Source organism: Hyla sarda, chromosome 5 (assembly GCF_029499605.1).
Source record: "Hyla sarda isolate aHylSar1 chromosome 5, aHylSar1.hap1, whole genome shotgun sequence".
Classification (NCBI taxonomy): Eukaryota; Metazoa; Chordata; class Amphibia; order Anura; family Hylidae; genus Hyla; species Hyla sarda.
In genome coordinates this window covers 277522355-277594443 of record NC_079193.1, presented here as the reverse complement: position 1 = coordinate 277594443, position 72089 = coordinate 277522355, and the positions used below count along the sequence as shown (strand labels likewise).

Here is a 72089-nt window from a genome sequence, read left to right as displayed (position 1 = left end):
GATTTTTTGCTACTCTGGACAGTTCCTGAGACAGACAGAGGTGTAAGCAGAGAGCACTGTTGTCAGGCAGAAAACAACTCAACTTCAGCAGCTGATCAGTACTGGAAGGATTTAGATTTTTTTTATAGAAGTAATTTACAAATCTGTTTAACTTTCTGGAGCCAGTTGATATGAAAAAAAAAAAAGTTTTTCATGGAATACCCCTTTATGTCATGTGATTCAAGTCTTCTCTTGTAGAAAGTGAAAAAAGAAAAAACAAATATTCCCAAAATACAACACACACACGGAGGTACAGTGAAATCTCCCTTAGTGGAAACCTCCCAATAGGGGACACCTCCCAGTAGCGGACAGTTTAATTCCCTGGCAGAGTCCCATAAGACTAAATGTATTTGCACCCTCCGAATACGGGACATTCCCAATAGCGGACGCGGACACACCCAAAAGGGGACAATAGGCGACAAAACACTCCCAATTGGGGACAATAGGAGACAAAACACTTCCATTAGGTGACAATACACCCCCAATAGGGGACAACCAAGCTTATGTGCCGTCTCTACCTTGTTCACAGGGCCGCTGTCAGGGGGTACAGCCAATACCCCAGTAAGGGGTCCAAGCCCCCGCTGCACCCCATGCAAAGGCCCCAGCACAGAAGCAGAAGACCAATGTTTAAACAGTGGTCTCCTGCTTCTGTACATCCGCCAGCCACATCATTCATCCTCTTCCTTCCCTGATTCCCCCCCGTGCCACTTTATTTCCCCTGTGCCTAATCATTCCCCCCCTTTATTACCCCCTGTGCCACGCCCTTTTATAGCCCCCTTTGCAAATTCATCACCCCCTCTTTACTACTCCCTGTGCCTTTTTTCTTCCCCCTTTATCCCCTGTGCCACTTCAAAAAGGGGGAATTAAATGGCAAAGGGGGAGGGGGATTAAGGGGAAATGATGTGGCAAAGGTGGTAAGGGGGGATCATTTGGCACAATGCATGGGGGCATTTGATGACACTGGATATAAAAGGGGGGGATGAAATGATACACAGGTGGGGGGAGATAAGGAGAGATTAAACAACACTGGGAGATTATACTGTAATATTTCTTCTTATTGTGTTTTGTAGGTAATTACACTCTGGAGTAAGTACAGGACACTATTCCGTCTTTTAGGAAGAATTTTGAGCCTTTTTCCCCCCCAGACACTTTTTTATTCCCTGTGAGTGTCGGCTATTGGGAGATTCTAATGTATATACATGCATTTTTTTTCTAAACAGAAAAACAAACAATTGAGCTGAAGGGTGGAAAAAATGGCCACAATGTGGGAAGAGAAATACCATACCAAGAGCATGCTGTTTTTTTTTTCCATATACCACTGTTAGAAAAACACAGCCAAAAATTTCCAACTAGCCTTTTTCAGCAGGATAATTTTTCAGTGCCAAATAGCAACACTTCCTTCGGCAAGCTAGGTCAATAGAATTAATCGCCAATCGACCAAATATGGTTGACCAGCTTTGGCATTCTATGAGTGTGCAGGATCTACAGGCCCAGCTACAACATTTATGGGCAAATGTGGCAAAAGGGTACTAGAGCCTCCTTGCAGGTGTACAGTTTTCCTTAATAAATGTACTCTTTTGCTGTAATATTGTAACGACTTACATATATCATCATTACATTCACATATGCAAAGTTTCGTTTGATTTCAACAACTTCTCTTTGTGTGTTTTCCCCCCCAATGGTTGAGTTGCCCATAGTAGCTTGTCTAATTTTTAAAAAGCTTTTTTTTATGCTAAATAAGTAGTAATCTCATTGCTTGCTATGGGTAACTGCACCACTTTTCGTCAACACAGGTCTTGATAAAAGTCCCCCAAATAATCTATTTTACTGCCCTCGCAGGCTGTGGTACAGTTTTCAACTATATCGGAGTACCCTTTTATCACCCATTTGAGTGGACAAAAAATTATAATAATTATACACAGGAAGGGCTTTAGGCGCCTGTGTTGAGTAAATTTGCCCTGGGTTGCCTTTAGAAACACCCATGGGGTCTGTGTTTGGCAAACCTTCAAATAGTCTGGGGAGAGCCCAGACTATTCTGTTTCCTTTCCTTTTTTGCAGACTTCCAACACTTCTGCTGGCCTCATTAATTAGGCACCTGATGAGCATCTCTGCAAGCTCACCTAGGATAATGGACTGGGAAAAACACCCTTTTATTCCCTTCAAACCTGCCTCAATGCCACAATATATACTGCCAGAAATACTCCTTTTTGTCAATCTAAGCCCCTGGTAAGTACTTAAACAATCATACGATCCGGGTGCTAGAACACAATGGGGGATATTTATCAAAGCTGTCTATGTCCCGCATCAATATAGACCAAACCACAGAGGGTTAGTCTGGTCTGTTGTGCGCCTAATTTATCAAAAGGCGCACGGCTCTTGATAAATTATGTGCACAGACTTTGGGATCTATACTTTAGACTGTATTTAAACTATCTCCAACATGGTCTGACATTTCGGCGTACTTTCAGCCAATGCGACTTGTCGCTGAAAAGTCACTTTTGATAAATTCAGCACCAATGCATTTTCCAATGCATTTCCAGCTAAAATAGACTAGCATGTATCATGTTCTAAAAATCCTCTAGAGCAAAAGTCGCAAAAAAAATAGCACATATTTAGACTGCGACTTTCTGTGCGACAAATTTAGACAGGAAAAAACAGTCTAAATCCTTTGATAAATATCCCCCAATGTATTCTCCCTTGGTTTTGTGGTTAATACAGCGTACTACTCTCCTAATGCAGGTCTACCATAGTGTCTTTATTCTATGACAATCTAAATACACTGTCTAAGAAGCTGACAGAATTGCAGTTAAAGGGGTACTCCACCCCTAGACAAGATTGAAGTCTATGGGAGGGGGCGTGATTGCTAGTACATAGCCATCACGCCTACTCCCATAGATATTAATGGAGGGGATGTGACAGCTGTGGTTACCAGTGCCGGGATCCCCCCCCCCCCCCCGTGATCAGACATCTTATCCCCCATCCTTTGTTTAGGGGCGGAATACCCCTTTAAGGAAAAGTGTATAAAATTCTCATGTGCTGTACATACAATGACAGGATATCTACAAATGAGCCTGCGAAGGGGATTGTCTTTAAGGGGCATAACGCATAAATCATAATCCATACAGCGGCTGGACAAAATCATGCTTACATAATCAGAAATATAAAACTTCTTTGCCAGAGCTGTAGATCCAAAATCACTATCCTCTATACAGAGTGTCCCTAAAGTCTATACACATAGGCAGGGGCATTTCTAGGTCTCCAAAAGACTGGGGGGCCTTAACCACACCCTTATTTACAACCAATCACACAATATACTCACTACTACCAGGCAACTGTACAGTGTTGTTTCAGCAATCACACTCCTGTCAGTTTCAGATAGTGTGTACATGCTGAGTTCCTAGGGTAATAGGAGTGAGATTGCTGCAACTACACCATCACCCTCAATAACCGGTACATGTTCAGGAAGTCTGTACATGCTGAGATCTCACAAATAGTTTAGAAATTATTATATGAAAATATGTAATGTTAACATAGTACCTCTAAAAAAAAAAAAAAATCCTACAGTTTAATGTGGATAAAGTTTGATGTGGATAAATGTAAGGTTATGCACTTGGGCCATAAAATCATCATGTACAATTATGTGCTAAATAATAAAACATTAGGTAACATTTCTACCGAAAAAGACTTGGGGGTACTAGTGGACAGTAAACTCAACTTTAGTGACCAGTGCCAGGCATCGGCTGCCAATGCTAACAAAGTCATGGGATGTATCGAGAGGCATAGAGGCTTGGGACAGGAACATAGTTATACTTCTGTATAAATAATTAGTCAGACCACATATGGAGCATTGTGTCAAGTTCTGGGCACCTGTGTATAGGAGGGACATGGCTTAACTGGAGAGGGTGCAGAGGAGGGCGACAAAGATAATTGATGGTATGGGAGGATTACAGGACCAAGACAGGTTATCAAGCTTGGGGTTATTTAGTTTGAGAAAAGACGTCTTAGGGACGATCTGATCACAATGTACAAATATATTAATGGACAGTACAGAGATCTTTCTAGTCATCTTTTTATACCTAGTCCGATGACAAGGAGGCATCCTCTATGCCACACGATGTTGTGATGTCTGACGCAATAAACAAGATCAAAAGGGCCTGGATGTTTTTCTTGAACGCTATAATAATACAGGTTATGGATGCTAGATTTACGAGGATAGGACCAGGGATTTATTCGGATTTATTTGCCATATTAGAGTCGGGAAGGTATTTTTTTTCTCACATGGGGCAATCGGCATCAGCCTCATGGGGGTATTTTGCCTTCCTCTGGATCAACACAGGAGGGCTTTGGGTAGAACTTTTTTTTTTTACCTTATAAACTATGTAACTGTTATAATGCCCCCCTTGGTGCCCCGCACAGTAAAAGGACAGGTAGGTAAGTAACCAAGTAGGTAACTTATTAGATAGTTAGGTATCAAGTTATGAAGGTAAGTATTCAGCTAGGTATCTAACTAGATACCCAAACAATAGAAAAGAAGGGAAACTGGCACTGTAAAACGACTTCAAATCAAGGGTGGGTGCTCCGCCCTTCGGGTTCAAACTCCAAAACCGTCCATCATACATCAAGTAATAAAAGTGGCACTCCAAAATGGCCAAAAAATGTGTCTTTTATTCACCCATCAAGGTACAAAATGCGACGTTTCAGCCTCACCATGAGGCCTTTCTCAAGCAATTCAATAGTGTTACATCACTTCCTTATATATGATTATAATCTGTGACATCACACAACTTCATTTACATAGTTTATGCAAGTGTACAGAAAAATACATGTTATTTCTCATAGCAGTGCATCAATATAACATCCACAAGTTAGTGATTCGCTGTTCCAACATCACGTTGTTTGTTTGTAAACAATTGTACAGTGCAGGACCGGAAGAGCGCTCATCCTCCAGAACGCTCCTCCGGTTCCTTACACCAAATCGCATCCAGACCGTTGCGAACTTCCAGCGCATGTGCATTTGCTGTTTGTCAGCTCTGGCTGCCATGTTCATTGAGGGCAGACAGAACAGCCACTGGGCATGCGTTTTCTCACTCCAAGGACCTAGGCAGCAATCATGGTTACTGGAAATAAGCCCATAGTACCTTCTGTATGCCACTTCAATACAAACACTGCAGTTTTATCTCCATTATTATAATATAAGGTCTCAAAACAGTTGTCAGACATATGATATAACTATCATTATCTCCACCTATGTTGCCGGGTGTGAATAAAGGTAAGTGGTTACCTATGTGGTTACTGGGGAGCCTCGTTCCTGACAGACCCATCCCAAAATAACAGTCATATATAGAATCAAAGTGTTACAAATATATAATATTAATAAACTCAATGCGGCTAATGGGGACCTATTCATCGACTTCCCAATAAAGGGAAGGATAGTCATACATACTGACACACCACAGCAATTATATGCGTCAGTACATGATCTCTAATCATATACAGCCCGAATATATATGTTTTTTATTCAGTACTCATCCCCTGTGCGTCCATGGGAAGACTTAACCTCCCAGGCCCGTCCATCTGGGTTTTAGAGAATCTGTATATAGGTAGTGAGTCCAGAGAACCCATATCCAGGCTTCACCACTCCACACCTACCCAGTAAGTTTTACTCATCACACTAATGTCATGACCCCTGGACCACATAAAATGGCCCAAGGACCAGGACTGGCCTCATACTCTCAGATTAGGATCCCCTTGTGCCATGATACACCAATAGTATTGTCACGATTCGGCTTCCAGGTAGTGGATCCTCTGTGCCAGAGAGGGATTGGCGTGGACCGTGCTAGTGGACCGGTTCTAAGCCACTACTGGTTTTCACCAGAGCCCGCCGCAAAGCGGGATGGTCTTGCTGCGGCGGTAGTGACCAGGTCGTATCCACTAGCAACGGCTCACCTCTCTGGCTGCTGAAGATAGGCGCGGTACAAGGGAGTAGGCAGAAGCAAGGTCAGACGTAGCAGAAGGTCGGGGGCAGGCGGCAAGGTTCGTAGTCAGGATGGGTAGCAGAAGTTCAGGTACACAGGCTTTGGACACACTAAACGCTTTCACTGGCACAAGGCAACAAGATCCGGCAAGGGAGTGCAAGGGAGGAGACTAGATAAAGGCAGGGAGCAGGTGGGAGCCAATTAAGCTAATTGGGCCAGGCACCAATCATTGGTGCACTGGCCCTTTAAGTCTCAGAGAGCTGGCGCGCGCGCGCCCTAGAGAGCGGAGCCGCGCGCGCCAGCACATGACAGCAGGGGACCGGGACGGGTAAGTGACCTGGGATGCGATTCGCGAGCGGGCGCGTCCCGCTGTGCGAATCGCATCCCCAACGGCCAAAACAGTGCAGCGCTCCCGGTCAGCGGGACTGACCGGGGCGCTGCAGGGAGAAAGACGCCGTGAGCGCTCCGGGGAGGAGCGGGGACCCGGAGCGCTAGGCGTAACAGTACCCCCCCCCTTAGGTCTCCCCTTCTCTTTGTCCGGTAACTGCCTCCCCTGGGATGAGGACACCGGGAAAGAATGGAGGGTTTCCTCAACGGCAGGCAGTACAGCAGGAGTGGGAATGGGGAGGGAGGGCAGAGGGCGAGGCCTGGCACGGGGCAGTGTGACACCAGGACGGGGGCCATGGGGAGGCACAGAGGCTTGCCTGATGGGACTGGGAGGGGGGGAGAGACACTTCCTGTGGCAGGCAGAGTCCCAGTTCCTGATCTCCCCGGTGGTCCAATCAATGGAGGGGGAATGAAGCCGGAGCCAAGGCAGACCGAGGAGGACCTCAGAGGTACAGTTGGGGAGAATGAAGAACTCAATCTTTTCGTGGTGGGGTCCGATAGACATCAGGAGGGGTTCTGTGCGGTAACGCACGGTGCAGTCCAATCTGGCTCCGTTGACCGCGGAAATGTAGAGCGGTTTGACGAGACGGGTCACCGGGATGCTGAATCTATTAACAAAGGACTCCAACATAAAATTCCCGGAGGCACCAGAGTCCAAGCAGGCCACGGCTGAGATGGAGGAGTTGGCTGTAGAGGAAATCCGCACGGGCACCGTGAGACGTGGAGAAGAGGACTTAGAAGCAAAAGATGCCACACCCACGTGAGCTGGGTGCGTGCGTGCGTTTCCCAGGCGTGGAGGACGGATAGGGCAATCCACCAAGAAATGCTCAGTACTGGCACAGTACAGACAGAGATGTTCTTCTCTACGGCGATTCCTCTCTTCCTGGGTCAGGCGAGACCGATCCACTTGCATGGCCTCCTCGGCGGGAGGCCCAGGCGAAGACTGCAAAGGATGCTGTGGGAGAGGTGCCCAGAGATCTAAGTCTTTTTCCTGGCGGAGCTCTTGGTGTCGCTCAGAAAAACGCATGTCAATGCGGGTAGCCAAATGGATGAGTTCTTGGAGGTTGGCAGGAATCTCTCGTGCGGCCAGCACATCCTTGATGCGACTGGATAGGCCTTTTTTAAAGGTCGCGCAGAGAGCCTCATTATTCCAGGATAGTTCAGAAGCAAAAGTACGGAATTGTATGGCGTACTCGCCAACGGAAGAATTACCCTGGACCAGGTTCAGCAAGGCAGTCTCAGCAGAAGAGGCTCGGGCAGGTTCCTCAAAGACACTTCGGACTTCAGCAAAGAAGGACTGGACTGTGGCTGTGGCAGGATCATTGCGGTCCCAGAGCGGTGTGGCCCAAGACAAGGCCTTTCCTGAAAGAAGACTTACTACGAATGCCACCTTAGACCGTTCTGTAGGAAACAAGTCTGACAACATCTCCATATGCAGGGAACACTGAGACAAAAATCCACGGCAGAGTCTGGAGTCCCCATCAAATTTGTCCGGCAGGGACAAGCGGAGGTTAGGAGCGGCCACACGCTGCGGAGGAGGTGCAGGAGCTGGCGGAGGAGATGGTTGCTGCTGTAGCAGAGGCAGAATTTGCTGTAACATGGCGGTCAACTGCGACAGCTGCTGTCCTTGTTGGGCAATCTGCTGCGATTGCTGAGCGACCACCGTGGGAAGATCAGCGAGACTTGGCAGCGGCACCTCAGCGGGATCCATGGCCGGATCTACTGTCACGATTCGGCTTCCAGGTAGTGGATCCTCTGTGCCAGAGAGGGATTGGCGTGGACCGTGCTAGTGGACCGGTTCTAAGCCACTACTGGTTTTCACCAGAGCCCGCCGCAAAGCGGGATGGTCTTGCTGCGGCGGTAGTGACCAGGTCGTATCCACTAGCAACGGCTCACCTCTCTGGCTGCTGAAGATAGGCGCGGTACAAGGGAGTAGGCAGAAGCAAGGTCAGACGTAGCAGAAGGTCGGGGGCAGGCGGCAAGGTTCGTAGTCAGGATGGGTAGCAGAAGTTCAGGTACACAGGCTTTGGACACACTAAACGCTTTCACTGGCACAAGGCAACAAGATCCGGCAAGGGAGTGCAAGGGAGGAGACTAGATAAAGGCAGGGAGCAGGTGGGAGCCAATTAAGCTAATTGGGCCAGGCACCAATCATTGGTGCACTGGCCCTTTAAGTCTCAGAGAGCTGGCGCGCGCGCGCCCTAGAGAGCGGAGCCGCGCGCGCCAGCACATGACAGCAGGGGACCGGGACGGGTAAGTGACCTGGGATGCGATTCGCGAGCGGGCGCGTCCCGCTGTGCGAATCGCATCCCCAACGGCCAAAACAGTGCAGCGCTCCCGGTCAGCGGGACTGACCGGGGCGCTGCAGGGAGAAAGACGCCGTGAGCGCTCCGGGGAGGAGCGGGGACCCGGAGCGCTAGGCGTAACAAGTATGTACTGATTAGAACCAGACTGATCCGACAGGCTGAGAGGCCACCCCAAGGAGAACCAACCAGGTCACATCCTCATTTAGCACAAACCTCCAGGTAAAACATACTGTGGACAATAGGACATTTTATTCAATATCTGACAATACAGTATGGGACCAAATTCAGTAGATATATAATACAGAGGAAGTACAACCCTGCACTCGATCGGGACGCTTGTGTAATCTTTTCAAATACATTCTTCCATTGATGTGATGTGTGGAACATGCGATGATAAATGCAAAGGAACTCCCAAAATGAACCCCAGGTGCACTAAAAAGTAAAGAAATAGAAACATTTTAACTCATATAATGATATATAAAAATCTATATACAGAGTAGCTGAGTGGTAAATCTTAGTACATGTCAATGTACATAAAGAAATGAACCCATTAAGGGTCTCAAGGAGAAATCAATATTAAGACCCATAGGATGAAGTGATTTAAACTTATCGATCCAAAATAGTTCCTTCTTTTTCAATAACCTTTCCCTATCTCCTCCTTTACATGAATATGGAATATGGTCAATGATCATAAACCTGAGCTGATCAACTGTGTGGTTCTTTTCAGTAAAATGTCTGCACCAGTAAGATAGAACTACCTGAACCCAGATAGATGACTTATGATTGTTCAATCTGATTCTACATGAGTGAGCAGGGACAAATTAAGACATAAATTACATAATCAGATTTGCAAGTCACATGATGGCGTATCTTGCAATGGATATTCAAAGTTTGATGGTTAAAAGTATTACCTTTAGGCTAGGTTGACACTACGGATTTTCTGACTGCAATTCCGCTCTGAAATTACAGGCAGAAATTCTGCTTACTAAAATGTATAGTGTAATGAATGGTTTTCCATTCACAAATTCATACTGTGGAATTTGTGAATGGAAAATCCGCTTGAAAATTTCCACCTGAAGAATGGTGTTGCTCATTCTTCAGGCGGAAATACTCGCAGAACACATTGCAGTCTATTGGAGGCTGCAGTGTCCGCACGGTCCTAGCGTCGACTGATTCAGCCGGCGCTGGCCGCACTCGGAATCTCCGGACGGAGATTTTCTGCCCAGAGATTCCGCAGTGTGAACCTAGCCTGAATCATCAATTTACAATTCTCACACTGCATACAGGGGAAACATCCTGGTTTCAATTGCGTGGACAAACTCTTTCTATCTGTGAGAATATCAGTTCTGACCAATTTATCCCTAAAATTGGGAGATCTTCTGTACGCTAACATGGGGGGTGATACCAACTCAGGTATCCGATCAAAGCAACAAGAAATTATGTTCCAATGTTTTTGTATTCTATGTCCAATCTTATAACTGAAAGGAGTAAATGTCGACACAAATGGTATTCGTATTTTATCAGATCTTATAGTTTGAACTGATGTTCTCACATAGAGTTTGTCCACCCCAATGAAACCAGGATGTTACCCCTGTCTGCAGTGTGAGAATTGTAAATTGATGATCAAAGGTAATACTTTTAACCATCCAACTTTGAATATCCATTGCAAGATACGCCATCACGTGATTTGCAAATCTGATTATGTAATTTATGTCTTAATTTGTCCCTGCTCACTCATCTATATAGGGAGAACCACTACAGAATGTAGAATCAGATTGAACAATCATAAGTCATCTATCTGCACCAGTAAGATAGAACTACCTGTACCCAGACATTTTAGTGAAAAGAACCACACAGTTGATCAGCTCAGGTTTATGATCATTGACCATATTCCATATTCACATAAAGGAGGAGATAGGGAAAGGTTATTGAAAAAGAAGAAACTATTTTGGATCGATAAGTTTAAATCACTTCATCCTATGGGTCTTAATATTGATTTCTCCTTGAGACCCTTAATGGGTTAATTTATTTATGGAAGTTGACATGTACTGAGATTTACCACTCAGCTACTCTGTATATAGATTTTTATATATCATTATATGAGTTAAAATGTTTCTATTTCTTTACTTTTTAGTGCACCTGGGGTTCATTTTGGGAGTTCCTTTGCATCTATCATCGCATGTTCCACCCGTCACATCAATGGAAGAATGTATTTGAAAAGATTACACAAGCGTCTAGATCGAGTGCAGGGTTGTACTTCCTCTGTATTATATATGTACTGAATTTGGTCCCATACTGTATTGTCAGATATTGAATAAAATGTCCTATTGTCCACAGTATGTTTTACCTGGAGGTTTGTGCTAAGGGAGGGTGTGACCTGGTTGGTTCTCCCTGGGGTGGCCTCTTAGCCTGTCGGATCAGTCTGGTTCTAATCAGTACATACTATTGGTGTATCATGGCACAAGGAGATCCTAATCGGTGGGTATGTGGCCAGTTCTGGTCCTTGGGCCATTTTATGTGGTCATGACATTAGTGTGATGAGTAAAACTTACTGGGTAGGTGTGGAGTGGTGAAGCCTGGATATGGGCTCTCTGGACTCAATACCTATATACAGATTCTCTAAAACCCAGTTGGACGGGCCTGGGAGGTTAAGTCTTCCCATGGACGAACAGGGGATGAGTACTGAATAAAAAACATTTCTATATTTGCACAAAATTTGTCAAAGGAGTGCACAACTTTAGTAAATCTTGAGCAAGAGTGTAAATTAGACAGGCAGTGTAAAGGGGTAGATCTATGTCTACAATAGACACCTAATGATAAATCTCCCCCAATGTGCTTTACTATGAGGCTGGTCACCAGATCTAACTGATGTGCTCCAGATTATAATAGTGCGCATTGTTCAGATCTGGACGACATTTCAAATGTTGTTTAAATTTCACTAATAATTTAAATCGGCACGGTCATTAAACATGATTTTCAAATATTTGATTCCTTATGGCAAATAAATAACTTTTATAATTGACTTAAATAAAAAAATAAAAAATTGATGTTAGTTTTTCTGCTGTATACTTCTGGACACCAGAACACAATGGCCAGAACACATTCTCTGATCAAAATCTCAGATTTTGGTCTCCTGCTTGTAATGGCAGGAGACCAAACTCAGGAAGTGTTTCTCTGCACTGAGCTTGTTTGACAGCTGCAAAAAGCCTGACTGAAAGATACACCGACTGCAATCTGCTGCACAGTGCTTGAGGTCATCAGAGCACTGCAATGATGTGAGGGCGGGAGTGGTCCCCCAGCAGGCTTCAGTGATGTCATGCCTGCTGGGAAACACCCACTTTCTCCTGCTGGGAGATTATTTTGCTATGTGAGCAAGAATAAAGGTATTCTTACTCACATAAAAAGCTTTGCTCTCATATTTTTTTTTTTTTTTTTATAGGTGGAGGAGTGTTAGGAGTAGTTAGGGAACATAGCCTGAGTTAGTCTAGAAAAGTTTATTTGGTGACAGGTACTCTTTAAGGTCTTCCCTATTCATAATACAGAAAATAACTAGGGGATCGTTGGGACCCCCCGTCAATCACCAAAACCAGGGAGAAATGTCCACAGCAATGAACAGATAAGACTGTGCATACATTGGCAACACTCTCTTCACTGTTTATAGACTGGCGCTTGGCAAAGTTTAAAATTCAAACATAGCTGATTTCTTCCAAAAACATTCCCACACCTGTCCCCAGGTTGTGTATGGTATTACAACTTGGCTCCATTCACTGAAATAGAACTAAGCTGCAATACCACAGACAACCTGAGGACAGGTGTGGTGCTGTTCTTAAAAGAAACCAGCTCGTTTTTTCTATTCCTGGTTAACTACTCCAACACAGATTTTAGGCAGTGCAGATCCATCCTTGCGGAAATTTCTCACTACGGAATTTCCGCATGCATAATTGTGTGCTGAATTCCACTGTGTGGACCTCTACATTTGTGTGAATTAGTCTTCCGCAGACCCAGTCACGCTGCGGAATTTCCCCGCTAAAATTGATCCGCTGAAAGAAAAAACATGTTAATTCTTTTGGTGGAATTCTGTGTGAACTGCATTGCTGTCTATGGTGATGGAGCAGGTCCTACCACTAAAGGATTTCAGCAGCGGACGCCTAAGATAATCTTCCAGCGGAATTCCGAAAGTGGAGATTCCTCAGTGTGAACATACCCTTAGCCTATATATAAATCGCGTATACTGGGGAACTCTGGGGGAGATTTATCACAACGTGTGTAGAGGAAGAGTGGAAATTCCGTAGTGTGAACCTAGCCTTTACTTATAGCGGGTTGCCCTACGGGTTACGCTACCATTCATTTAAATGGGTCTACAGACACCCTCAGGGTCTATTCACACAGCAGAATTTCCGCTTACGGAATTCCACCTCAAATTAAAGACCATAAAAGTATGTTCACACTATGTAATTCCCGCAGAATTCCGCGAACGGAATTATGTGCTGTAAACATAAACATCAGCGTGAATGGGTTTCCACGAGAGCCGTTCACACTGCGGAATTTCAGCAGCGGACAATTCCGCCGCTGAAATTGTTCTGCGCCAAGAAAGAGCATATTCATTCTTTGCGCGGAAGTCCGCGGACACTGCATAGCCGTCAATGGTGACAGCGCAGTGCCGTGCGGTCCTACCGCTGAAGTATTGTGGCGGCGGCCGCCAGAATGGAATCTCCGCTCGCGGAATTCTGCGAGCGGAGATTCCGTTCACAATCCGCAGTGTGAACATACCCATAGACTTCTATGGGAATCCGCACTCCCATTCACACTTCTGAATTTTCACTTGCGGAATTCTGCTAGCGGAAATTCAGAAGTGTGAATGGGAGTGCGGAATCCCATAGAAGTCTATGGGTTTTAACTTGAGGCGGAATTCCGCTGTGTGAAAAAAACCCTCAGGATCCCATTCCTGGATGAATGCTGACAGACACCTGAGGCGGAGGTCAAAACGCAAAATGAATCTATCCTGACATTTGTAATACATGCGCTGCATTATTTATTTTGTGCGTTTTCAATAGTTTTGTGTGTTTGTGTGTGCGCATGTGTGTTGTTTGTGTGTATATGTGTGTGTGTTTGTGTGTATATGTGTGTTGTTTGTGTGTATATGTGTGTTGTTTGTGTATATGTGTGTTGTTTGTGTATATGTGTGTTGTTTGTGTGTATATGTGTGTTGTTTGTGTGTATATGTGTGTTGTTTGTGTATATGTGTGTTGTTTGTGTGTATGTGTGTTGTTTGTATGGCGTTTTTCTCCTGTAGCCTGTGCTGACATTCTTCACATCCAGCATCACTCCAGTCAGTGTCTTCTGGGATACATATCTGTCATGTGTATAAGACACAGGAATGCCGCCTCCTCCTCCCTGCTGCTCCCCATACACCGGGCTGGACGGTAGGTGACTCATGAGCCGGTGACACAAGGTGCAGGACTTTGCCCTCCCCAGGTGTATGATATGAGTCTCCTCTCAGTCACTGGAGGGAGGGAAGGAAAGTTTCTTTATGAAACTCGGGAGGCCCCGCCCTGCAGGGAGGTCTCATCTCTGCAGCTTCCACAAGGGAGGGGACAGGTGCCCAGTGTACTCGGGAGAAAAGGGAGCCAGGAGGCTGAGTGCTGCACACCCGGCAGGAAAGACAGGCAGAGCTGCCTGCACTGGAGGAGACGGGGACTGCAGCTGCGGACTAGTCTATTCTTCACAGCAGAGCCGGAGGCTGCTCCACTGTCCCTGCTCCTCTCCACTAGGAACTACTTAACCCTCCACCTGCTGGCTGCACTGGGAGCTGGCAATCATGGGGTCTACCGCATCGGGCAGAGGATTGTTTATTATGGGCTGCTTTTTGGCACTGATCCTGGTGAGTGCTTCCCCTGAGATCAGGACCCCCCCCCCCCCCCCCCCAAATCATCATTAATGCATAGAGCCTTTTATTTAAAATCTGACCGTAAATGGAAGTGTCAGCTGACCCCATTGTTGTATCTGGGACGTGTAACAGGTATATGTATCTGGAACCTGGGATATAATGGAGAAGAACTTACCTAATTATACTTACACACACACACATATATATATATATATATATATATATATATAATGTATCTGTGTGTATATAATATATCAGGCCACTCCTTATGCTGAAAACTTCGGGAAGTGATTCCAAATGACTTTGTGCAACCTAGTGGCTGATGTGTGACATTAAGTATGTGATCTTCCATTACCTGAGATCTATAACCAATAGAATAGCATTATAATAAAAGGGATTGATACCGGTGTAGCAGAGCTGGGTATGTCGGATTGGTTAACTTAGTACAACTTATATGGTTGTGACAAATCCGGATCTACTACATCTGTATAACTTATTTCTCTCGGGCATGCTGGGAGTTGTAGTTTTGTAACATCTGGAGGTCTGCAGGTTGAAGACCACTGCGGCCTTCGTCATCATCCAGACCCCCCCCTTTAGTTTTCTACTCACCTCCCCTAGGTGGGAAGGAAGGGTGAGCTGGTCCGGGCCATCTATGCTGCAAGGACCAGCCGTTGGCTGTCTGGGCATGCTGGGAGTTGTAGTTTTGCAACATCTGGAGGTCATGCCGAGAAATAGTTTAATTGAGATTGTAGTTTTTCAATACTTGCTACTTTATTTATCATTCTATTTGTTTATCTGTCTTTATTATGACACACACACACACACACACACACACACACACACACACACACACACACTACTGTAATGTGACACTTTATCAGCCTGTTTGCCCATTGTAGTTTAGATGAATGCAGAGGGGTAACTTGTGGCTTCTGGGGCCCCCAATGCAAAGTCTGCAACAGGGCCCCATGTGCAAATTAGAATACTGGTCTTATAGGGCAGACTTGCTTTGGGGCCCCTTAGGCACACAGGCCCTGGTGCAGCTACTACCTCTGCAACTCATATAGCTACACCTTTGAATGAATTCTTGCTGTGTCTGCTGTCATGTATGGGAGATGGAGATGAGCGAACTTACAGTAAATTCGATTCGTCACAAACTTCTCGGCTCGGCAGTTGATTACTTTATCCTGCATAAATGATTTTCAGCTTTCAGGTGCTCCCGTGGGCTGAAAAGGTGGGTATAGTCCTAGGAGACTCTTTCCTAGGACTGTATCCACCTTTTCCAGCCCACGGGAGCACCTGAAAGCTGAACTAATTTATGCAGGATAAAGTCATCAACTGCCGAGCCGAGAAGTTTGTGACAAATCAAATTTACTGTAAGTTCGCTCATCTCTAATGGGAGATAACATGTCTGGGCTCTTTCTTATGAATGTGGTTAAGCAGTAAATGTACCATTTGCATGAATACAATTGGTCTGCAGTATTGTGTTCATATAGAACAGTGGTCTCCAACCTGCGGACCTCCAGATGTTGCAAAACTACAACTCCCAGCATGCCCGGACAGCCGTTGGCTGTCCGGGCATGCTGGGAATTGTAGTTTTGCAACATCTGGAGGTCCGCAAGTTGGAGACCACTGATATAGAATATTATCGCTCCAGTTCACTATATGTGAGCCGACTGATCGCTTGTGTTATTACCCAATTGTGGGCATGGCTTTTCCATCTTTCTATGTACATGGCATCCAATGCTATCCTAAGTTCAAAGAACAATTCACTCACTGTATATTATATTGACACCTAAGCTGAATGTGTGATTTAGCTATTCGGGGCCGCATTCCACACAATATTAATTAGCTAAAACCACATGCGTGGTGTCAAATGGCAAATCTAACTCTGCTACATCTGTTCATACATTACAGCATTTAGAACTGTTATTGCCTCAACATATATATCATATTTAACTATTGATTTCTAACTAGATATAATATATTTTGGTTAATATGTACCAGGCTTAACCCTTTGTTTGCACATTACATTTACTAGTAGTGTGCATGAGGTCAGGATATAGTAAGCTCCCTGTTGTGATATGATGGTTCTTGCCTTTGTATTGTGCGCCAAATCCTAGTTTGTTTTGTTTTACGTATTTATTTATTTTTTGTTCTCCAAACAGCAAATAATAAGCCATCCTGACAACTACTTAAAGTTTAAGGTTATCACTATTCCGATCTACAATGATGTTCATAGAGGTTTATGGCTAGTCCCATTTGTCACATCATTGTGATGTCACTTACATGGGCAGTATTTGTGACACTTTGTTACAAGATTATTGCTGGATTAGTGTGTTTGCTTGTTGTACTTGTGCTGCCAAATAAGAGGTGTAATGATATAATGCAATGCAATGCAATTTTTTTTTTAACAGTCATCACCTATAATATTGGTGGAGAGGGGTGACATAATAAGCGAATACTTATCATTATTATTATTATTATTATATATATATTTTTTTTTTTTCTTTAAGTGCCCATAGTTCCAGAGAGATGTACATATGATAAGGGGTTAAAATACATAACAAAATTATCATGAAACTGTAATTGACAGACTGATATATAGCAGTGTTTCCCAACCAGGCTGCCTCCAGATGTTGCAAAACTACAACTCCCAGCATGCCTGGACAGCCAAAGGCTGGGAGTTTTAGTTTTGCAACACCTGGAGGCACACTGGTTGGGAAACCCTAATATAGAGAGAGAGGGCCCTCCTGGCGAGTGCTTACAATTAGAGATGAGTGAACTTACAGTAAATTAGATTCCTCACAAACTTCCCGGCTCGGCAGTTGATGACTTATCCTGCATAAGTTAGTTCAGCTTTCAGGTGCTCCGGTGGGCTGGAGACTCTCTTCTAGGACTGTATCCACCTTTTCCAGCCCACCGGAGCACCTGAAAGCTGAACTAATTTATGCAGGAAAAGTCATCAACTGCCGAGCCGAGAAGTTCGTGACGAATCGAATTTACTGTACGTTCGCTCATCTCTACTTACAATCTGTAAGGTTACACATAATGTTGTCAGTATTTGTTGCCAAAATCAGAAGAGGACTTTGAGAAAAACTATAATGGAAAGATTTGCACTTTTTTAGTATTTGGACCCACTTCTGGCTTTGGCCAAAGTTGAGGGTGCTATTCTACATTCACTGATTCATAATAATAATAATAATAATAATAATAATAATAATAATAATAATAATAATAATAATAATAATAATAATAATAATAATAATAATAATAATAATAATAATAATAATAAAAATAAAAAATTCTATAAACAAAAGAGAATACGTTATTTTTAACAACTAGAGCTTTGGCTGGTACACATTTATAATACCTGATGGGAAAACATTTGAGAGACTCTTAAGGCTAAGTTCACATTCCAAGTACAACCCATCAGAAAATGTATGGAATCCACCATAGTAACAAAATAATATGCATTAAAAAAAAAAAAAAAAAAAAATTTCGATTGTCTGGCGACTATAATGGATTGTTCTGCTTCACCAAAGACTCGTGTTAATAAAATAAGGAACTAAGGAGACCTCCTTTGAACTTAATCGTGTTACAATCTTGCATTTTAATGCTGTAATGACAGCCAAGCTTTCATGTTTGTTATGGAAGTTCTTTTAAAGTAGGATCAAATAGGCTTGTGTATTAGGGAGCTTCATATACAGCAGGTGCCTGATCTTCTGTTTCCTAAGTTTCTTCCATGAAGATCTGTGATGGGGAAATCATGGTTTGTTGCTTTTGTCCTGCTTTTCTATATGCCCTGTTAAGTAGATAATATTTGCAATAAACAGGGATAGACAAAACGCTGGGGACTGTGAAAGGGGTACTCTGGAGGAACAAATGACTTCTATTTAAAAATCTTAAATCTTTCCAGTACTTATCCACTGCTGTATGCTCCAGAGAAAGCTGTGTGGTTCTTTCCAATCTGAGCACAGTGCTCTCTGCTGACACCTCTGTCCATGTCAGGAACTGTCTGGAGCAGGAGAGGTTTGCTATTGGATTTGCTCCTGCACTGGACAGTACCTGGTACACACCTAGGTGGCAGCAGAGAACGGGAAAGAACTAGACGACAACTTCCTCATAGCATGCAGCTACTAATAAATACTGGAAGGTGTAAGATTTACAAATCTGTATAACTTCCTGGCACCAATTGATTTAAAAAACGTTTTTTCTTCCCCCTCGAATACCCCTTTAAGCTAGGGCTACTCTATGACATGGGCTGTGCACAACCATAATAAGTCTGACTTACTATACTGCAACTTTGTTCAAGTTTTAATTTGGCTGCAAAAAATAAATAGCAAACAAGGCGTAGTAGCATGCAACTAGGATTGAGGCCAGTACGTGCACAGTCACTTACAAGTTGCACCTGCCACCGCAAACTTATCCTCCTGGATTTTGTGTGATTGATGTGATGCCGCAATACAACATTACAATCTTCATGTTGCATGAGCAAAGTCACTATGTAGCCCAAGAGTGGCCCCCTGCAGACATCAAGAGAGACAAATTACCGTATATACTTGAGTATAAGCCGACCCGAATATAAGCCGAGGCCCCTAATTTCACCCCCAAAACCCAGGAAAAGTTATTGACTCGACCATAAGCCTAGGGTGGGAAATAAATCATCCCTCCCAGTTATTAACAACCCCGTTATTATCCCCCCCCCTTCATCATCACCGCCTGTCAATCACTTTCAGTGGTCTTCAACCTGCAGACCTCCAGATGTTGCAATACTACAACTCCCAGCATGCCTGGACAGCCATCGGCTGTCCGGGCATGCTGGGAGTTGTAGTTGTGAAACATCTGGAGGTCCGCAGGTTGAAGACCACTGCGGCCTTTGTCATCATCCAGACCCCTTTTTAGTTTTCTACTCGCCTCCCCTCGGTGGGAAGGAAGGGTGAGCTGGTCCTGGCCATCTATGCTGCAGGGACCGTCCGGTGGGGAGAGTTAGTCGTTCCGGCCTGTTCATTTTCACAGGGAGGCCCTCTTCTCCACTCCGGGCCTGGCCCCGGCCTAGTGACGTTGCCTTGATGACGACGCACAGGGACATCCGTGCGCAGCAGACGTACCTGCGCATGAACATCCGTGCGTCATAGTCAAGGCAACGTCACTAGTCCGGGCCTGGAGCAGAGAAGAGGGCCTCCCGGTGAAGATGGACAGCCCGGAACGACTAACCCTCACCACCGGACGGTCCCTGCAGCATAGATGGCCCGGACCAGCTCACCCTTCCTTCCCACTGACGGGAGGTGAGTAGAAAACTAAAGGGGGTGTCTGGATGATGACAAAGGCCACAGTGGTCGTCAACCTTCAGACCTCCAGATGTTTCAAAACTACAACTCCCAGCATGCCCGGACAGCCGATGGCTGTCCGGGCATGCTGGGAGTTGTAGTTTTGCAACATCTGGAGGTCCGCAGGTTGAAGACGACTGAGAAGGGATTGACAGGTGGAGAGTTAACTCGAGTATAAGCCGAGGGGGGGGGGGGGGGGGGGTAGTTTTCAGCACGTAAAATCGTGCTGAAAAACTCGGCTTATACTTGAGTATATACGGTAACATTTTTTTGAGGTCAGTATAGTATACACTGTAAAGGGCTACAGAATGTCGGCACAATTTAAATGAATAATTGCTTATGAAATACCTTAGACCATTACTGTCCTATCTATACACACACTATATATATATATATATATATATATATATATATATATATATATATATATATATATATATATATATATATATATATATATATATAATATATTTTGAAAAACAGAACATTCTTTCACTAGTCCTTGTTTAATTCTGTTCTGGGTGCTGAGGACCTTCCTGTTGATCTAGGGCGGCCTGTGATGGTGTTTGTACATGATTGTAGACAGAGCTGTGGGCCTTTAAATCAGGATAGTTACTTTGTTTTTATTTAAAAAAAAAAAAAAGGGATTAAAAAATAACGCTGAATAATCTATTGAATTGCGTGGACTACTGGTCCTTTGTTCCCAGGAATGAGTAGTAAAATGAGCTGTTCCTCTAAGAAGACAGAACGCTGATTTATTTCTTCTCTGATGCTGGGTCTCATGACCCCTAACATGGGTTACTGCAGAAAGACCAACACAGAGTCCCAGGAATGTGGAGGCGTGGGCACGACAGGGAGCAGAATGGCTAGGAGATTTAATAGTTTGGGATAAATGAAAGTCTTTTATAGGTTTTTCCTTTCTTTTGGAAGAGATTGAGGTTTATAAGAGATTCAGCAAGATTTGAAGCACATAAACTAGGTAAATATGTCCTGACAATAAGCAACAACGTGTTACAAAGTATGTCCTGTATGGTTTACAGGGGACAGAATGAAACCCCACTTTATAGCTACATAAACTTACTATAGTCCTCTCTGAACTATATATGCTGTAAGCGGTCAGAAAACCTGGTCTAAGCCAGTGTTTCCCAACCAGTGTGTCTCCAGCTGTTGCAAAACTACAACTCCTAGCATGCCTAGACAGCCAGAGGATGTGCAGACATGCTGGAAGTAGTAGTTTTTCAACAGCTGGAGGGACGCTGCTTGGGAAACACTGGTCTTTGCAGTCAGGCCCTTTTCACACTATAAAAACATTTCTGTTATGAACGCCCGTTAGGATAACGGGTTAAAATGGCTATTAGAAAAATCTCATAGACTATAATGGGATTTTCTAATGGCCGTTAGTGTTTTTGTACCGGCCGTATAATTGGCGATTTCCTAACAGGCGTTCATAACGGAAAGGTTTTTATAGTGTGAAAGGGGCCTTAGATAGCAAAGGCCGATACGAAACAGCATTTTGGTTAAATGACAAAAGGCAACAACAAAACATGAGACTGTATAGTTTCCAGTGTCTGTTTAGCCTTGAATTTGACCTGGATGGGCAGTTTTTTTTTTTATTTTCATGTTTTTATATTCTTTTGGAAGTCCTATTTTGGATAGGTGTGTAAAAGAGGATGTGCTAGCTAGCAGAAATAAGCACATTCCCAATTATAGCTAAATTATGTCTGGGACATGTACATGTTATTTATTACGTTTTTGTTGTTTTCTATTTTTAGCCATCAATTGTTGCGAGGAAGCCATGCCACAAAGTGAAACTCATAGTACCACCTGTTATCTACTCCGGATCTATGATTGGCAAAGGTGAGTAAATTTTTGCACTTTACAATATTTAATACAGTCTTGTTACTGCTCACATGTGATTGTAACAGGTGGTTGCCCAATGCTGGTCTAAGGCCAGGTTTTCATAAATTTTTGATTTTTTTTTTTTTCTTTTAAGCAAAAAACGCCCATAAAAACGCCCATTCTGCGTCAGTGTTTTTTTTCTCCACAGAAAAAGCTGTGGCCAGATGTTAGCAGTAAGTCAATAGGGAACTGCAAAATGCCATAGCCACTTTTTTACTTTGCACAATTTTGGGCTCCCTGACAGTTTTTGAAAAATGATCTCATGTTGAGACTTTGGTGTTTTCTTTTATTTTTATTTTTCATGAAAATCTTTGGTGTTTCTTCCATCGAAGTCTATGGGAGTGAGCCCCCCCCCAAAAAAAAAAAAAAAAAAGCCATGTGGGTGTAACATTGGCTTTTATTTTTCTTTTGGTCCGGTCTTTATCCCGCCCCAGTTTGTATTATTTCAGTGTATCCTTGCTGCGGTTCTACTCAAATATATTTTATGTGAAGTTATCATGTTTGTTAATTACTTAATAAAGATTATTAATTAGGCCCCTTTCACACTGCCGGTATGACCCGTCAAATACGTCCAGCCGTAATTTTTATGGGTCATAACGTCCAATAACTGGTCCTGATGGACCCCATTATAGTCAATGGGGTCCGTCAGGCGCCATTATTTTCGAAGAGAAAAGCCGGAGAAAAAGACGGTGCAAGCACTATTTTTTACTTTTTTTTATTTTTTTTTATCCTAAAATAATGTTTTTCACACTGCGGGAGACAACCGGCAGTGTGAATGTAGCCTTAGTTAACAAAGATGATCAATTTGGCTTTTCTGTGTTGGTGGATCTTTTTCAGTACTACTTGTTTTTAGGTGTAAAAATTGTGAACAAGAGTTTGCATGGGCAGTCACAGATGAGCCAGATGTTTAAAAAGGTGTGTTCTTCCCCAATATCTCTGGTCAATCTAATGATAGCAGGATTCTGCTAAAAGGGGGTATGGCCTGGTGAAAAACGACTTATTCCCTATCCACAGGATAAAGAATTAGTGTCTGATTGCAGGGGTACGGCATTGAGTCGGCACACTCCATTAATTCTCTAGGCCTGAGGGCTGTACTCGGGCATCTCCAGTGCTCCCATAGAAATCAGTGGAGCAGGTTCCATTCAGGAGAGCGGGTCCCGGTGGTCGGATCCCCAAGATCAGACACTTACACACCATCAAGTTGCTGCCAGTAATCTACATTTGGATTAATAAACTTAATGGGGAGATTTTGTTAGTTTTCGTGGACTTGTGCATTATTTATCACACATCATGAGACTATAATGATAAATTATGTTCTGCCAACAGAAGAGACTTGAAAAATGACATCCAACACAACTCTGACCAATCTCTCCCAATGGGCCTGCAAGAAGCACACTGTGGTATAGGTTAGCATACTTTCTTTACACATTGCTGACATACTACAGTGTGTCCCCTGCAGGTTCAAAGGGGGGGGGGGGTAGATTTATCTAAACTTGTGCAGAGGAAAAGCTGACTAGTTGCCCTTAGCAATTTTAAGGAGACTTAAAAAAAAAAAAAAAAAAAAAAAAAAAAAAAAATGAAAATAGCGCTCTGGTTGCTATGGGCAGCTGCTCCACTTTGCCTCTGCGCAGCTTTTCGTATATATCCCCCATTGCCTGTGTATAATGGATCAAATGTAATTTACTGGTGACTATGTCCGGTCTATTTCTTAGATGTATACTGTTTTTGTGGGGGGGGGGGGGGCAGTGCAGCAGACCATGCTATTGAGTCCTGCACAGAAACACTGGCCCAGATCTGTCACATGAGACAAACATGTGTCGTCTTTGGCCATATCTACAAACCACAGCTCCGCTTTTATGTTACCAAAGCAGTGTGAGAAATTAAAGCTGAGCTGTGTTTGGTTGGATGGGCAAAGCCAGACTGTGTTGTAGACTGATAAGGCTGGGCCTAGAGGTTTGACGACTGGACCAATCCATATTTATTAGTAGAATTTATTAAAGGGGTTATCCAGGAATAGAAACCAAGCTAATTTCTTCTAATAAAAAAAATAAAATAAAAAAACTTCACTTTTCCTCACGTTGTGTATGGTATTATAACTTCACTTTAATTGAACTGAGAGGCAATTTCTAATCTAATCCTGTATAACCCCTTTAAACATGAGGCTCCTTAAACTCGCTGGGGTGACTGCAGTACAGTTTGCCAAAACATTTGGGCAACGTAGGATGAACGGCCCCTTACAATAGCAGTTGGCTTTTTTTTTTGTAAAGATTTTTCTTCTAAGGGTAAGTTCACACAGTAAAATTTTAACAACGTATTTTACTTTACACGCGCATTTCCATCCGTGATCTATAACAGGTTCCAAATGAGACAGAAAATGCGCACTTTAAGTTTGTTTTTACACCATGTGAACATACCCTGACAGTGTTCATACATTTGACATTGTGATTTGCGACTAGCATCCAAAACCAGGATTGTACTGGGTGAATACTAACTCCAAAGCGTAATCTCAGGTCCGATCACACTTCATTCCTGTCCCTGTTAATCGTATCCATTGGCAGCATCCCACCAAAAACTGAATGCTGACGGGAACATCGGACCCCATTCACTTATGTCCAAAGTCACCCCTAATTACTCCCTTCAGAACGTATACGCTATTTAAACTCATAACGGGGACTGTAGTGCTTTTAAAATGGCACAAATGTTTGAAAAGGAGTCACTACAGTAGACCAGGGTTTCCCCAACCAGGGTGCATCCAGCTTTTGCAACAGCTTGAAGCACCCTGGATAGGAAATATTGCAGCAGACATATGAAAATGTCACCACTGGAGTGACATGCAGCAACTACACCATTAACCTGTTAAGGACACTACCAATTTTGACAGTTTTTTTTACAAAACCAGTTGTGCTTTGTAATGACACTCCTCTTACCCTAAAATGTATGGTAAACCCCCCAAAAATATTTGTGTAAGGAAATTTAATACATCAATGGAGGAGGGGGGGGGGGGGAGGGGGGGGGGGAAATGGTTGCACATCTACATCTTGTACAAAGATCCTGTTCTTCTCAGCAAATATATAAAACAAACAGGTTGTGTATATTCCTATGGTGCAAGCCTGCCAGCCACATCACGGTCACGTATGTAGTGGGTCCCTAACCTAAATCGGCGCAAGGCTGAGTGGCAGCAACCACCACCACAACACCAGTGCCCTTAAGGGAAACGGGCCAGTGGCAGAGCAGCTTCAATGATGCCTGACCTAGTCCTCTGTTATGGGTCACCCGCACTACTACACAGACACGGCAGCAATGGCCAGTGCACCACAACCAGTGTAAACAGATGGCAAAGCTCACTCACCACATGCTCCCAGTCTGAGGACTGCCAGAAACACTTTGTAATTTCCTGTCAATTAAATAGGTCAGGGCTGAGTGGGCGGGGCAGAGTGCTAACCAAATAAAACAAAATGAGGGGGATAGAACTCACAATAAGGGTATGTTCACATGGTGGAATTTCTGCGAATCCACAAAATTCAACATTTTCTGAAAGGCATTGCAGAATTCTCAGAGCACAGAATTCTGCCGAAATTGGTGTCGTAATGATAACAAATGTTGTGTTTTTTTTTGTTAGTTTTTTTTTGTTATTTAGTATATAAAGATTTGCTTTTAGCTGTATTTTAATTATTTTTATTTGTTTGTTACTCCCTAGTAAACCTGCAGTCGTGTATGCATTCCAATGATGTCATCGGTGGGACAGACAATCCTGATTATGTTGTAGAACATGTGGATTCCCAATATGCCATATATTCTACTAAGCGGATTACAATGCCGAATCATGCCTTGTCTTTTAACATCATTCTCCGGGATAGCGTTCTCTCCACTGAGAAGCTTGTTCGTATTAAGCTCGTAACTGAAGAAAAGGTAATTTTATTTTTTATTTTGAAGTTTAAAAGGTTATTTTGAAGTTTCAGACTCACAAGCTAAGTCATGCCAGCAGGTCCTGCATTGTTGGGCATTCTTAAAAATACCCTTTAATTCTATAGCTTGTCATGGGGTGTTTCACGGAGTTTCTAGAATGATGCTAGCGTCGATAATAGATGTACAGAAGCAGCACATCTTTCCATTACACAACATACAAACCTGCTATGATCTGAGATGTTTGTCAAAGAATTCTTGGCCCATTACCATAAAATGTTGGGAGTGTAACTCTAAGAATAGTCTACTGAGAAAGCCCTGCAGAAGACATAGGTTACTCCGGCAACTCAAAGGAGTTTGATAACATTAGTATTTCTGTAGTATAATCTATTGAATAACACTTTCAGAAAAGACCTCTCAACTGGAGTTTCACTTCTAGACATTACAGAAGAGGCCAGATAGTGGTTCGGGACTTTCCTTTGAATTTGTACATGGCTTAAAGGGGTACTCCGCCCCTAAACATCTTATCCCCCTATCCAAAGGAACCCCCACAATCTCTCCTGCAGCACCCCTGTCATTTGGTGCAGGGAGCAAACTTAGCTCTGTGCCTGATGACTGGCAATGCAGGGCCCGCCCCCTTCTTGATGTCACGCCGATGTCACATGACGGCCATCACGCCCCCTCCCTCAGACTTGCATTGAGGGGGCGGGGTGTGACATCATGAAGGGGGCGAGGCCGTGATGTCACAAGCCTCCGGCCCCTGCATCGACAGTCATCAGGCTAGGAGTGAAGTTTGCTCCATGCACCAGATGACTGGGTGCTGCAGGAGAGATCGTGGGGGTTCCCAGTGGCAGGACCCCTGTGATCAGACATTTTATCCCCTATCTTTTGGAGTAAAACTACCCCATAGACTCTTAATCTTATCCTGTGTGACTTAATGTTTGTTCTGTGTTTTTCAGGTTGGTAAAACAAGACTTGTCAGAGAACTGTTAAGGCGGACAAAAAGAAGATGGCGTCCTATGCCCTTCTCAGTCCATGAGAACTATAGAGGAAAATTTCCAGCTCATGTTCAACAGGTACAGTCAGCTCAACTGCAAACATTAAAAAAAAAATTTAATTTCTGTAATAAAACATAGATGATAAAACCCCTATACTAATACACTTGAAGAAAAATGCATCATGGAGGCAAAACATGCAGCATTATGGTAACAGGTGTCTATCCTTCTGAAGATGGAAAGAACAGAACCTATTCAGGGCAGTAATGGACAATCTGAGTAATCTATAGTCATGCAAGGTTCTGTTGATGTAAAAAGTGATTCCAATATTATGTGTAGGGGATTTTGTTAATATGGATAAACAAAACCAGGAACAGCTAATCCTGTTGATTCTTTACTATACGAAGTTCTGTAAAAGCACTGTTTAAACTTTTTCATATCAAGGCAGTTCCTGGTCCCTATGCTGTGAGAGGAAGTTCCCCCTTCTGTTCATTTTAGAGCACTGCTGCCTCCCAGCAAGAAGAAATAATTTTGGTCAACCAAACCCCAAATCACTCTTCATGTCGCATAGCAGGCTTTTTTTGGTCCTTAAAGGGGTACTTCGTCCCTAGACATCTTAACCCTTATCCAAAGGATACGGGATAAGATGTCTGATCGCTGGGACCCCCGCGATCTCCGGGCCAACACCAGTCATTCCCCCTCTCGTAAATGGGAATGGAGGGGGTGTGACATGACGTCACAACCATGGCCCGGCCGGAGCTAAGTATTCTGAACATAATGTCAGAGATCAAAAAGTCCCAATGGCCGGACCCCTGCGATCAGACATCTTTTCCCCTATCCTTTGGATAGGGGATAAGTTGTCTAGGGGTGGAGTACCACTTTAACTAAATTTATGAGTAATTTAATAAAAACAAACCCACACTTGAATGTTTTGGCTTGTTCCCTTTTTATAATGTTCAAGGCACACTGACCATTTTTTATTATTTTACTCTTTTGTGGTACAATGCACTTATTGGTTGTTGTCCTTCCTGGTAAATAAGCATGTCTGTTTATATTTAGGATTTCAATGATAGGATATATATATATATATATATATATATATATATATATATATATATATATATATATATATATTTTTTTTTTTTCTTTCCTGCAGATCCAATCTGATACTCAGCAAGAATATGAGATATATTACTCTATCACGGGGCAGGGAGTTGATCAGCCACCCATTGGATTGTTTGAGATAAATTCTAAAACTGGTGATATTTATATCACTGGGCCAGTCGATCGTGAAGAATATCCATTTTTCCAGGTATGCTTTCTCAATTCCCTTTTTTATATACTTTTTTTATTTTATATTAAAGGACATATTTTACACAGTGATGACCTAACTTAAACTTACACTTAGTTACTGTTTATTTATTTTCTTTATTTTTAGCTTATGGCTTATGCAAAAACAAAGGATGGTTATGCTCCTGAATCTCCACTCGACCTGCCCATCATAGTAGAAGACGACAATGATAACGCACCAGTTTTTACAGAACAGTCATTTTGTGCAGAAGTTCTGGAGCACACCAAAGCTGGTAAATCGAGACCACTTTTTTTTTTGTAATGTATTAGTATCATTAATGTATCCATGGTCTTATAAACGCATCCATCTAAATGAGATTTTATAATATATATATCTCTATCTCTTTCTCCATCTAACCTTATAACTCATAAGAGGTATAATTTTGTATGTGTATGCATATGAGGCATGTTGGCATACATGAAGCAATATGATCTACATTCTACAGGAACCTCTCAAGTTACATTTCCAGCATCAGTGCATCTTAATTACACATAAATGCTGCTTGTGGGAGAAGAATTAAGTAGGTGCGGACATGCATAAGCAGACGTTACCTGACCCGCCAAACAATTCTTACTGTGTTTAGAATCGGTGGTTGAGAAATATGACTAAGGTTTCCTCCCATCTGGCTTCACAAGGGCTTGGGCACTTTGTCGAGCGCCACAACTCCTGTAATTTAGAATTTGGCAGGGGCCCAAGACCACAGACCGAACAGTTGGCACCTTCTGACATGCTATTATGGCATTTCACAAGAGGTTTGTTTGGATTGGTGACTTTCCTCTCTTAAAGGGGACCTGACAGCAGCTTTCAAGTTAATTAACAAAGCCCATTACCAAATATGGCCTAGACTCTGGTTTGTTCTTCATAGGTTGCCCCTGTGCTAAAAACAAACCCATTTTTTGTAAATATGGAAATGAGATTGAAGAGACCATGTTCCTTATTGCCTCATAGTATAGAAGAGTGTATATGCTCGGCACCGGTAGTTGGAGAGACCGCAGTGTATGGTGTCAATACGGCAGGGAAATGTACCAAGAGTAGCGTGCTGTGATTCTCCAAGTGTTGGTGCAGTATTCCCAAAGTAATAGCAAGTAGATACTGTAAACAGAAGCAGGATGGAAAACGTACTCTCCACTTTCTTGGTTGGACGAATCAATCTTTATTGCAGCATATGGCTCATAATGTGCACAGGGAGCTAAAGGTGGACATAGGCCGGGGCGGCAACTAGTTTCACGCACATGGGTGCTTCCTCTGGCTCGCACTGACCTGACGGTCAGTGCGAGCCAGAGGAAGCGCCCACGTGCGCGAAACTAGTTGCCGCCCCCTGCCTGTGTTCACCTTTAGCTCCCTGTGCACGTTTGTACCTGAAGATTTTATGAGCCATATGCTGCAATAAAGATTGATTAATCTGACCAAGAAAGTGTTGAGTGCGTTTTCCATCCTGCTTCTGTTTACAGTATGTTCCTTATTGCTCCCAGTGTCAAAGTATCCCAGCACATCTCCATCTTTACTATATATAAGTCCACTGAGAGAAGGGAACATCATTGCTCATATGCCGGCCTGTTGTCAGACAACGTAAAAAAAAAAAAATACAAAAAATTACAAAAAATGTTTACTCTGGACAGGGAAGACAGCTTTGAGTTCATCACAGACAAGTGGGGCAGATGTGAAGGGGTTATAACAGAGACTGATGTATGTTGGGATATCCTGACACTGATGAGAAATTCCCCTTTGGGCACTTCTGCCATATTTACAAAGGTTGCTTCTGTGGTGAAAAGCAAAGCAGCCTAATGGAAATAAAGGTAAAGCATGTCCCTCACCCCTAGGCTAAGCCATATCTGACCATGTACTTAGTTTATTGACTTGATAGCTGCTGACAGGTCCTCTTGAATATATATGTATTTAGTGAATCACTTTTATTTTAATAACTTCAGGTGAAATGCTATTAAATTATTAAACATTTAGCATTTCCTCATACAGCTGAATTTTTTTATTTATTTTTTAATAGGTGAGATTGTAGGAAGAGTAAATGCTACAGACCGAGATCAGCCAGGCACACGCCACACCCTGCTGAGATATTATATTATTCAGCAAAGTCCTCCATCGCCTCTTATGTTTAACATAAATCCCGAAAATGGAATAATCACTACCGCTTCAAACCGGCTTGACAGAGAGGTAATACATTTTTCTTATGACTCATGAGTTTCTACCTTTTCTGCATGTCCTCTACAGCAATGGAGCAATAGACTATGTAGCAGTGAATCAGATAAAATGCCTGTGAATTTGTGCTGCCTGATGGTGACTTTAGAAGAATAAGAATATCTTTTTATTTTTTACCTTATTTTATTTAATAAAAGGAGAAAAGGGGGTCAATTCAAACTTTTAGATTGCATATATTATTAAATGCTATGCAATAGCATTGATCCGTGTTATTGGTGCTCTGCGGTGCCTCGTATTAGCTGTGGGTCCTGGCTGGCCTTAGCAACCGTGAGAATGGTCCAAACCCAATTAATGAGACAGGGCATAGAGGTACGCCCTCGGTTCTTAAGTACCAGGACGCAAGGGCATACCTGTACACCCTTCGTCCTGGACGAGTTAAATAAATGATATGAACAAGTGATGTTAAACACAACATAGAATACAGATAAAATGATTTTTACATTATAAACCCTGTTTAGGGTAATCGCACATTAGATGGAGTTGCTGCTGAAAACTCTACAGTAAATCTGCATGATTTATGATATTCATATGTAGCATGTGTTTCCCCCTTTTCAAAAACATGGCTTGTTTACATATATTTACCAGGGAGGATTGTATAAAGTTCTCCCTATGAAATTCCAAACTAGAGCATATGTGCAAGTACAGTCATGGCCGTAAATGTTGGCACCCATGAATTTTTTCAAGAAAATTAAGTATTTCTCCCAGAAAAGGATTGCAGTAACACATGTTTTGCTATACACATGTTTATTCCCTTTTGTATGTATTGAAACGAAACCAAAAAAGGAGTTTGCAACCCATGGCACTGTAGCTAATCTCCCTGGAAGTGGACGGAAGAGAAAAAATGATGAAAGGTGTCAACGCAGGATAGTCCGGATGGTGCATAAACAGCCCCAAACAAATTCCAGAGATGCTTAAGCTGTCATGCAGGCTCAGGGAGCATCAGTGTCAGCGCGAACTATCAGTCGGCATTTAGATTAAATGAAACGCTATGGCAGGAGGCCCAGGAGGACCCCACTGCTGACACAGAGACATAAAAAAGCAAGACTACATTTTGCCAAAATTGAACTAGAGTAAGCCAAAATCCTTCTGGGAAAACGTCTTGTGGACAGATGAGACCAAGATGGAACTTTTTGGTAAAGCACATCATTCTACTGTTTACCGAAAATGGAATGAGGCCTACAAAGAGAAGAACACAGTACCTACAGTAAAATATGGTAGAGGTTCAATGATGGTTTGGGGTTGTTTTGCTGCCTCTGCCTTGAATGTCTGCAAGGAATCATGAAATCTGAGGATGACCAACAGATTTTGGGTCGCACTGTACAGCCCAGTGTCAGAAAACTCCAGCAGGACAATGACCCCAAACCTATATAAAAAGCACCCAGAAAATGGATGGCAACTAAGCGTGGAGAGTTCTGAAGTAGCCAGCAATGAGTCCAGATGTAAATCCCATCGAACCCCTGTAGAGAGATCTTAAAATTGCTGTTGGGAAAAGGCACCCTTCCAATAAGAGACCTGGAGCAGTTTGCAAAGGAAGAGTGGTCCAACATTCCGGCTGAGAGGTGTAAGAATCTTATTGATGGTTATTGGAAGCGACTGATTTCAGTTGTTTTTTCCAAAGGGTGTGCAACCAAATATCAAGTTAAGGGTGACCATAATTTTGTCCAGCCCATTTTTGGAGTTTGGTGTGACATTATATGCAATTTGATTTTTTAATTTTTTTTTCCTCCCTTTTTTTGTTTAGTTCCAATACACACAAAGGGAATAAACGTGTATAGCAAAATTTGTTTTACTGCAATCCTTTTCTGTGAGAAATACTTCATTTTCTTAAAAAATTTCAGCTGTGCCAACATTTGCTGCCACAATTGTATGTCTCTAAACCCAAAGCAAACACCACCGATTTCACCAGCTTTATAGCACCCTAATGTCCATGTGGAAAACACATTTCATGGACAGCAGGCGCCTGCAGAGGAAAACTGTGCTGGTACTGCTCAGAAATGTGCCTTCTGCATACACTGCAATGAATTTCCGAGCGGATGCCACAAAAAGAATGAACATGCTGCTGAAAATCTGCTTTGTGCCCGATGCAGCAGAATCCCATCAAAAATAATGGGAGGCTGCTGCAACTGATTCTCAGTGGTTTACAAATTCAGGTAAAGACAGCTTCTCTCACCTCTTGGACTGGTTTAAAGCTCGTGGTCTGAAACTGTGGCCCTTCAGATGTTACACAACTTCAACTCCCAGACAGCCACTGGCCTAAAGTCCACTGAGGAACATTAAACACAGTTGTTTTTTTATTTAAAGATTCCTTGTTTGTAGCTGAGAAAAGTGTAACCAAATTTGCAATTTTTTTTTTTTTTTTTTTATGTTATGTCTTTTTTTGTTCCAGACTCAGAGCCTGTATACCCTTACTCTCCTAGTCCGTGATATGGGTGGAGACATCGGCGGTTTATCTTCTACTGGAACAATGTCTATAACTGTGCTTGACATCAATGATTTTGCTCCAAGTTTCGTTACACAATCGGTAAGTGTTTCTGATTCATGTAGCAGCCAGGTTATTGTTATATTAAATATTGGTCCTATGGAATAAAGCTACAGAATGTTACAGCTTTGGGAATATTTATGGATTTTTATAGGTCCATCCTTACAACTCGGAAACAAGTCGAGATACTTGCTAGCAGATCTGCAGCAATTAAACTAGCTGACAGGCTCACAAGTGGTTGGCTGTGTGGTGGCCTACACCAGAAGTTATATGTTGTGATACAGTCCAGGCAAATGTATAGAGTAATGTGGTATGAGCACGGTCTACCATCCTTATCATCCTTATTTCCATCTTCTGTGCTTTGTATCCATCAGTATCAGGTAGAAGTAAATGAAAATGAAAGCGGAATGGTTATTCTAAGAATTCCTGTGGTGGATAATGACATGCCTGATACGCCAAACTGGAAAGCTGTGTTTACGATCACCCAAGGGAATGAGCTTGGTCACTTCAACATATCTACTGATCCAAACACAAATGAGGGACTACTGTCTGTTAAAAAGGTAAAGTGAATATTTTGTTTACAAAAATAAATAAATTGTTGACAAAGGAGCCAATTGGCTATTCGATGCATGGTACCCCATACCACTTCCCTTCAATTCCTTAGTTGAACTAGATGGACGTATGTCTTTTTTCAATCCTACTATGTAACTATGTATCCTTAGTGAAAACTAAAAGTTAAATCTGTAATTTATTTTTATATATTTTTTGCAATTTTTATAAATTCTGAATGAGCAACTTGATTAAAGATCTGGTGTAACATGCAGAAAATCAAAGACACTGGGGGATATTTATCAAAGCTGTCTATGTTCTGCATCAATATAAACCAAAATACAGAGGGTTAGGCTGGTCTATTGTGCGCATAATTTATCAAATGGCGCACGGCTCTTGATAAATTCTGTGCACAGACTTCGGGATCTATGCTGTAGTCTATATTTAAACCTGCTCCAACATAACGTACTTTCAGCCGATGCGACTTGTCGCTGAAAAGTCTCTTTTGATAAATTGAGCACCAATGCCTTTTTCAATGCATTTCAGTCTAAAATAGACTAGAATGCATCATGTTCTAAAAATCCTCTAGAGCAAAAGTCGCATATATTTAGACTGCGACTTTCTGTGCGACAAATTTAGACAGGAAAAACCAGTCTAAATCCTTTGATAAATATCCCCCACTGTGTGTGAACCTAAGCTAAATTACAGTGGTGTATAGGATGGGCATGCATGGCAACATGATATAGTAAATCATGTACTTATCCTGTACTAGGTTGTTGTTTGTGAACTGAGATGTAGATAACTGTGAAAATGATTTCTTATGTTTTTAGGGACTCAACTATGAAGAAACCAAACGATTTCTATTACAAGTAGCAGTTGCTAATGAAATGAGTGTTATAACACAGTCCGGGACTAAAACCAGTGGTGCAAGCACTATTCCAGTTACCGTCATTGTAAAAGATGTGGATGAAGGACCAGAGTGCACGCCCGCCATTAAAGATGTACGTGTCAAAGAAAATCAGACTGCCGGAGCACTTGTTGCTCAATTGTCAGCTACTGACCCCGAAACTAAAAGTGGGTCTGGAATACGGTACGTTGCCTTCTTTATTCTTTTGATGACTTTAGTAGAGAGATTGGACAAAATTAGAAAAATATGGCATCTTTCTTCCATAAATCGAGCCGCACCTGTCAATGGGTTGTTTGGAATTGTAGCTCAGGTTCATTGAAATGAAATGGTTGTTCACACTTAGATATTTATAGATAAAAAAATAAATAAAAACTACTTATGTGAGTAATGGTCTCCATTCACTTATGTTAGTCACAGAAATAGCTGAGCAGAGGCTTCCTTATTTGTACTCGAATGAACATCCAAAAAAGACAAGACCTCCTGTTTCTGCAACATATCACCAAAAAGAATAAACTAAAGTTTATAATACAATTTTTTGTGAAATATTTAAAAGGGTACTCTCGAGGAAACCTCTTTTTTTTTTTTTTTTTTTTTATCAACTGGTGCGAGAAAGTTAAACAGATTTGTAAATCACTTTTATTAAAAAAAATCTTAATCCTTCCTGTACCTTTTAGGGGCTGTAAACTAAAGAGAAATCGAAAAAAGAAATTAATTTCCTGTGATGTCCTGACCACAGTGCTCTCTGCTGACCTCTGCTATCAGTTTTAGGAACTGTCCAGAACAGGAGAAAATCCCCATAGCAAACAAATGCTGCTCTGGGCAGTTTCTAAAATGGACAGCAGAGGTCAGTAGAGAGCACTGTGGTCAGGACATCACAGGAAATGCATTTCTTTTTTGTATTTTTCTTTTAGTATACGGCCCCTAAAAAGTACTGGAAGGATTAAGATTTCTTTAATAGAAGTGATTTACAAATCTGTTTAACTTTCTCGCACCAGTTGATTTAAAAAAAAAAAGTTTTCCACAGGAGTACCCCTTTAAAACAAACATTTTCTACATTTTCTTTGACAGTGGTAGAGTTCTTTTGTCTCCTCTTACTTGGGAATATACAACCACCTCACTTATATATTCTGCAGCTCACACACTTGGTTGCAAACAGTCTTTTACAAATGTGATACTAGATATCAAAGACCTTTTGTTTGCTAGTAATAAAATATTTCCCCACAGGTATAAGGTATTATCAGATCCACTGTCCTTGGTTAGTATTGATGGAAATACAGGCCGGATAACAACAGAAAAGGTTCTGGATTATGAGTCGAAAGAAATTCCAAACCATCAATACAATGTGACATTTTTGGCAACTGATCAAAGTGAGTTTTATTTTATTTTTATTTTTTTTAAGCAATGTTTGGTGTTCTGATTCTACAGATATAAATAAAACTTAGAAGGTGGCTACCGAGGTATAATGCACTGGTTGTACAATGGTGCGTGTATGCCATATAAATATACATTTATATATGATCCCAACAGGTCACATTTTAAGAGCCTGACTCCGTGGGGGTTAATAGATACACAATTTGTGTAATACAACAGTCTTGTTCTATTCAGTTTGATGTAATTTTTCAATGCATTTCTAGCTAGAAAATGCAGTAATTGTAGAAAAGCAATACTGGCAATTGCAACAGTATCGTGACCGATTGGACCTTTTGGCGAATCCGCTCAGAAATGCATTGTCGTCTATGGCAATGTCGCCGCCAGTGGGCTCTCCAGTAGGAATTCTGTACCTAGATTCTGCAGCGTAAACCTGGCGATATTCTATAGATGAAACAAATAAAGAATAAAATAATATTTAAGGGGTAATATCTAACAAATTCTTGGTAAGCGATTAATCTCATGTAATTTTTCTTCTAACTAGGTGGAAAATCTGGTACCTGCACAATAATGATGATAATTGAAGATGTGAATGACAACTTCCCAGTTATACCAAGATCTCTAACTGTTTGCCAAACTGGCAGAACCTATGCAGTCATTGAAGCATCAGATGATGATAGCATGCCACATTCCAGCCCCTACGTTTTTGCCTTGGATAGCAGTAGAGATGCAACTATCTCAAACACGTGGCGCATTATTCCTGTAGATGGTATGAACTGCATTTATTTATTATGTGTTTATGAATGAAATTATGGCTGGTCAACTAGTACTACGGTTACTGTTGATAAAATGAATGATTTGCTTAGTAGGCTGCGGCCGATTGCTTTTTGACTTGCCCAACTGATTGTTATATGAAAATGTATTAATGGCACTATACCTCCAGTGGGATTTGTTGCCATCTTTCTGACTTGGGTGTCATCATGCCAAGTTCATAAAACTTATTCAAAAAATAAATAAATAAATAAATAAATTTGGAGTTGGTTTGAGAGAATTTCATTCTTAACAAAAAAAAAAACTATCTTTTTCCTTTTAGATAATTCTGCACGTATAGAAGAAGTCGGTAGCCTTCCCCTAGGGAGTTACTTGGTTCCAGTAAGAGTAGTTGATAAACAGGGTTATGGTGTTACACAGGAGATTACTATGACAAAGTGTAACTGTGCCAATAGCCTCACTTGCCTTGACCGATCTTCAGATAAGAATGTGTCCCTTGGAGGTCTGGCTATTCTTGTGATGGTCCTGTCAGCGGTGTTGTTTGCTTTACTTCTTGGTAAGTACATGTAGGTTGAATATACGTGACTTTACGTACTGTAACAAAGAAACAATTTTTTATTTTTTTTTAACAAATTGAAATCTTATACTAGTACAAGTTGTTGTTGCTGGTGGTGTGTGTGTGTGTGTGTGTGTGTGTGTGTGTGTGTGTGTGTGTGTGTGTGTGTTTTTTTTTTATTTTTTTATTTTTTTTATTTTTTATTATTATTTTGCAAACCATTCATGATTTTTCTGTTTCCTTTAAAGATCATGTAAATATAAGTTTTTGTATAACTATATTTTTATGTCCGATAGGTTTGTTAGCAGCCTGTCTGTGTGGATCTAAATCAGTTACATCTAAAACTGGATTCCCTGATGATGGACCACAACAAAACCTACTTATAAACAACACCGAAGCACCTGGAGCAGATGTTATGGTAATTTTTTTTTTTTCTTTAAGAGCGATGTTTTTGCAAATAGCAACAAGTCGTATTTATTAATTTAGTTCAATTGTATGTGCTCATATTAGGGTTAGGGCTGCTCTTGAATAGTCAGAAATGAAAAATGCTATGTGCAACCTAGAATATGTGTTTTTCCCCTTACGATCAGAAACAAGAAGCGCAGCCTCCTTTTATATTTTTTATTTTTATTTATTTTTTTAATGGTTTTAATGGGGATCCTAGGACCCGGGTGGCCAACTTTTTTTATTTTATTATTATTATTATTTATTATTATTATATATATATATATATATATATATATATATATATATTTTATGACAAAAGAAAAACATAAAACACTGTTAAACATTTTTTACGGACAACTCATAAGGATACCATATTTTTCGACATCCAGGAATTATGGATGGTTAAAACCCTGTTCACTTGGGACCTAAAAGTAAATAAATATAAATAAAAAAAAAAAAAAAAAATATATATATATATATATATATATATATATATATATATATATATATATATATATATATATATATATATATATATATATATATATATATATATATATATATAATCTCTGAAATGGGACAGGAAAGTTGCTGCAATTTTTGTGTCTCAATAATTTATCAATGGGACAATTCTTGTTTCCTTTCTGTGATATCCAGGTTAGACCTTTTCTATTTATTGTGTCATGTTTCCGGAAGCCTTGTAGAGTAGATCAACAATAACTTTAGTCAAATAGAACACATACCAAGGTTATCATATGACCTAGCAGTATAGCGCATAGATGGAAAGAACTACCAGACTCAGCTTAACAAGAAAAATCCAATAAATAGAATAGAACGAGGCTGCGCTCACCAAATCTTATTTAAAGTGCTTTATTTAGTCCAAATAGTAGTACATTCAGCCGGTGCACGTGAAGAGCAACAACATGTTTTGTGCTACCCACGCATCATCACGTGCACCCGCTGATTGTACTCGTAGTTGTACTGAATAAAGCACTTAAAATAAGATGTGGTGAGTGCAGCCTCGTTCTATTCTATTTATTGGATTTATGCAATGTGCGAACTATGTACATGTGACCCTGCTATAGACCATTATGGCTCTGATAAGTTGCTAAACGTTTCAGAAGTGCCAGTGGCATTTTTTTTATTTCATGAATGTTAATAAGAAAGCTGTTGGGAGCCAAAAGCTGTAGTCCCAGAAAAGCTTTTCATTTTGATTTTGCTTCTGAATTGTTAAACTACAAACTATAGTTTTCCTTTAAAAATGATTATATTTTTGTCTTACAGGAAGGAAATTTCAAAGTCCCCGTGATCATGGTGAATCCTGATACTGCAGGACATGCCCCACCACCTGGTTCACATGACAGTGGACAACATGGTGCACATATGGGACAACATATGGGACACATGACACAAAATATAAAATCAACTAATCTGCATTCTGACTCAGCCGTTGGTGGTCGACAAACACTCCTTTCTTACAGAGAAGGGCATCACATGATGGATGCTGGCAGACACACTTATGGTGATTGGCATAGTTTTGTGAACACTCATCTTGGAGATGTAAGTATCTATTTATGTGCAGGTGTATTTCTATTGTTTTCTGAAGCCTCTATGTATCGTACATTGTGGTAATGTACGATGCCAGATAACATTATAGTTAATCTATCAGCCTATCTGCACACTGAGCTGCAATCCAATCCCATCCCATCTTAAAGGGGGTACTCCGGCCCTAGACATCTTATCCCCCATCCAAAGGATAGGGGATAGGATGACTGATCGCAGAGGGAACCCCCGCGATCTCTCTTGCAGCACCCGGTGTCATCTGCTGCACTGAACGATCTTCGCTCCGTGCCTGATGATGGGCGATACAGGGGCCAGAGTATCGGGACGTCACACCCCACCCCCTCAATACAAATCTATGGGAGTGGGCGTGACTGTCGCCACGCCTCCTCCTATAGACTTGCATTGAGGGTTTGGGTCATGACATAACGATGGGGTGGGGCACAAGGAAAATCTGTGGTTTCCTACTAGGCACTTGCATGCCTCTGTGCACCCCCCCCCCCATACAAGCTCCATGCTCAGCCCATTACAGAACCAGTTTCAATATAAAATTAGAATCTTGTCAATAAACTGTGGACATAATATTGAGGATCATCTGATCATATTATGTATCTGATTATATTATGTATTTATAATCTCCTTGAGGAGAACACCATAATGCTGTGTGGAAATTCATAGACCATTAGTACTACATTGGTAATTCTGCAAAGAAAGGCTATACGAAGCACCTCAATCATGCCACTTTTTCAGGTATGTGCTGGTGTCTGTCCTCTCCGCGCACTTTTATGGTTTTCCCCTCAAGCAGAAATCTTCTCTTTGACCTACATCTACAGACCTCTCGCCAACTAAGCCAGAATGCCTTGCTGTGTACTGATGAGGGGAAAACACCCCCTCTCTTTCTGGAAAAGAATTCTGGCTTTGCATAAATTCCCTGTCCGTTTCTAAAACTCCATAGTTGGCGTAAAACACTGATGTTTAGGGAAAGCTATCTGTTAAATTTTACCCTATAATTTTATTTTTATCAATGTAGCTGCCTTTTTGTTATAGCATATATGTGTAATTGTATTAAAAATGTCATTAATCTCCATTGGCAGAAATTATACATGTGCGGACAGGATGAAGAACATCAACATGGCGAGGATTATGTAGTGCCATACAACTATGAGGGAAAAGGTTCAATGGCTGGATCTGTGGGCTGCTGCAGTGAACTTCGAGGAGAAGAAGACAGAATGGACTTTTTAAATCATTTAGAGCCTAAATTCAGGACATTAGCAGAAGTCTGTGCAAAGAAATGAGTGAACATTTTGTCCATTATTAGGAATTATTTTTCCTTTTTACCTTTTATCTAAATCCTTAAAACCTTTTACCACTAAAGCCACTTCTAACAATTGTTTTCCAAACAATTTGTCCAATTCAGTCTTATAGAAGGGAACCCTGTTTCTGTTGTAACCTGGTTTATTACATCAATTTATCTAAAATACTGTTAATATAACATTTTGTATCGGCTTCACCCATTGCCCTTGTTTAAAAAAATTAGAACAGGAAAGATGTTTTGAATGCAAAATTGATTATTGACCACTTTGTGTTTTCGTTTAAGGGTTTAGATATGTCCATACTTGAGGTGGGTGATGCAGTATGTGTTTTTGTATATTTTGTATGTATATTTTTTTTTCTTCTTTTTTTGATGCCTGTCAAACACATTAATTATTGGATTAATCTGATGCAAAATCCAATTAATCACAACATTAGATATTCTTTGTTTTCTTTAGTGTAGCTTTAAACTGACAATGTCTGCTTATGCTTTTAGCACAGAGGAATGGGGTTTTCTATCTCCCCAAACACTTATGGAATTTAAAGACACTGCACCTTATTAATTTTTATTTTTATTTTTTTATTAATTTGGTAAACTCCCTATAAAACTACCTTCTAAAAAATCTGAAATAATAATAAATTGCTATTGAACTAATATGTTTGAAATGTTCTACACTTTAGTACAAACTTCCTTTTTTGTTATATTTATATTTTTGTATAGCAGAGCTAGTATTCTATTGTGTCTGTAAGAAAAAGAAACACAACCCAAAATACATCCATTAATGGGACATTAGCTATTAACAGGTTTTAGTCAGGCATAACTTGAAGCTTATGTGCCACAATACAAAATCTGTAACAGTCCTTCTAATGATCACACTTAATTTATACTGGCGGTCCCCTTATATAGGGTAGAGGCTCCCCCAGGTCCCTAGTGTGGCTGCAGCCTTAACCCCCAAAAGCTATGCCTTTTTAGTTGAAGTAGTCTCGTGCATAGTGGTCACATATGAAATTGTGTGACGCTAAAAATTTATAGTGAGTTTAAGTCTTAAATGTCATAAATGTCATTGACCTATTATGTTTTTATTTTTAAATTTTTTTTTTAAATTTTTATTATTTTTTGTTCCCTCCAATGTAAATTGCACTGGTATTATTTAAATAGTTTTGTGTTTGTATCTCTTAAATACTGTGTACAATGTCTGTGGAATTCAGAATAATAGTCAAAGTTATGTGTAATCTCCTTGTGTACACGTTGTATCTGGTAAAACAGAATGTGTATGGTAGTGTTTTTTGTTTTTTTTTTTGCTTGCAAAGTCTACTTTTGTAGAGGCAAACCAAACCAAATTTACAATGATCGCTTACAAAACAAAAAATGTACAGTGTTAAAAATATTTTTGTAAGACTATGCTTTTTAATACCTATTTCTATTCATAGATTGCCGTGTAAGAAAATACTGCATAATGTGTATGAGTTTGCTCTAGACTGTTTAATACTTAAGGGGTTTCCAGAATGCATGTAAATAAAGCTTAAGGGGAGTCTATCGCCTGTTTTTGTGAAATTAAACTGCTGGTATTGCTAAATGGAGAACACTATTGTGTAATGACTGCAAGCTTTAGTATATTTATGTGTTGCCTGACTATCTGGGAAACCGGTTTTATTTAGTGTGCAAATGAGCTGTTTAGTGCACTGGGGGTGTGACTATCTTTAGGAGCACAGCTGTGCCCACTCAAACCCCTCCCATGTCCTTCTTTAGCCATGCCTGGCTGAGCAGGAGATGGGAGGGGTCAGGGCAGGCAGGCAGGCACCAAAGAGCTAATTAGTGTATTGAATAAAAAAGTCAAATGACAAAGTACATTAAGATACTAAAGCTAGCGTTTATTGCACATTTACTTCCTCTGTTCAGCCATGCCTGCGGTTTCATTTTGCCAAAACTGATGGTAGATTACCCTTTTAAAGGCATTGTCTGGCAGGAAGGAATTTTTTTTACAAAGGTGAAAGACTGGGATAAAAAAAAAAAATACTCCCCTCGCCAATCTCCCACTGCTGCTGTTTTGATGCATACTGAGTCCCTCCTGATCTGATTCAACCCTTTTCCAGCCAGGAAATGGTTGGAAATTCCTGCTCAACCAATTTCTAACTAAAGCGATTCACTGTGGCAACCCTACATGGGCTGTGTGTGTTGGGATGGGACCAGGATGTAGAGATCAGCAGAGACCAGCAGGGGGGTGTTAAGGTAAAAGTTAACAATTATAGGCCATCTCCTTATCACAGCTAGATGGTAGATTAATATCAAATTTATTCTTGCTAAATACATCAGCAACAAGACAGATCTTTCTCCTCTCATGCTCCAATGTGTCAGTGAAAGTAAAATTTGGCATGTGACGTGTCCGTGTTTTTTTTTTTTTTCTCCTCTTTAACATCAGAGGATTGCTGACATACTGTGAGCAGGATTAGGTTTGTACAGGTTTTTAGCCTGGATGTAAACAATAATAATTTCATTAACCTATAAAAATAGTGAGGAGTTAAAGGGGTAGTCCAATGCTGAAAAACTATCCCCTAAGATTGCGGGGGGTCCGGTCGCTGGGGCCCCCCGCGATCTCCTGTACGGGGCCCCAGCTCGCTGGCCAGATACTGGGTGTGGACCACCGCACGAAGCGGCGACTGACACGCCCCCTCAATACATCGCTATATCAGAGCCGGAGATTGCCCAAGGCAGCGCTCCAGCTCTGCCAGAGAGTTGTAGTGAGGGGGCGTGTCAGATGCCGCTTCATGCGGTGGTCAACACGCCCGCTTCCCTCTGCCGGGGCCCTGTACAGGAGATCGTGGGGGGCCCCAGCGGTCGGACCACCGCGATCTGAAACTTAAACTCTCTCCTAAAGGATAGGGGATATTTTTTATTTTTTTTATCACTGGATATCTCCCTTTAATGCACAAAATACATTGTTATATATGTATACAGTTTGGGGGAGATTTATCAAAACCTGTGTAGAAGAGCGGTGCAGTTGCCCATAACAACCAATCAGATTGCTTCTTTAAATTTTTAAAGAGGCCTGTGTTAATTTAGAAAAAATATTTTAAATGTTTTTTCGTTTTAAACTCTCATGTACTATTTGTTTTTAAGATTGTGGAAGTTACCAGATTAATTCCAGGTTTCACAACTGCTTCCCAACACCAACCAGCAGTTCAGACTGTTGAGACCTACGCAGTTGGCAAACGTTAGCAAAAGTCATGCAGCAATTCCCACTCTGTCACCTGAATTTCTCCATTGCTAGGCCAAAAGTCTTGCTTTTTTAAAATTTTTTATACACTATTCTGTACATATTTGATGTGCAGGATTTGAAGCTGCAGAGTGCATTGTAAACAAAATGACTGAACACTGTTTCATATCTGCAGCTTCAAATCCTGCACATCAAATATGTGCAGGATACTGTATGTCTAAAAGTTTTAATCAATTGTATATGAACAATATAAAGAGGATTTAAACCCAAAGCAAAATAAAGGCTATATTATCCATGCATCGGTAGCCATAGTGGGAATTATATTTGTGTGTGTTTTGATTTTTCTATTGAGCTGCAGCAGCCATATTGGTTTGAACTCTTAGAAATGTTTGAGACGCTATCAATTAATAATATATTAAGTTATTTAAAAGTGGCAACCGCACCATTACTTTGGCAGAAATAGTCGCCAAAACCAAACCAAAAAAAAGGAATTATGCAGTGAGTGAAAGAAATATTATTGTCAAACTATGAGCCACTTTACCCTTTTATTCAATAATGTTATCTTGTGCCCTTAAGGAATAGTGTTTGAAGATGATATGTCCTTATTAAACATATGAAAAAGTGTTAACATGCCATGCAGTTGTGCAGTATTTTTAAATAAAAGCTGAATGATAGAATTGTCTTTTGTTGTCCTCATCTTTTAAAATATGCCAACATGCTCTACTGCTGCTCCTCACACTTTAGGGACAAGGGAAGGTCCTGACAAGGAGTATTTTATTCTTGAAGCAGAAAATAGCGAGGCTTTAACCACTTAAAGGACATCTGCAGTGCTGGGCAAAAAAACTTTTTTTTCACCTCATTTAATAGGTCTTTGAAAGACCTTTCCAACGATGTCTCCCCCATCAAAATTGGCCCAGTCGTTCTCCCGTTATCAGCACATGAATTACTGAGGACAAGTGAAAGAAAAACTACATCTCCCATCATGCCTTGTGCTTACTTCCTGTAATCTACTGCCCTCCCCCTGTTCTATCCCCCCGAGCAAATTATTATATTGTAACGCCCACATCTCCCTTCCCTATGCATACACCCTCCCCTTCTGCTCATCTTCCCCTCCCCATGCTGGCTCCTGTCCAGTGATGAAGCAGCTGCCTCCGTGCTCACGGTTTAAAAAAAAAAAAACATAATTGTTTGTCTATAAAACTGTCCTGATATTGGTCCCTCCATCTTTTTCACAACTACAACTCCAAGCATGCCCAGTTATTTTATATGCTGTTCGGGCATGCTGGGAATTCCAGTGGTGCCTCCAGCTGTTGCAAGACTACAAATCCCAGCATGCCCTGTCAGCTTTCTGCTGTATGTGCATGCTTGGAGTTGCAGAGGTGACTCCAGCTGTTGTAAGACTATACATCCAAGCATGCCGTGTCAGCTTTCTGCTGTTTGAGTGTATAAAGGAGTTGTAGTCCACCAACACCTCTACTGTATAAGGAGACTCCTGGGAGTTGTAGTTCACCAACACCTCTACTGTATCAGGAGACTCCTGGGAGTTGTAGTTCACCAACACCTCTACTGTATCAGGAGTCTCCTGGGAGTTGTAGTTCACCAACACCTCTATTGTATCTCTGTAGTCTCCTGGGAGTTGTAGTTCACCAACACCTCTATTGTATCAGGAGTCTCCTGGGAGTTGTAGTTCACCAACACCTCTATTGTATCTCTGTAGTCTCCTGGGAGTTGTAGTTCATACACCAGTGTTTCCCAACCAGGGTGCCTCCAGATGTTGCAAAACTACTACTCCCAGCATTCCCTGGTTGGGAAACACTGGCATACACACACATAACAGGGACTACAACTCCCAGCATGTGTCATTCAGTAGTCCCCCCCCCCCCCCCCTCACACACAGAATCAGTATGATATTTATTCCCTGTAGTCTATACACCACCAGCCCCTGCAGTGTAATATGTCTCCTCCACATACACGTCCTCCCCTCCCCCCTCCCTGCTCTGTGGTTTGCTCTGTGTTTCCCCCATGAAAACTTGAATCCTCCCTGTGATAAGTGAGGTCCTATGTAGACAGAGCAGGGGAGGGGGGGAGGAGCTGTGGACGTCCTTATTCTCCCCCTGCTTCAATCTTATAGATAGGGGCGTTTCTGAGGATGAGCCTATGGCTGCCTCACAAAGCACCCGCTCATGCATATGCATAAGAGGGAGGAGCTGACAGAGGCTAGGGGGAGCACAAACACTGCTGGGAGGAAGAGATCTCCGTCCCCAAGATGGCGGCTGCAATGTAATGAATAGGGGACGGACGCAGGACTACTGGGCTATGCTGGCAACTCTAATATCTCAGAAACGGCTGCATATAGGTAAATAGGACTAATTGACTGAATTGTATAACTTTTGTTTGGGGAACATTTGGGCAGGGATTTTTGACCACTACAGTTGTCCTTTAAGGACGCAGCTCATTTTCACCTTAAGGACGCAGGCCTTTTTTTGGCAAATCTGACCACTGTCACTTTATGCATTAATAACTCGGATGCTTTTACTTTTCATTCTGATTCCAAGATTGTTTTTTCGTGACATATTCTACTTTATGTTAGTGGTAAAATTTAGTCGATACTTGCATGATTTCTTGGTGAAAAATTCCCAAATTTGATGAAAAATTAGAAAACTGCGTTTTTTTTTTTTTTACTTTGAAACTCTCTGCTTATAAGGAAAATGGACATCCCAAATTATATATTGATTCACATGTACAATATGTCTACTTTATGTTTGCATCATAAAGTTGACATGTTTTTACTTTTGGAAGACATCAGAGGGCTTCAAAGTATAGCAACAATTTTCCAATTTTTCACAAAATTTTCAGGGACCAGTTCAGTTTTGAAGTGGATTTGAGGGCCTTCATATTAGAAATACCCCACAAATGACCCCATTATAAAAACCCTCAAAGTATTCAAAATGACATTCAGTAGGTGTGTTAACCCTTTAGGTGTTTCACAGGAATAGCAGCAAAGTGAAGGAGAAAATTCAAAATCTTAATTTTTTACACTCGCATGTTCTTGTAGACCCAGTTTTTGAATTTTTACAAGGGGTGAAAGGAGAAAATCTTCCTAAAATTTTTAACCCAATTTCTCTCGAGTAAGGAAATACCTCATAAGTGTATGTCAAGTGTTCAGCGGGTGCAGTAGAGGGCTCAGAAGGGAAGGGAGCGACAATGGGATTTTGGAGAGTGAGTTTTTCTGAAATGTTTTTTGTGGGGCATGCCACATTTAGGAAGCCCCTATGGTGCCAGAACCGCAAGAAAACCCCCACATGGCATACTATTTTGGAAACTACACCCCTCAGGGAACATAACAAGGGGTACAGTGAGCCTTAACACCCCACAGGTGTTTGACGACTTTTTGTTAAAGTTGGACGTGTAAATAAAAAAAAACATTTTCACTAAAATGCTGGTTTTCCACAAGATTCTACATTTCTACAAGGGGTAATAGGAGAAAATGCCCCCCAAAATTTTTAACCCCATTTCTTCTGAGTATGGAAATACCCCATGTGTGGACGTCAAGTGCTCTGCTGTTGAATTACAATGCTCAGAAGAGAAGGAGCGCCATTGAGATTATGGAGAGAGAGTTTGGTTGGAATAGAAGTCGGGGGCCTTGTGCATTTACAAAGCCCCTTGGGGTGCCAGAACAGTGGACCCCCCCCCACATGTGACCCCATTTTGGAAACTACACCCCTCACGAAATTTAATAAGGGGTGCAGTGAGTATTTACACCCCACTGGCATTTGACAGATCGTTGGAACAGTTGGCTGTGCAAATGGAAAATTACATTTTTCATTTTCACAGACCACTGTTCCAAAAATCTGTCAAATTCCAGTGGGGTGTAAATACTTTTGGGGGGTAAATGCTCACTGCACCCCTTATTACATTCCGTGAGGGGTGTAGTTTCCAAAATGGGGACACATGTGGGTATTTATTTTTTTGCGTTTATGTCAGAACCGCTGTAAAATCAGCCACCCCTGTGCAAATCACCAATTTATGCCTCAAATGTACATAGTGCGCTCTCACTCCTGAGCCTTGTTGTGCCCCCGCAGAGCATTTTACGACCACATATGGGGTATTTCCGTACTCAGGAGAAATTGTTACAAATTTTGGGGGTCTTTTTTTTTTCCTTTTACCTCTTGTGAAAATAAAAAGTATTGGCCACTAACCGGCTGATGTAGACCCCAACTTTTCCTTTTCATAAGGGGTAAAATTTGTAGTGCAATTTTTCCCGAGTACGGTAATACCCCATATGTGGACCTAAACTGTTTCCGAAGTGAGAGAGCGCCATGCGCATTTGAGGACTAAATTAGGGATTACATAGGGGTATTCTATGCCAGTGATTCCCAAACAGGATGCCTCCAGCTGTTGCTAAACTCCCAGCATGCCTGGACAGTCAGTGGCTGTCCGGAAATGCTTGGAATTGTTGTTTTGCAACAGCTGGAGGCTCAGTTTTGGAAACACAGGCGTACAATGTTTTTTATTTTTATTGGGGGGAGGGGGGGAGACGGTGTAAGGGGGTGTATATTTAGTGTTTTACCCTTTATTTTGTGTTAGTGTAGTGTAGTGTTTTTAGGGTACATTCACACTGGCGCAGGTTTACAGTGAGTTTACTGCTAGGAGTTTGCGCTGCGGCAGCCCAGCGCAAACTTGAAGCAGGAAACTTACTGTAAACCTACCTATGTGAATGTACTCTGTACGTTCACATGGGGGGCAAAACTACAACTCCCAGCATGTACTGAGAGAACGTGCATGCTGGGAGTTGTACTTTTGCAACAGCTGGAGGCACACTGGTTGGAAAACCTTCAGTTAGGTTCTGTTACCTAACTCAGTATTTTCCAACCAGGGTGCCTCCAGCTGTTGCAAAACTACAACTCCCAGAATTTACTGATCACCGAAGTGCATGCTGGGAGATGTAGTTATGCAACAGTTCGAGGTGCGCAACTACAACTCCTAGCATGGCAAGACAGCTGTTTGCTGTTTGGGCATGCTGAGATTTGCACTTTTGCAACATCTGCAGGGCCACAGTTCAGAGACCACTGCAGCGTGATCTCCAAACTGTGCCCCTCCAGATGTTGCAAAACTACAAATCACAGCATGCCCAGACAGCAAACTGCTGTGTGGGCATGCTGGGAGTTCTAGTTTTGCAAGATCTGGAGGACTGCAGTTTATAGATCATTGCAAAGTCATCTCCAAACTGCAGCCCTCTAAATCTTGCAAAACTATAAATCCCAGCATGCCCAAACGGCTGTCTGGGCATGCTGGGAGTTGTAGTTTTGCAATATCTGGGTTACAATTACAGTTACAGTTTAGAGAGCACTGTATGTGGTCTCCAAAGTTTAGACCCCCCCCCCCCCAGATGTTACTAGGCAACTACTCACCGGCTTCCATAGTCTTCACCAGGGAGCCACGAGGGAGCCGCACGTCATCGCTGCCCACCGCCGCCGATCAGGTAAGGGACCTCCACCGTCGCCGCCGCCATCGGTCACGCTACAGTTCCCCCCGTTCTGCCCGGAGTACCGTCGGTGGGCAGGACGGGGGAACCGAACTTTAACCCCCCCGATCTGCTATTGGTCGTCTTGGACAAACCCCGATCCCCCCTGATTTTCCGGGTCACTGGACACCGGTATGACCCGGTTCCGCCAAAAATCGTCGGTCTGAATTTACCGTCGATTTCCAGACGGCATGGGGGGTCTCAGGACCCCCCCTGGGCATATGCACGGGATGCCTGCTGATAGATATCAGCAGTCATCCCGGTCCGGTGCCCAACCGGCTAGCGGCGGGGACAGGAATTCCCATGGGCGTATGCATACGCCCCACGTCCTTAACCCCTTAAAGACCAGGCACGTATGAGTACGTCCCTGCGCCCTGGGTCTTAAGGACCAGGCACGTACTCATACGTCCGTGGGAATTTCGCATCCCACCGTGCAACGTGCGGGTTGCGAAACCGGACGCCTACTGAAATCATTCAGCAGGCGTCCGAGGCAAATGCCGAGGGGGGTCCTGAGACCCCCCATGCCGGCGATCGCAGAAAATCGCATGTCAATTCAGACATGCGATTTTCTGCTATTCCGGGCTGATCGGGTCTCTGGTGGCCCGATCAGCTTGGAAAATAATGATGATCTGACAGCCCAGATCATCTTGCAGGGTAGGAGTGAGCGCTGCGATCTCCTCCTATCCCCTGCCATTGGTCAGAACTGATTCTGATCAATGGCAGAGCAGGACAGCGGGTTGCCATGGCAACCCCCCCGTTCTGTCCATCCCTGGATGTCGCGGGGAACATGGGGAGAAGATGGAGGTCGGTACCCGCAGGAGAAGATGCCTGGGAACAGCTGATCGTCGCTGCAGACTGCTGGATCCTGGCTCAGGTAGGGAGGCGATGTGGGGGTGGGGGGGGGGTATGAAAGCGAAAGTAATGTGATCTTTACTGTGGCAACCACTAGGAAGGCCAAACTGCAACTTCCAGCATGTCCAGACAGCCAAAGGCTGTCTGGGCATGCTGGGAGTTGTAGTTTTGCAACATCTGGAGGGTCACAGTTTGGGAACCAGTGTTACAGTGGTGCCCAAACTGTAGCCCTCCAGATGTTGCCAAACTACAACTCTCAGCATGCCTAGACTGCCCAGGAATGCTGGGAGTTGTAGTTCTGTAACATCTGTCCCTTCAGATTTTGCAATTTTCATGACATTTTTGAAAATTGCTGCTCTACTTTGAAGCCCTCAAGTTTTTTCAAAAAGAAAAAATATGTCCATTTTATGATGCCAACATAAAATAGACGTATTGTATTTGTGAATAAAAATAAAATTTATTTGGAATATCAATTTTCCTTACAAGTAGAGAGCTTCAAAGTAAAAAAAAAATGCAACATTTTCAAAATTTTCTTGAAATTTTGGGATTTTTCACCAAAAAAGGATGCAAGTAACGACGAAAATTTACCACCAAAAAACAATCTCAGAATCAGAATATTCTGTAAAAGTGTTTTAGAGATGTTAATTCTTAAAGTGACAGTGGTCAGATGTGCAAAAAACGCTCTGGTCCTACAGTGAAAATTAGCCTGGTCCTTAAGGAGTTAAAGGGGTAGTCCAGTGGTGAAAAACGTATCACCTATCCTAAGGATAGGGGATAAGTTTGAGATCGCGGGGGGTCCGACCGCTGGGGCCCCCTGCGATCTCTCTGTACGGGGCCCCGGCTCTCCGCCGAGATAGCGGGTGTCGACCCCCGCACGAGGCGGCGGCCGACACGCCCCCTCAATACATCTCTATGGCAGAGCCGGAGATTGCCGAAGGCAGCGCTTCGGCTCTGCCATAGAGTTGTATTGAGGGGGCGTGTCGGCCGCCGCCTCGTGCGGAGGTCGACACGCCCCCTTCCAGCGGGCTGTCGGGGCTCCGTACAGGAGATCGCGGGGGGCCCCAGGGGTCGGACCCCCCGCGATCTGCAACTTATCCCCTATCCTTAGGATAGGGGATAAGTTGCTCACCACTGAATCACCACTGGACTACTCCTTTAAGGACTCGGGATGCAGGGCGTATGCATACGCCCTACATCCTTAAGAGGTTAATTCAAAGCAGAATTCCCATATAGAAAGTCTGCTTGAAATTACTTGTGTGCCATGTTTTTGCTCCTTGCTTGAACTTGATGGATGTATGTTTTTTTTTTTTTTTAACCATACTATGTAATTATGAAAATAGAGGAAATTCACTGAGGAAATTCTTCTGTGTAAACATAGCCTTAAATGGATGCCATTACAACCTACAGGAGATGGGCATCAGTGCTAGGCAGTAGTTTCATGCATCCATCATCTCTATAGGCTATATATGAAAAGCTTAAAGGGGTACTCTGGTAGAAAACTTTTTTTTTTTTCTTTCAAATCAACTTGTGCCAGAAAGTTAAACAGATTTGTAAATTACTTCTATTTAAAAATCTTAAAGCAAGTTGAGTAGTTATTTTCAGTCTGACCACAGTGCTCTCTGCTGACACCTCTGTCCATGTCAGGAACTGTCCAGAGTAGGAGCAAATCCCCATAGCAAACCTCTACTGCTCTGGACAGTTCCTAACATGGACAGAGGTGTCAGCAGAGAGAGCACTCTGGTCAGAAAGAAAATAACAACTTCACTTCCTCAGTAGTATACAGCAGCTGATAAGTACTGGAAGGCTTAAGATTTTTAATTTTTTTTTTTTATAGAAGTAATTTACAAATCTAACAAATTCAATACAGAGGTTACCCGGCACTGTGACTATAATGAGGGACCAAACATATAACTCCTGCAGCTGACAGACCGTTCCGGTGCTCACATCAAAGGTAAGACATATATCGAAATTGAGAGATGCAAGAAAATGGAGCACTCACCAGGTCTTTAACAGAGAAAACTTATTTACTTCATCCAGACATAGTTGGCGTTCTCGTGTAGTGCAAGAGAAGCGGACAGGAACAAGGGGGTGGGGGACTGGGATGGGCAACGGTCCGTATCACCTCAGGGGCCTGACGAAGCGCTGTATGCGTGATACGGACCGTTGCCCATCCCACTCCCCCACCCCCCTTGTTCCTGTCCGCTCTCCCACACTCCACGAGAACGCCAACTATGTCTGGATGAAATAAAGAAGTTTTCTCTGTTAAAGACCTGGTGAGTGCTCCATTTTCTTGCATCTCTCAATTTGGATATATAATTTACAAATCTGTTTAACTTTCTGGAACCAGTTAATTAGAAGAATTTTTTTCCCCCCACTGTCTTTATTGTGATCCAGGACACATTTTAAGGATAGGTGACGGCTAGACTTTTGGAGGGCTCTATATGGAGGATATACTAAATACACATGCTATAGCACCTCTTTTCAAGCTGCCTCGCGTATTGATTTATTTTTAAGAAATACACAGATTAGAGTCAGATTCCAGAAAATAATCTGTCATCCGTGCTCTATCTCGGATCACACACCAATGGTGTTGTTTTTGGAGACTGAAAAAGGTGTGATACCAATAATGCCCCTTAGAATTAATTCCCATTGGCTGACAGTCATCGGGAAAGATGAATTTTTGGAGGAAGAAATTAAGGCCTTTTGGCAAATTAATAGGAAATCAGCAGACATTAGGATAGTCTGGGATGCGTTTAAGGCCTTCTTTAGGGGACTCCTATTTGGGGAGATCAATAAGAAGAAGAAGTTCTTTATTAAAAGGGAGGAGGAGTTAGTAAATTTAGTAAGGGAAGCGGAAAATGAATTCTCTGTTTCAAACTCAATTTTAAATTTGAGTAAATTAAAAGAGACCCAAAGGGATTTGGCCATGTGGCAAAGGGAGAAAGCGCATAACAAGGTATTTTTTGCTGGCCAAAAGCACTTCTGTGAGGGTGGGAAACCTAATGCTATGCTGGCCCGTTTTGGTTAATTCTCAAAGCTCCAGTCAGATAAGTGGATCTATAGTTGTTGATAATGGGGAAATGGTGAATGAGCCCGAGAAGGTAGCTGAGGTATTTGAGGAATTTTTCAGTAAACTATATACCTCAGAAACCCAAAAGGGAGAGTCTGAATGCAAAGATTTTTGGCAAGGGTTGAACCTACCTAGGTTAACGTTGCAGGAGGGCCGGGAATTAGACTCTCATATCACATTGAGGGAAGTGAGAGAGGTCATACTTTCTTCCCCAGTGAAATCAGCCCCGGGGCCGGATGGGTTGCCATTTGGCATTTATAAAAAATGTGTGAATGTATTGGCCCCTATAATCTTAGACATTCATAATGAATCCTGTAAGGGGGGGTCTCTCCCCAAATCTATGTTAGAAGCTCATATTTTGCTGATTCCAAAGAAAAATAAAGATCCTCTATAAGTAGAGCCTTACAGACCAATATCCTTATTGAATGCAGATGCGAAGATCCTGGCTAAGGTCATGGCCAATAGACTTAGTCGTGTTGTTGGGAAACTGATTAGTGAGGATCAAACTGGGTTTATTTCACAGATAAGTTTATTTACTAATATCCAGAGGACGTATGGTAATATTCAGAGAGGAAAGGGTAGGCTCCGCTCCATCCCGTCTTTGGATGCCACCAAGGCGTTCGACAGGGTGGAGTGGAGCTTTCTGTGGGCAGCTTTGAGAGCAGTCGGGATAGGGGAGAGCTTCATTCATTGGATTAAGCTCCTCTATGTGCACCCTACTGCAAGAATAATATGGGGTAAATTCCTGTCTAGAGGTTTTGTATTGGGTAAGGGGACACGACAGGGATGCCCCCTCTCGTCCCTCCTTTTTGCACTATATATAGAGCCCCTGGCTGATATGATTAGGAAATGATCTACTGTACAGGGATGTCAGATGAATAATAAACAACATAAATATAAATAAATATAAATAAACTTTCTTTGTATGCGGACGATCTACTTCTTTTCATTCAGGACCCGGTAGCGGCTCTGCCAGAAATACTAGGGGTCTTCTCAAGTTTTTGGGAAATATGCAGGGTTTGAGATTAACAGGTCGAAGTCATATATTATGCCTGTCGGGTTCTGTTTGGAAGAAGGGGACGTCCCACTTAGAATAGTGAAAGATGATCAAGAATTGGAGTACCTGGGAGATAAGATAACTACTAACCCCTACAGATTTATGGAAGTAAATCTGAATCCTCTAGTTAAGAAAAGGGAGAAGAAGATGCAGATATGGGGGAAGCTCCCCCTCTCTATGGCCGACAGAGTAGCTTTGATTAAAATTATACTGTTGCCCCAAGTCCTTTTTCTGCTGAATGCGGCTCCAGTTTGCATCCCGGAGTTTTGGTTTGATCAATTCCACAGGAAGTTAAATCGTTATATCTGGGGGAGGAAAAGACAGAGGCTCAAGTATGAAGTTCTATGTGCTAAGTTAGGGGAGGGAGGTTGCGCTGCCCGGAATTTTAAATTCTATTACTTGGCCCGAATAGTTAAAATTATTTTGAGTAAGGATAATAGTTTTAGGTTACAACATACTAGGCTGATTAAGGGATGGGATGGATTTGGGGTAATGGAAAGCTTGGAGGCAAAACATAGATATTTCCTTTTCATATGGGAAGATGTTATTGAAAGGGTGGAATTTAATAAAAAAAAACTTTTAGGGATGAAGGGGAGCACAGTGTTTACACCTTTATGATATAATCGAAATTTGGTAGAATTCCTAAAAATGGAGGATGCCAGATTGTGGATTAACCTTGGAGTTAAAGGGGTATTCCAGGCCAAAACTTTTTTTTATATATCAACTGGCTCCGGAAAGTTAAACAGATTTGTAAATTACTTCTATTAAAAAATCTTAATCCTTCGAATAGTTATTAGCTTCTGAATTTGAGTTGTTGTTTTCTGTCTAACTGCTCTCTGATGATGTCACGTCCCGTGATACATATTTAAAGGGGTATTCCAGGCAAAACCTTTTTTTATATATATCAACTGGCTCCGGAAAGTTAAACAGATTTGTAAATTACTTCTATAAAAAAAATTCTTAATCCTTCCAACAGTTATTAGCTTCTGAAGTTTTCTGTCTAACTGCTCAATGATGATGTCACGTCCCGGGAGCTGTGCAGTTCCTATGGGGATATTCTCCCATCATGCACAGCTCCCGGGACGTGACATCATCATTGAGCAGTTAGACAGAAAACTTCAGAAGCTAATAACTGTTGGAAGGATTAAGAATTTTTTTATAGAAGTAATTTACAAATCTGTTTAACTTTCCGGAGCCAGTTGATATATATAAAAAAAGGTTTTGCCTGGAATACCCCTTTTAATATGTATCACAATTAATGGTGGGAGATAAGATGATAACATTTAACAAATTAGTTGATAAATATGCACTAAATAGGAACCAATATTTTAGGTTTCTCCTACTTAATCACGCATTTCGTAGTGTGGAAGATAAAAATAAATTATTGATTCAGAACCACGGGGTATTAGATTTAATTAAGAAAAATGAGCAAGGGAAGAAAATAATGGTCACAAAGTATGGTTTATTGGTGAAGGAAGGTAGAAAGAAAATTGATTTCAAATATAGATCAACGTGGGCAAAGTGCTTGGGGGAAATTTCAGAGCCGCAATGGCGAAATATTTAGAAGAACATTCCTGATATTTCAATTAATAATAATTTTTGCCTCACTCAATTACGGATACTGTATAATACTTATTTGTCTCCGAACCAGCTGGCCAAGATGGGGTCATATATTGGCTCTGTTTGTCCGAGATGTGCATTGAATGAGGCGGATTTCATACATGTAATATGGAGCTGTCGGAAGATTTCCGAATACTGGATAGCAGTTGGGAATTGTATTAATCGGAGGAATTTTGGAATACAACTTGATTTAACAGGCAGATTGGTAATATTGGGGGAACCTGTTTTAGGGAACAAATATATGCATTTAGTTAATAAAGTTTTGTTTTGCACTAAATTGTTGATCCTAAGGGTATGGCTTTCTGACCTAGTCCCAGGTATTAAGGAATGGCTGAATTTAGTGAATAAAATAAAAAAAAAATGAATATTCGAAAGCTCAGTGCTCAACAAAACAAATGCTAGAATGCAAAAGGTTATGGGAACAGTGGTAGACCGTTTGGGTTTTTCCCCTTTTTTTTTTCTTCTCCAGTGCACCAGGGGGGGATGGGAGGTGTTTGGGAGGGGTCTTGGGGGATTGATCGATTCATTCTTTTTTTTGTCTTACTTTGTATTTTGTGTCTTTTGTATTTATTGTCTTAGATTTGATTTTGATCTTGTTTTCTCTTTCTTTGTTACTTATGAGATCACATAATCACATATGTTTTGTATAAAATGCTTTATAAAATAAATAAAAAATAAAATAAAAAAAGATAGGTGAACACTAGAGATGAGCGAATCGAAGTTGACGAACCCGAATTCATTACAAATTTCATGAAAAATTCGATTTGCAACGAATGCGAATGTCGCCACGATTCGATCGCGCAAATCGCTTCATTAAACTTCCTTTTACAGCGTTCCAGGCTATTGGAGACCTAAAATGGCGGATCCCCGTGTGAGTACATGGGGCAGGGGATTATGGGAGGGCGGGAAACAGTGGCGGGAATGAAGGTAGGTGGGATGACCCTGAATCACATGTGAGATGCAGCCTATCAGCATTCATTGACCCCTGTGATGTCAAAGCCCCTATAAAATCGGCAGCCATCTTTCCTCTCTTCATTTCGTCTATGCAATCAGAGATAGAGAGAACGGGACTGCGTGTGTCTGACTAGCTTATATCACAGCGTTACACTGCAACTGCTAGTCACATCAGCATTGGGAAAAGACAGGAGTGCAGAGTGCTTTGCTGTTCACACTGAGAAGGATCATTGATAGCTAAACCTCCTATTCACGTTATTGAGCATTGCAGCAGAGAGGGGCAGATAGCTGTTAGCTGCCTCATACAGATCAACAAGCTGCCTGAACTTTATCAACCATCTTACCACCTAATTTTTCAGCGCAATTCAGTATTTTTTTTGCTCCAAAAATCATCTGCTGCTCAGAATTGTGTGACAGAGTGCAATTTAGGGTTTAATCCCTGTACTTTTTTTTATTGTGGTGCTGCACTGTTGGGACCTGCTGCTGTTCACAAATACGTTCTTTTTCAGCGTACTGTAGTGCATTTGTCTGCCCTCATACGTGCATAATACATGCCTACATCAAAGCAGTCTACTATTCTGTATCTGTAACAAGTCTAGGTACAAGGAAAGTCCTGATTCCTGGCAAAAGTAATCACCTGCTGGTGTTCTTAAAAAATACTTATTTTTTCTGCGTATAGTTGCGCATATTATTGCCCTCATCAGTGCATACCGCATTGGTACATCCAAGTATTGTACCATTTAGTACCTGTTAATCTGTCAAGGTGCTCCATACTTTCAAAGTCCAAACAATAGTATTCACCGGCTGGTGTTTTACAAAAATACAGAGTTTTTCCTGTGTATAGTTCCGCATATTACTGCCCTCATCAGTGCATACTGCATACGTACATCCAAGTAGTGTACCATCTTGTACCTGTTAATCTGTAAAGGGCCTACATACTGTGAAAGGACAGCCATAAGAAATCACCTGGTGCTGTTCTAGACAAATACTGTTTAAAGAGTAGTGTAGCGTATTGTAATACCATCATAAACGCACTAAGTATGTCAGGCAGAGAAGTGCCAGGACGTGCACAGAGGAGTGGCAGAGGCCTAAATACTTCAGGCAGAGTTGGCAGCAGACTTGGGGCGAGTGGCAGCAGGAATCACAGTGAGAGGCCTGAACTCCCGTTTTCAGCCAGCGGTCGTGTCTCGACCAGCAACCCATCTGCCGTTGTCGATTGGTTAACACGCTCATCCACATCATCACAAGTGACATCTGACACCCCCAGTCAACAGTCGGTGGGTTCCTCAGACACAACCCTCAGTTGGCATGGCCCGGGAGCAGTCCCTGTCCTCCCATTGCCTTTGTCCTATGCTGTTCCCTCTCCTAAAGAAGTATCTTATGCTGTGGGTTCAGCTCCACTATTTACTGAGGACGATCTAATAGAGGACAGTCAGCAGCTACTGGCCAGCCAAGAAGGGGAGGAGACATGCGCCGCTTGCTCCGCTAGGCGGCCAAGTAGTGATCCGGAGAGTGACGTGGGGGCGGTGTTGCAAGGGTTCAAGGTCCTGAAGCAGACACTGTTGGGGAACCTGAGGAGGACATCAGTGGCGTGCACACACCTGTTGATGATCATGAAGCCGATCGCAATTGGGAGCTGGGTGCAGAAGGGGCTTCATTGGTAGAAGAGAGTTGCAGGTTGCCATTGAGAGAGCAAGGCGGTAGCACGGTTGGCAGTCAGCGTGGTGGCAGGAGTGGAAATTCAGGAGCCAAACGTGCCCGGGAAAGACCACCTGCTTCGTGAGGTAGTGGAACAGGGGTTCCTGGAGATGGCGTCAGTAGCAGTCAATTAGTGCGGACTGCGGGTGGGAAAATCAGCTACTCGGCGGTGTGGCAGTTTTTCATCAGGCATCCGGAGAGGTTCACGTAGCCGCATGCAAGATCTGTCGGCAGAAGGTGAAGCGTGGCCAGGGTCCCAATGTCGGCACCACGGCCTTGCGTCAACACATGCTTCGCCACCATAAAGCGGCCTGGGAAAACCGTGGCTCCGATGTAGTGGTCCAGCCTGCTGCATCACCCAGTGGCCATCCGCTCCCTCCTTCATCCAGCCAAGGCTCCACCACCTCAGCCGAAGGGAGCTGTGTGTCAAACCCTCCTTCTGTCGCTCCTACTTCTCCCGCTTTCAGTCAGCCATTCCGCCAACAATCCATCGGCGAAGCCATCTCCAAGAGACAACAGTATGCGCCCACTCATCCAACGGCACAGAAGTTGAATGTGCTCCTGTCCAAGTTGCTGGTGTTGCAGTCCCTCCCTTTTGAAGTGGTGGACTCTGCACCTTTTAGAGAATTGATGGCTTGTGCCAAGCCGAGGTGGAGAGTCCCATGCCGTCATTTCTTTGCGAAGAAGGCAGTACCAGCCCTGCATAAGTTTGTACAAGAGAAGGTGGGCCAGTCCTTGAGCCTGTCGGTGTGTTCAAAAGTGCACGGCAGCGCCAACGTGTGGAGCTGTAACTACGGGCAGGGACAATACTTGTCTTTTACGGCGCACTGGGTAAATGTGGTTCCTGCACAGTCACAACAGCAACTTGGACAGGTCACACCGCTTCCTCCTCCATGCTCTCGTTCTCAGGCAGTTTGTCCTGTTACAGTGTGCAACGCCGCCTCCTCATGGTCAACCGTGTCCTCGGCCTCCACAGTACGTCCAAATCTCGGTGGCCCTTCATCGTACCATGTGTGTAGGGCACGGCAGTGTCAAGCTGTTCTTCACATGGTTTGCCTTGGTGAACGGAGTCACTTAGGGGAGGAACTGCTAAAGCATTCATAAAGAAATCCGTGTATGGCTTACTCCACGAAATCTGGAAATGGGAACCATGGTGACCGACAACGGGAAGAATATCGTGTCCGCGCTGGGACAAGGAAGTGTGAAACATGCGCCCTGCATGGCACACGTGTTGAATCTGGTTGTCAAGCACTTCCTCAAGTCTTCACCCCATTTGCAAAACATCCTGAAAATGGCAAGGAAACTGTGCATGCACTTCAGCCACTCGTACACCGCCAAGCACACACTTCCTTGAGCTGCAGCGTGAGAACGGTATCCCACAACATAGTCTTATTTGGGACGTTGCCACACGTTGGAATTCCACCCTCCATATGTTGGACAGACTATATGAACAAAGAAAAGCGATCACCAATTTATTGATGATCCAAGCAGATAGGAGTACTCCCCTGTGTAACTTCAATGTGAACCAGTGGCAGCTCATACGTGACACCTGGCGTTTGTTGAGGCCCTTTGAGGAAGCCACACTATTTGTAAATCGCCTGGATTAAGCCATGAACAACGTAATTCCACTCCTACATTTCCTACAACAAATGATTGAAACCATGGCTGGTCACAGCAATGGAGACGTTGCGCCTACATCTCTAGGGCTACATGAGCCCTGTGGGGGCTGAACTGGAGGAGGAGGATGATGAGGGGCAGAGCACAGTTTAGGTTGGATAAGATGGCCGGTGTTTCTAGTCATCGCACAGGAGAGGAGGAGCAAGAGCAGCCAGAGGAGCTGGAGGGTTATGAGGAATGCGAGACAGAGGACCCAGACACACCGTGGCAGTATGCAGTGGAGATGGAGGCAGGTAGTCCCTCCGAGTCACTGGCGCAAATGGCACGATGCATGCTCAGTTGCTTGCGTAGTGACCCCCGAATTGTCAAAAATCATCAGCGGGATGACTTCTGGATCTCCACCTTATTAGACCCTCGCTACCGTCCCAGAATGGGGGCCTTTTTTACACCCACTGAGAGGGAGGACAAACTGACCTACTACAGAGAGATTCTACGTAGTCAGTTGGCCGATGCCTATCGGACACATGGTCCATCCACTCGCAGGTCTGACTCGGGGGGGCCCTCTGCGCTCACCTTCCACTGCCATGGCTGCTGGAGAGGGAAGGGGTAGCAGGAGCAGTACCAGCTCAATCAGTAGCAGCCTGAGTCTACAGTCGCTGATAAGTAGCTTTCTTCACCCGCATAGTGAAGCAACTCATCAGTAGCAGGTAGACATGGAGCAGGACAAGAACCAGCAGGTGGTGGCATACCTTGACATGACCATGCCAACAACCATTGAAGATCCGCTGGACTTCTGGGCAGCCAAACTTGATTTATGGCCGCAACTAGCAGAGTTTGCCCTGGAAAAGCTGTCCTGCCCGGACAGTAGTGTGCCATCAGAGCGGGTGTTTAGTGCGGCCGGGGCCATACTATCTCCAAGGCAAACTCGTCTGTCCACTAAAAATGTGGAGAGACTGACGTTTGTCAAGATGAATCGGGGACGGATTAGTAAGGATTTCCAGCCACCAATGCCAGATGCCTCAGAGTAGATTGACCATGCTGCTACACCATCATTTCCCAATTTTGGTTGGTTATGAAACCCTCTTGGGTTATTAATTAGGGTTATGAAACCCTCTTTGGTACTGCGAATGCCTGCTCCTGGCTCATCCTGTGTCTTTCAGGAACTACTTGCCTCCCTGATGCCTCAGGCCTTGGGCCTTCAATTTATGGATGTTTAGCAGTAGCTAAATACATGCTTAATTCAAATTTCAACATTGATCTTTAAATGTAAGGGGTTATGAAACCCTCTTGGGTACTGTGAATGCCTGCTCCTGACTCATCCATGTGTTGTTCAGGAACTACTTGCCTCACTGACACTTCTGGCCATGGGCTTTAAATTTTTGGAAGTTTAGCAGTAGCTAATACATGCTGAATGCAAATTTCAACATTGATCTTTAAATTCTCGGCGCTCTGCTAGGGCTTTCTCCTACCCCACCGGGGACGATCCGAGGACCTCACTAAACCATCCAATCGGTAGTAGAGACATGCGGTGTGTACAAAGGGCAGGGACTTAATGAACCCGAGCTTATGACCCGCACTTAGTTGTGATTCTTCTTTCCTGGCAAATAATTGCAATCCCTGATCCCTATCGCGAACAGGGTTCAGCGGGTTACCCGCACCTGTCGGTGAAAGATAGACACATGCTGGTCCATTCAGTGTAGCGAGTGTGCAGCCCCATACATCTGAGGGCATAACACACCTGTTATTGCTCGATCTCGCGATTGATCGTGCAATGTAAGGCGTTATTAAAGCCTCTTGGGTACTGCTGATGCCTACTTCTGACTGCTCCTGTGTCTTTCAGGAACTACTTGACTTCATGATGCTTCTGGGCTTGGGCCTTTAATTTTAGGATTTTTGAAATGCATATATACATGCTTAATTTAAATTTCAACATTTATGGTGCAATGTATGGGGTTATTAAACACTCTTGGGTAGTGTTTTTTCAAATTTTCTGACAATTATCACTGTAATAAACTTGAATTTTCCAGAATAATAACCAGTACACTATTGAACGCTTGTTGCGTTTGATTTTTTAATAAAAATTTTCCCATAAAATACAGAGAGGGATGAACTCAGCTTCTTTATTTCATAAAAAATTATTTTATAGAAGAATGTCTTTTGGTGGTCCACCGTCCTGCATTATAGAGTCTTCTGGACTCTTGGATATGCGCTTGTTCTTAAACAAAGGTACAAAAACCAAAAATGGCCGGTCAGGGCTATGGAGACATTGCGACTACATCTTACGGCCCCATGAGCCCTGTGGGTGCTTGTGAGATTAGGTCCTTTGTACCCACACGGCGGGGTCCGGGACACAAATTTTGATTTAAATTTCAAATAAAAAAATCACACATTTCAATGGTCTCCTCATGCTGCAGCCAACTCCAGGCTGCGTCATTCTGATTATATATAGAGAGCACTCGCTGTCCTAAATTTTCGTTAACATTTTTCTTAAAAAATGTTTGTCTTTTTCTATTAGGGATTGTGAAGCTTTGGTGCGTACTCATGCATCAGCCAACTCCAGCCTGTGTCATTCAGGCAATATATGATTTACTAATGGCGCTGCTGGGCCTGGGTCTGGGAATTTCAAATTTTCTCATAAGTAGCACCCGCTATCCAAAAGTTTTCTTCATACATTTCTACAATTGTTGTGTTTTTTTGGAGGGATTGTGAAGCCCTAGTGTGTACTCATGCATCAGCCAACTCCAGGCTGTGTCATTCAGGCAATATATGGGTTACTGATGCCGCTGTGGGGCCTGGGTCTGGTAATTTCACATTTTCTCATGGGTAGCACCCGCTATCCAAATCTTTTTAAAAAATTTCTAAAATTGTGGTGTTTTTTTGGGGGGGATTGTGAAGCCCTGGTGTGTACTCGTGCATCAGCCAACTCCAGGCTGTGTCATTCAGGCAATATAAGGGTTACTGATGCCGCTGTGGGGCCTGGGTCTTGTAATTTCAAATTTTCTCATAGGTAGCACCCGCTATCCAAAATCTTTTTCAAAAATTTCTAAAATTGTGGTGTTTTTTTGGGGGGGATTGTGAAGCCCTGGTGTGTACTCATGCATCAGCCAACTCCAGGCTGTGTCATTCAGGCAATATATGGGTTACTGATGCCGCTGTTGGGCCTGGGTCTGGGAATTTCAAATTTTCTCATAGGTAGCACACGCTATCCAAAATCTTTGGTTTAAATTTCTTAATTCATCTTTTAATCTTAGGGATTGTGAAGGCCTAGTGCCTACTCATGCTGCTGGCAACTCCAGGCTGTGCCATTCATCCACTATATGGTCTCTTCATGCTGCCAACACCTCCATGCTGTGTCATTCAGCCACTATATGGTCTGCTCATGCTGACAACATGTCCATGCTGTGTCATTCAGCCACTATATGGTGTCCTCATGCTGCCAACACCTCCACGCTGTGCCATTCAGCCACTATATGGTCTCCTCATGCTGACAACATGTCCATGCTGTGTCATTCAGCCACTATATGGTGTCCTCATGCTGCCAACAACTCCACGCTGTGCCATTCAGCCACTATATGGTCTCCTCATGCTGCCAACACCTCCACGCTGTGTCATTCAGCCACTATATGGTGTCCTCATGCTTCAGCCTCATGCAAGATGTGTCATTCAGCCACTATATGGTGTCCTCATGCTGCCAACACCTCCACAATGTGCCATTCAGCCACTATATGGTATCTTCATGCTGACAACACCTCCATCCTCCATGCTGTGTCATTCAGCCACTATATGGTGTCCTCATGCTTCAGCCTCATCCAAGCTGTGTCACTTAGCCACTATATGGTGTCCTCATGCTGCCAACACCTCCACGCTGTGTCATTCAGTCACTATATGGTCTCCTGACACTGATGCCACCACCAGGCTCTGTAATTGTGCTGCTGTGCGGCAGTGATTCTAAAAGCGATGCCGGTAATCTGCATGTTATTCTGAATAACAGTATTATTTCACTACCCCAGCACACTCCATATGCGTTTTAGAAAACAGCAAAGTGTTCTATACCCCTATGGAGGCTGTATGTAGGCTAGAAATAGCCTTTTTTAATATTGATTCGCCGCGAAAAAATTTGTATCGAAACAAACTTTATCGGAAAATTCTGCGAATTTGCTGAATCAAATTTTTTAAAAGTTCGCTCATCTCTAGTCATATTAAAAAAAAAATATATAAAACTAAAGAAAAACAAACAAACCTTGGTTTCAGCCACATTTCTCTGGTAACCATTTATGTTGATTTCCACTCTGCCCCCATTGAACCCTCGGATCCATCAGAAAGCAAAAACTCCAATATGAGATCAACACTTACTGCACTAAAGCCATGTCTCTATTGCTGGTTTACCTAACGCACGCCAATAATATCGCCATATTTTACCTAGAAATGTTATGTACGGTATAAAGGTAATACGGTGGCCAGTCGTAGTGTCTTAACGTGCCAGATCAGATTATTGTAAGAAGTAGATGTGCTGTGAATTCATACATGGCATCATGATATTTTTCTTTTTTGTCCATATACAGATCATTGGTTCTGTGAACAGCGCCTGTACATAACTTTGTTCACATTTTTCTTCTACTGATTTAAGCAATAAAAAATAAATAAAAAAATAGGCACATCACATAGACATAAAATTATATATACATGTATACACATCCACACACACGGGGAAATTTATCAAAACTTGTGCAGAGTAAAATTTGGCCAGTTGCCCAAAGCAACAATCGGATTGCTTCTTTTATTTGTGAAAAGGCCTGTGAAAAATGAAAGAAGCAATGTGATTGGTTGCTATGAGCATCTGGTCAACTTTTCCTCTGCATAGATTTGGAAAAATCTCCCCCACAGTGTTTCTCAAGCAGGGTGCCTCCAGCTGTTGAAAAACTACAATACAGTGCCAGCGGCTGTCCTGGTATGCTGAGAGTTGTAGTTTTGCAACAGCTGGAGGAACCTTGGGTAGGAAACATTGCCCACACAAAAACACACATACGGTCACATACAAAGCCTCCAGTTGAGCCATGTCCCTCTGCATGAGCTCTCCTGTGCACTGCCGACAGCGTGCTCTCAGCGCCTCCCGCTCCTCTCTCCTCAATCTAGACAGCAGAAGAAACAGCCTGAGAGGAGCAGAGGCCGGGAGACTACAAGTGCAGGGGAGACAACAAGGACAGGAAAGCGCTGTGGCCCTGCTGTCCTCTGAGAGATCAGCTCAGGGAGCATCTGCCCTGCTGGCTGAGGACTGCATCCTAGCTCACAAAAGCCACTGCTGTCCAGGGGCGTACCTAGAGCATTTGGGACCTGGGGCAGACTCTTTGTTTGGCACAATCAACCCCCCCCCCCCGGGCGGACCCTGTGTTTGCCCCCATCCCCCTCAAGCCAAGAAAGTAAGAAAACATGCACAAACTTTTTTCAACATTTCCAATAATATTTCTTGCACAAATGCAGGAGTTTTGCAGAAGGGGGCCAGGATAGGGGTTTTGTAGAAAGGGGCTGGTGAAAAACGTCTAGAGAACTCCTGCCCTGCCCCTGTCTACAAATCCCTGGTCTTCCCCTTCCAGAAAACCCTGCCCCACTATTCCATAAAACTCAGCTCCGGAACCCCCCCCCCCCCCTCCACACACACACATAAAAACCCTGCGCCCAACCTACACATCAAATCCATAACCCCTCCCTCTTCATATAAAAACACTGCACCGCCATCTGCACCACTACCTGCACCGCTATCACAAAAAGTTCATACACCCCTACACATAAAAACCTGCACACCCCCTTAATAAAAAAATAACACCTGAACACCCTCATTAATTGGAATCCCCTGCACCCCCCTTAATAAAATAAACCCCTGCACACCTCCTTAATAAATTAAAACCCTGCACACCCCCTAAATAAAATATAACCCTGTACACCCCTTAATAAAATAAAACCCATTAACCCCCTCCTTAATAAAATAAAACCCAGCACAACCCCTTAATAAAACCCATTAACCCCCTTTAATAAAACACCTTAACCCCCCTTAATAAAACCCCTTAATAAAACCCCTTAAACTCCCCTTAATAAAATAAAACCCTGTACCCCCTTAAAAAATCACTTTCCAAATCCCCATCAATAAAATGAACAAATCCTGCACCCCCCCTTAATTCCAACCCCCTCCCTCCCCCCCTTAATTACACCCTTTTCCTCCCCCCCTTAATTACACCCCCTCCCCCCCTTAATTACACACCTCCCCCCTTAATTACACCCCCTCCCTCCCCCCTTAATTACACCCCCTCCCTCCCCCCCTTAATTACACCCTCTCCCTCCCCCCTTAATCACACCACCTTAATCACACCCCCTCCTTTACCCCCCTTAACCCCTTGGGGACCGAGCCCATTTTGACCCTAAGGACCAGAGCATTTTTTTCACATCAGACCACTATCAATATAAGCATTGATATCTCTGGAATGCTTGTATTTATGAATTTGATTCCGAGATTGTTTTTTCGTGACATATTCTACTTTATTTTAGGGGTAAATTTCGATACTGGCATAATTTCTTGGGGAAAAATGCAAAAATTTCATGAAAAATTAGAAAATTTTGCATTTTTATAACTTTGAAGCTCTCTGCTTGTAAGGAAAATAGACATACCAAATAAATTATACATTGATTCACATATACAATATGTCTACTTTATGTTTGCATCATAAAGTTCACATTTTTACTTTCAGAAGGCATCAGAGGGCTTCAAAGTTCAGCGGCAAGTTTCCAATTTTTCAAGTAAATTTCAAAATCTGGATTTTTCAGGGACCAGTTCAGTTTTGAAGTGAATGGACCCCATTATAAAAACTGCATCCCTTAATGTATTCAAAATGACATTCAGAAAGTTAGTTAACCCTTTAGGTGTTTCACAGTAATAGCAGTAGAGATGAGCGAACTTGCAGTAAATTTGATTCGTCACGAACTTCTCAGCTCAGCAGTTGCTGACTTTTCCTGCATAAATTAGTTCAGCTTTCTGTTGCTTCGGTGGGCTGGAAAAGGTGGATACAGTCCTAAGAAAGAGTCTCCTAGGACTGTATCCACCTTTTCCAGCCCACGGGAGCACCTGAAAGCTTTACTAATTTATGCAGGAAAAGTCAGCAACCGTCGAGCCGAGAATTTTGTGACGAATCAAATTTACTGTAAGTTCGCTCATCTCTAAATAGCAGCATAGTTGAGGCAAAAATTCGAAATCTTCATTTTTTACACTAACATGTTATTGTAGACCCATATTTTTTATTTTTACAAGGGGTAAAAGGAGAAAAATCCCCCCAAAATTTGTAACCCAATTTCTCTCGAGTAAGGAAATACCTCATATGTGGATGTAAAGTGCTTTGTGGGTGCACTAGAGGGCTCAGAAGAGAAGGGACAATGAGACAATCGGATTTTGGAGAGCAAATTTTGCTGAAATGGTTTTTGCAGTGCATGTCGCATTTAAGAAGCCCCCATAGTGCCAGAATAGCAAAAAATGCCCCACATGGCATACTACTTGGGAAAATACACCCCTCAAGGAATGTAACAAGTGGTACAGTGAGCCTTAAAGGGGTAGTCCAGTGGTGAAAAGCGGGTGTCGACCCCTGCACGAGGCGGCGGCCGACACGCCCCCTCAATACATCTCTATGGCAGAGCCGGAGATTGCCGAAGGCAGCGCTTCGGTTCTGCCATAGAGTTGTATTGAGGGGGCGTGTCGGCCGCCGCCTCGTGCGGAGGTCGACACGCCCCCTTCCCGCGGGCTGTCGGGGCTCCGTACAGGAGATCGCAGGGGGCCCCAGCGGTCAGACCCCCCGCGATCTGCAACTTATCCCCTATCCTTAGGATAGGGGATAAGTTGCTCACCACTGAATCACCACTGGACTACTCCTTTAATACCTCACAGGTGTTTGACGAATTTTCAATAAAGTTGGACGTGAAAATGAAAAATTTTATTTTTCTCACTAAAATCCTTATGTTACCCCAAATTTTTCATTTTCACAAGGGGTAATAGGTTGAAATGCCCCCCAAAATTTGAAACACCATTTCTCTCGAGTAAGGAAATATATAATATGCGGATGTAATGTGCTCTGCGGGTGCACTAGAGGGCTCAGAAGGGAATGAGCTTTTGGAAAGCGGATTTTGCTGAAATGGATTTTGCAGGGCATGTCTCATTTAGGAAGCCCCCATGGTGGCAGAACAGCAAAAAACACCCCACATGGCACACTATTTAGGAAACTACACCCCTCAAGAAATGTAACAAGGGGTACAGTGAGCATTTACACTTCACTGGCGTTTGACAGATCTTTGTAACAGTGGTCTGTGCAAATGAAAAATTAAATTTTTTCCCAAAAATTTGTCAGTTACCAGTGGGGTGTTAAGGCTCACTATACCCCTTATTGCGTTCCGTGAGGGGTGTAGTTTCCAAAATGGGGTCACATGTGGGTATTTTTTTTTTTTTGCGTTTATGTCAGATCCTCTGTAACCAGCAGCCACCCCTGTGCAAATCACCAGTTTACGCCTCAAATGTACATAGTGTGCTCTCACAAAGCATTTATGTACACATATGGGGTATTTCCGTACTTGGGAGAAATTGTGTTACAAATGTTGGGGGGCTTTTTTTCCTTTTAACTCTTATGAAAATGAAAAGTATGGGGTGACACCAGCATGTTAGTGTAAAAAAAAAAATACACTAACATGCTGGTGTAGACCCCCAACTTTACCTTCTCATAAGGGGTAAAAGGAGAAAAAGCCACCAAAAATTTGTAGCGTAATTTCGCCCGAGTACGAAAATACCTCATATGTGGCCCTAAACTGTTGCCTTGAAATACGACAGGGCTCTGAAGTGAGAGAGCGCCATGCGCATTTGAGATCTAAATTAGGGATTTTCATAGAGGTGTACCCGGATGCAGGTGTTACACTTGCCTCCTCCACCAAAAATACTGTGCGTCAGTTTTCCCCAAGCAGGGTGCCTCCAGCTGTTGAAAAACTCCCAACATGCCTGGACAGTCAATGGCTGTCCGGAAATACTGGGAGTTGTTATTTTCCAACAGCTGGAGGCTCTGTTTTGCAAAAACTGATGTACAAGATGTTTTTAATTTTTATTGGGGTGTTGTGGGGGGGGGGGGGGGCGACAGTGTAAGGGTGTATGTATATGTAGTGTTTTACTCTTTATTTAGATTAGTGTAATATAGTGTAGTGTTTTTGAGGTACATTCACACGGGCGGGGGTTCATAGTGAGTTTCCCGCTGCAGCGAAAAATTTGCCACATCTCAAACTTGAAGCTGGAAACCTGCTGTAAACCCTCGCTTATGTAAATGTACCCTATACATTCACGTGGGGGGGGGGGAAACTACAACTCCCAGCATACACTGACAGACCGTGCATGCTAGGAATTGTAGTTATGCAACAGCTAGAGGCACACTGGTTGGGATTAGGAAACTCTGAGTTAGGTAACAGACTACCGCAGAGTTTCCGCACCACTGTCTGTTTCCTAACTCAGTGTTTCCCAACCCATGGGCCTCCAGCTGTAGCAAAACTACAACTCCTAGCATGCATGGTCTGTCAGTGCATGCTGGGAGTAATAGTTTTGCAACAGCAGAAGGCACACAGGTTGGGAAACACTGAGTTAGGAAACAGACAATGTTTCTCAACCAGTGTGCCTCCAGCAGTTGCAATACAGCAACTCCCAGCATGCCCAGACAGCCGAAGGGCATGTTGGGAGTTGTAGTTATGCAACGCAACAACTGTCGAAGAACAATTTGGAGACCACTGTGTAGTGGTCTCCAAACTGTAGCCCTCCAGATGTTGCAAAACTTCAACTCCAAGCATGCCCAGACTGCCCAGGCATGCTGTAAGTTGTAGTTTGGCAACATCTGAAGGGCCAGATGTTACCGAACTACAACTCCCAGCATGCCTGGACAGTCTCGGCATGCTTTTAATTGACATCTGGAGCGCTACAGTTTGGACACCACTGTATAGTGGTCTCCAAACAGTGCCCTTCCAGATGTTGCAAAACTACAACTCCCGGCATGCTGAGACTGCCCAGGCATGCTGGGAGTTGTAGTTCTGCAACATCTGAAGGGCCAGATGTTACAGAACTACAACTCCCAGCATGCCTGGACTGTCTGGGCATGCTGAGAGTTGTAGCTTTGCAACATCTGGAAGGACAGTGGTCTCCAAATGGTGGCCCTCCAGATGTTGCAAAACTACAACTCCCAGCATGGCTTTGGCTGTCTGGTCATGCTGGGAGTTGTAGTTTTGAAACTCCTAGATACAGCAGTGAAGATCACTTTATGGCACTCTTCACAGCTGCATCTGACACCGCCGCAACTTGCCTGCCACCTCTTGTCAGCCGCTGGTCCCTAGTACCCACGTTATGATCGGAATTAACTGCCCCCGGTCCCCTCCGCATCCCATCTTTCCCCTGCTCTGCCCTGACATCCAGGGGCGGGCAGAGCGGGGGAAATGAACTTTCACCCCTGCCCTGCGATTCGCCGGTCAGTCCTGACCGGCCACAGGCAGGGGATAGGAGGAGGTGGCATCCCTGCCACCTCACTGCTATCCTTCAGGATTATTGGGTTTGTCTCTGACAGCTCCAATCAACACTATTTTCCGGGATATCGGGTCCTCAGAGACCCAATCAGCCCTGAATCGCCACAAATCGCTGAACTGAATTGATGGCCTGCTGGCATCCCTGTTTGATCCCCGTCCGGATCGAAATTCCCACGGGCGTACAGGTATGCCCTTGGTCCTTAAGTACCAGGCGTGCAAGGGGTACCCATACGCCCGTGGTCCCCAACAGGTCAATTACACCAGCTCCCTCCCCCCCTTAATTACACCCCCTCCCTTCACATAGAATTATTGACTTACATTTTGATGATGCCTCCGTCTGACTGCTGGTGGTGGATCCTTCCGCTCCTTTAAAAGATCCGTGAAGCTGGCGTCAGTGTCGTGACGTCACGTTGCATGCCACTGCAACACTCCTCCGCCTGCTGCTCTGACTCCACAGATGCAGGCGCCGGCAGAAAAGTGTCATGGTCACGGTGCAGCAGTGGATGAGGGGATGGGATCATGGCACCCCCCTTGTGAGTGGCACCCGGGGCATACAGGTTCTAAATGACATCCTGTGTCACATTTGCATCTGGGCCTAGAGATCCTGCACGCTCATACAGTGCCAAAGCAGGTCACATAAATGCTCAATTGGCAATAAATCTGGTGACTAAGCAGGCCAAGGAAGTGTTCAAATCTGGCAGAAACATTCATAGGAAACAGTTTCTGTGCGTGTGTGAGCATTAAAGGGGTACTTAAGTATCACAGTTTTATGGTTGTCTAGGGTGTTTGTAGTGAGTTTAGCACTTTTGTAATTCACATGTTATACATCTGTCCACAGCATATATGTTTTTTACTGACCTCTTTTCTGTGACGGAAGTTCAGTAGTTTTTCTGGTTGCTTTTGACTATACCTTGTCCACACCTGCGGCCATGTTTGTTCACTGTTGTAGACAAGACGTCAGTGCTGCAGGCGTTGCTGTTTTTTTTTCCTCCTGCAATGGTTTCGCCCCTTTTCCACACCCCTGTAATGAATATTCATTGAATTGTTGAGGGAGGATGGATGTCTCATCCCACTGTCAGCATGCTCGGCTTGAATACCCTGTATCAGCGATGCGGCTGACATGTAACCCCTTCCCCACCATGGGGACCATGTGCCCGTGGGGGGAATCAGCTATCATGATTCCCCCCGTGGGCGCACGATCACCATGGTGGGGGAATTAGTAACATGTCAGCCACAGCGCTATCATGATTCCCCCCAGTGGCAGTCCCCCCATCAGGGAACTAGTCATATGTGACCCGCAGGCACTGCTCTGCATCGTGATAATCCCCCCCCCCCCAAGCAATGTCCCTGCAATGGTTAACTGTGAGCCGCAGCAGCGCTGTACATTCTCCCCACGTCAGGGAATGAATGAATTGTGGCTGGCTACTTACATGACAGTGCGGTCAGCCTATCACCGGCTGAGGCGGGACATCGCTACTGCCGGTGATTTGCTGACGGCTCTGTGACAGCTGGAGGATCACAGCAGAGGACCGCAAAGCCATTTCCTGTAGCAACAGGGAGATGTAGGAAGGTAAGTAAAAAAAATAACGCCCACAAACAGGGCTGGGCGGCAACGCAAAACAAGTTAGGAGAAAGAGGAGATAGGCTACAAGGCATGCTGGGAGCTGTAGTTTCTGAAG

General features: G+C 43.0%; 1 protein-coding gene across 1 annotated transcript; it reads left to right on the top strand.

Moving 5' to 3' along the window:
- The first annotated feature begins 14294 nt into the window (after window positions 1-14294).
- LOC130274027 (desmocollin-3-like) lies at window positions 14295-44120 on the top strand. Its single transcript, XM_056521774.1, has 16 exons — window positions 14295-14588; window positions 21697-21781; window positions 25521-25732; window positions 26686-26802; window positions 27878-28033; window positions 28160-28304; window positions 30075-30241; window positions 32673-32807; window positions 33140-33325; window positions 34145-34404; window positions 35446-35588; window positions 36134-36358; window positions 36683-36916; window positions 37213-37334; window positions 38648-38923; window positions 40018-44120. The coding sequence occupies exons 1-16, from the start codon at window positions 14526-14528 to the stop codon at window positions 40216-40218; spliced, it is 2727 nt and encodes a 908-aa protein (XP_056377749.1). The 5' UTR covers window positions 14295-14525; the 3' UTR covers window positions 40219-44120.
- The last annotated feature ends 27969 nt before the right edge of the window (window positions 44121-72089 follow it).

What these genes read in the sequence shown, in the direction of transcription:
- LOC130274027 (XM_056521774.1), top strand. Translation starts at nt 14,526, where the DNA reads ATGGGGTCTACCGCATCGGGCAGAGGATTGTTTATTATGGGCTGCTTT. An exon ending in CAAGTTTCGTTACACAATCG is followed by an intron (nt 32,808 to 33,139) that starts GTAAGTGTTTCT and finishes TGTATCCATCAG; the next exon opens with TATCAGGTAGAAGTAAATGA. An exon ending in AAAAGTGGGTCTGGAATACG is followed by an intron (nt 34,405 to 35,445) that starts GTACGTTGCCTT and finishes ATTTCCCCACAG; the next exon opens with GTATAAGGTATTATCAGATC.